Genomic DNA, 70672 nt, shown 5'->3' with positions numbered 1-70672 from the left:
ATAAACCATATGACTGAGAATAGTTCATTTTACATAAGCAACGGCATAGGTTTAGTATATTCAAAAGCATGCGATAAGAGGGCCCAAAAGCAAACCACAGATTCATCACGGGATAGAGCATAATTATGAGTACTTACTACTACATTATATTGACACAGGGGTTGCGGTGTCTTTGATGGTGCATCTAGAGGCGGTGCACAGTGAGAACCAGGCAGCGCTTTGAAGTGATTGTAAAACGAAAAACTCAGACAGTTGGTGGTTACAGTGGCCCTCTTGTCAGTTCCTAGCATGATGCGACATTGGGCAAGTAGACGACATTTGCAAGTCTGACCATGAGTGTATCATTATTTGGATCAATGCAGTCCAGCAGGTTCTCTTCAGTATAGTGTACCTGAAAATACTGGTACAAGAAAGCAAGTGATTTACATGGACGGAAATTGTTGTGTGATATGGAAGATAAGAGCGTGTTCTTGAGGTTACCATGCGCTGGCCTGGCTTAGCAAATGTTCTGTTGATTGTGCACACGTAGTACTTGATGTCTGGCTCTTTGTGCCAGAACATAGCAAGGAGAGCATCTACGTGGTGTTCATAGAGCTTCACCTTATTACCCCAGTATCAGTGGTCTTCAAGCTCACCAAAGTACTGGATGCCACCAGGTGTTCCTGCTGCATTCCTGCATTCAGTTGAAAGTAGGCGAGAAGTAAGTTAAGTATTGATTGCAACAGCCGTAAATGTCATAGTTTGTTTGGGAAAGGAAACTCCAGTTATATAACAGAGTAGGCTGGGTGTTAGGCGCTGTTTGGATTGAACCCAGAGCAGCTGTACCAAAACGATGGGGTGCCAGAATTTTGGCGAAGAAAACTGCGACTGGGAACTTGCTCTTGTGGTACTACAAAGTGACAAAGGCCGGCTAAAAAATTGGTAGCCATCGAAAAATTCAGCTGCAATCGAAACGGTTGCCCACGCTATGGTGAACGGCGAGAATTTTGGAAGGGTAGCCTTTGGTAGCCATCCAAATAGGCCCTTAGACATGAGGTCATATAAGTAATTGGAGATTAATTTTTAAAATGAGAGAAGTGAAGTTCTAAAATATAACAGATGGTGAAAGCAGTTTGTAGAATAGAGAAAACACAAACGATTGCATACAGATTCAGATCAGCATTGTATGACATGCTGAAAGTAATGACTACAAAAGGAAACAAACATTGAGCAAGCAAAAGTAGAACAGAGCATTGTGATTGCAAATTTTGTAAGAGATGTATGGTGAGACCAATCAGTAGGAAAGGAAATAAATATTAATCTAGCAGACTTAGTGAATAGCTGAAGGCAGTCGATAAAGAAATACACTCATATATGGTGGGTTATGAAGCTGTAAGTTTGCTATTTCACATATAAAAAACAAAAAAATAAGTCATGTGCTCACCGCGGATGATGTACTCTTGCGGCTCATTCTCTTCAGTCTGTTCATCGTATGATAAAATATAGTGTTAGAAATACAAAATGTGATTATTGCCACTGGAGATGGTGAAACATAAGAATGAAACTATTAACTTCGAAAGAAGAGTAAAACGGAAAGTGGCAGTGATGAATCTTAAACATGTTTTGTTGCATATAAAATTGCGCAGAAAGCTAGTGAGCTACGTTCTCTAAATTAGGTGGAATTAGTCTGTGTAGTGGCAACGTTCATACAATGGGACAGACAGGAAATAAGCAAGTATGATATGTACTCCATGGCGCTATAGATGTCGTCGAAGCAATTGATAAAATGGCAACATAAAGCGATATGGAAAGCTGGTGGTACCATTTAGAGATAGCTGTGATGAATGTATAGGGTTATAGATATATCATTTATTCTTATAGTTGTTGTACATCCACAGACATATTTGGGAACTAACTGAGACAACCCATGGTGGTAGAGCAGAGTACAATCATGAAAAACAGTGATGAGAATTATGTGTGAGGTGAGCATGTATGTGATTAATCGGGAAGGCAAAATGTAAAACAGTTAGTAAAATAGATTAATATATAATCGATGTAGTGATGACAAAAATATTCATGTAACTGAAATAGTAGGCGAAACTGAATGTGTTGACACCTGATTTTGGCACGATACAAAACGCAATGAATATGGCCTCAAATGAAAAGGTTCTCAAAGTGAGAAAGTTTCGTATCATCAAAAGGATAAACTTTGATATTTGGGTCATAGCCATCCGATTTCATCTCTAAGGCCGAAGTTGTGTTTGAAGTACTGAGATTTTGTATCCAGAACACTTTTCGGCTGATTACACCCCCAAGACTGCCCCATATTGAAAAATGATCTACACGATTTGTCTTCGTCTCGTCGAAACGATTGATTTCGATATAAAAATCGTCCAAATCCGAGTCTATATGCAAAAGTTAGAACAATCGGAGTGCAGCCCTGTCATGAGGCGAGATGTGGCGCGCCCTACCAGACGCATGTCTGATGGGTAGCGCGAGGGAACAGGTGTTTTGCGCGAGCGATTTGACCCTCAAGATGATCTCTGATCAAAAAACGTTCAACATGAAAGTTGTTCTCTTGTCGAAACGGTCAAGATTGCTTTTAGGCTCATTTTCATCCAAGGTCGTTTACCACCTCAAAAATTACCCGCAAAGTGCAGCCAGTTTAAACCGAACAGTTTTGGAAAGTTCGGACAAAACCAATCCGAATTTGACTAGTATTTTGGACGTGAATCCAAGCCTTTTCCTTGCACGGGAAGTCCAGGCGCCTCTTACATATCTAGGGGGTGACGGCCGATTGAACAACACACAATCGAACAAACACATCTACTACTTTTTCGTGTTCATCTACTTTTTATCTCTCCTTTGTATCTTTCTTCTCGTTCTTCGCTAGTTCTTCATGCTGGAGGGCTGCGGATCCACGAGGCTCTAGGGGCGAGCGAATCGACCTGGAGCAGCCCATAGCCGCCACGAGCCCTGACGGGGTCCCTCCCGGGCAAAGGGGCTTCGGGTCTACAAAAGCATCTGCCAGCTGTCCTGCGTATCGCGCTGCCGGTCAGATCTCCTTCGACGTGAGCTGCGGTGCATCACCCCCGGCGTCAAGGGTACACGGTGACGTGTTCGTGTGCGAACATACTTTTTGGCGACTCCGCTGGGGACGAAGCTTTGAACAGTCTCCAGCCTGTTCTTGCTACGAGGAGAGCGTCATCAAGCGGCTGCAATCTACAACGGTAACATGTATCATCAATCTCCTTGTGTACATGCAAATAGCCATTATGTTGATGCTGCTAGACCTTTAAACGGACATGTGATGTCGGCCAGCCCTAATGAGCAAAGGCCGACTAGTTATTCCGTTGGAGAAACTTGGAATTTACAGAATCGTGATATGCAACTTATGAATCTGAACTTTCGTGCATCGGCAACATCTTTCAATATGCCGGTGAACAACACGATTTGTTCGAGTGATCAATATAGGACACCTCATGTACAGGAGGGCATCTCAAAGTTTTATCCATCGGCAGCCGACTCGCAATATGCGGGTTCATCCCCAAACATGCCGATGAATGGGGGAATCGGCCATGCTTATGTTAGCTATTTGGCCGGCTATCCTCAAACATCATATACTACACCTCATCAGATTAATTGTTCAGTGGCGTATGAAACTAAAAATATTCATGACTCGGCTCACCTTCACGGTCATGGCCGAGTGAATGGAGATTCTATAGGAGCAGCCTAATATTGCAGGAGATGAGGTGGCTCTGGCTGCATTAAAATTTTTAACCCAAAATAAGAAGATTAGTGCTATTTGCCTTGAGCAACACAACAAGGGATTGATTCCTGATTATGAGGCAATAAGAGCTAGGATTTTGAAAGAAGACGAAGTGTTGCCGATTGATCAAATTGTCGAGAGAAAATATTCAACAACGATGCACATGCCTTCACCTATCATTGCAGCATGTTATACACCCCCTATACAAGCGCAAAATTTCGGCAACATCAATTCATTGCCGAAAGATCCTAAAAGTATTGGGGGGCAAGCCGATCCAAGCAGGGTTGAGTTTAAAGAAAAATATCTGGCCCAAGTGGACAAGATCAAGCCAAAGCTCACAGGGAATAGAGTCAACGAATTTACTACACCTACCCTTGAGGAATTACCAGCAGAATATCGACAGGCCTACGAAGCACTCAAGAAGAAGCGTGGAGAGGGATATTTGCAAGAATACGTCAAGTGCCTTCCTCCATGTAGCAACCATGTTGGCCCTTCTACACTATTGAGGCAAGATAAAAAAGAAGCTTTGCAAGCAAACCAGCAAAAAAGGATTCACTCGGCTAATATGGTGGATTCGGTTGAAACCGGATTGAGCAACGGGATGTTTAAGGCCGAGTGCGTTGCATCGTTCCAGACGAGTGCATCACCGGCTAAAGCCGAGTGCATCAAGCCAACTATTGCCCCGTGTACCAAAATAGAAGATGCAAGCTTGGCTGAGCAAAGGAACGACAAACGCAACAAATTGGATGTGCTTGATTTTTCTGGATGTAAGGGAGCTTACATGCTACCCTATGAGTTTCGTGCTAAAGATATTGATGAGCATCAAGAACAAAGTAATATGGCTGAACACAGTTCAGTTAACGATGAACACCAAGACCAAGAAAATGCGGTCGAGCAAAGTTCAACGGACAAAGAGCGTCCGAGTGAAATCCACTCGGGCAATCCGACTAAAATATACTCGGGCAATTCGAGTGAAATATACTCGGGCAATCCGAGTGATGAGGCACCAGATCTAGAAAAAGAGGAAGAGGCGTTGGAGAATTATTCAGAGTGGAGCAATGTATTGTTCCAGTGGTGCAACCATCTTCTCCTTCCAACGTCTTCACAAAGGTACACCTAGCAGATAGTTTACTCAATTTTCGATTCGGTCAAAATCATATTGTTGATGCACCTGTTAGTAAGATTCTAATTAATTTTGAAAGACCAATTGAAATGAGTAATCTATTTGTTAGGAATGATCTTGTAACTAATCATGATAGACAACACATGGTATCATTCATAGAGGCTAATAGTGACAACTTATCAAAACCAAAGTTGTTCTTGGCATGCCAACTGAACTTTGTATTCATATGGACAACTTTGTTTGTTTCATGCCTGGTTAACATTTGGTCTCGGATGAGACGTATATTCTGTAATTATTTTGGTTGCAGAAACATAAAGCCAGGTCCAAAGTCCTTCGAAGCCGATTCAAAAGCATCAGGAAAAGAGGATGAAAATCAATGCATAGCCGAGTCGGATGACGCTAAGCCAGCACTACTCAGTTGTTTTGTTTCAAAGCTAGTATCACAATATCAGTTAATGGACGAGAAGTGTACCTTCAGTCCGGGCATAGTTGATCACATCGTTGGTGCATCGTCGACTAATCCTATTATAATTGATCATGATGTCGAGCCATCAGGACAAGAACAAATGCAATGTTTGTTTGAAGAGAATATCGAAGACAATAACGTAATTCATCAAGCCGCACAATCGAGACGATTGAAGTTTGTTGAGGCACGATCATATGACCAGTCGGATCAGATTGGTTTTGATGGCGATCAAATGTTGACTCGGCTATCTCAAGCCGCTTCACCTAAAGGTCAACAGGTACACACCAATGATGATGGGGTCAAGTCTTCGAGTAAGGATATGGTTAAAAAGTTCATCAACAACAATCTTGAAGATGGGAATTCCATCAAAGCTACAATGGCGACATCTAGCACTGGGGGGCAACAAGAAAATTTAAAGACCGATGCATGCACAGTTAAAGAAAGCAAAGGCAATGGTAAGCACAAAGGTAAAAAGCCGAAAGTCACTTTCGCGCAGTTGTTAGAAAAATATCAGAAGATAAGTGAGGCAAAGAGTGCTTATCGGCCGAGTGAAACAAAAGCATCGAAGTCACCCCTAAGGCATAAATTTGAGGACCGGGATTGGTGAAGGAAGAAGTTGAGCAAACAGACTCCTTTTGGGCCACCAATGCCGATGTCATGGATACCTCCCCATGTTGTCTATTATTCAGATCAATCATGAAACAAGTATAAATCAAGGGCACACCGTCCATCATATTCTAAACCACATCACCAAAATTATGCAGCTCCGAGAGGATCATCATTTGTTCAACAACCATATGTGAAAGACTGACTCAACCAAAAAGAATCGGTCTGGGGGCCAGCAAAGAAGATGGACGTGGTCAAGCAAGTGTACCAAGTAAAAAAGGATGGCCGCAAGTGTGCTGTTTCAGATCCGACTCCGGACGAGAAAAAGCCAGCCGGGTCTACGTTGGCTACTAAGGAAAAGGAAGTGAAGCGGGTAACTTTCAAGGACCCAATCATCGAGTCTAGACAGGCCAAGCCAGAAGTGCCAATGGTCAGGAAAGAGTTGGTAGTGCACAAAACAAAATCACAGCCGGGATGCTCACTCGGCTTCTCACATTGGCAAGAAAGAAAGCTGAAGCGGCTCAGGGCCAAAGAGTTGGAGAAGAGGAATATGGCATGGGTCCCCAAGGGAAGCCGTCAAGGCGAGAATGATGTGCCAGCTCCTGTTGTGAAGCTAGCAGGAGTAAGGGAGGACAAGCGTGAAGCCGGTAGGTGAAAACAACGATTTTCATGTCACTATACGAGACTCCAAATGGCGCATCATCCATGTTCTGCAACCGTCACATCAGAGTTTGTGCCCAACAATATATCCCCAGCTGAAATATCTGATTTATTTCGGCTATTCACACTTTGGTGGACGGATTTTCAAGCTCCTTTGAGATGAGAATGCATGGCCTATATTTTCATATCGCCCTGAGAGTTCATTGTATTGGCAAAATAGGGCATCTGGTTAACGGTGTTCATCATGTTTATCTTGTACTCCTATAGCCGATGCTCGGTGTTTGCCAATACCAGCGAGGCCGACTTAATTATTTATTCGGCCACTGATCAAGAGTTTAGTGCATAAAAGCTCTGACTCATGATGATAGTTATCTGCAGGATCCATGTTACGAGACAGACGATGTTCGGCGGGGGCTTGATGGTGTACTTTGGTCAACAATGAGTTGAGTCACCGAACAGTTGTCGGTATTCCTTTGAGGTGCATGGTTATAATTGCTCGGCAAGACGGCTTGGCAATGTATCGTCGAGAGGTTCTAATATTTCCAAGGGGTACCTGGACAAAGTAAGGTTAGAATTGACATGAGAAATTTGTGTGGAGGCCTTTGTGACATCCAATGGTTGTTCTCAGACGACTATCATCCGAAGAAGTTCTACTCAAGCAGCAACAAGCCCGAGCATATGGCCGATAACAATTATCGTCCTCAGCATACACAGCCGATGGAGTGTTGACATCGTGCTTAAACAATACCCGAGGCAAAGTATTTTCTGGCACGCAAGCTCTGCCAGAAAACAGGGGGGCATGTGTTGACACCCGATTTTGGCACGATACAAAACACAATGAATATGGCCTCAAATGAAGAAGTTCTCAAAGTGAGAAAGTTTCGTATCATCAAAAGGATAAACTTTGATATTTGGGTCATAGCCATCCGATCTCATCTCTAAGGCTGAAGTTGTGTTTGAAGTACTGAGATTTTGTATCCAGAACACTTTTCGGCTGATTACACCCCTAAGACTGCCCCATATTGAAAAATGATCTACACGATTTGTCTTCGTCTCGTCGAAACGATCGATTTAGATATAAAAATCATCCAAATCCGAGTCCGTATGCAAAAGTTAAAACAATCGGAGTGCAGCTCAGTCATGAGGCGAGATGTGGCGCGCCCTACCAGACGCATGTCTGATGGGTAGCGCGAGGGAACAGGTGTTTTGCGCGAGCGATTTGACCCTCAAGATGACCTCTGATCAAAAAACGTTCAACATGAAAGTTGTTCGTCTTGTCGAAACGGTCAAGATTGCTTTTAGGCTCATTTTCATTCAAGGTCGTTTACCACCTCAAAAATTACCCGCAATGTGCAGCCAGTTTAAACCGAATAGTTTTGGAAAGTTCGGACAAAACCAATCCGAATTTGACTAGTATTTTGGACGTGAAACCAAGCCTTTTCCTTGCACGGGAAGTCCAGCCGCCTTTTATATACCTAAGGGGTGACGGCCGATTGAACAACACACAATCGAACAAACACATCTACTACTTTTTCATGTTCATCTACTTTTTATCTCTTCTTTGTATCTTTCTTCTCGTTCTTCGCTAGTTCTTCATGCTGGAGGGCTGCGGATCCACGAGGCTCTAGGGGCGAGCGAATCGACCTGGAGCAGCCCATAGCCGCCGCGAGCCCTGACGGGGTCCCTCCCGGGCAAACGGGGCTTCGGGTCTACAAAAGCATCTGTCGGCTGTCCTGCGTATCGCGCTGCCGGTCAGATCTCCTTCGACGCGAGCTGCGGTGCATCATCCCCGACGTCGAAGGTACATGGTGACGTGTTCGTGTGCGAACAGAATCTTAATGTGCATACAGCAGATTCAAAACGCCAATCGATTCATGTGATGTATGAGCAGCGAATATGTACTTTTGGATGTAAAGTTGAATGATTAGATAGATGAATGACCGTACCTTATGGTTGATGGCGTCGTTGAGTGCAACCGGAGCATGTTGCCGGCGTCGGTGTGTTCGTTTCTTGCGGATCTGGTGGCGGCCGAGTTTCGCCGAGGTGGCTGCCGAGGTCGTGGTCTTTGTGTGACCGTGTACCTCCGGGAGATGCTTCTCGTACAGCCTGCATCGCTCGCAGCCGCGCATGGCGGCGAAAGGAAACCCTAGAGGGCTCTGGTTGGAAGTGTGTAGAAATGCCAATTTCCAAGATGTGTGGGAGGAAAGCCAATTTCCATGACATTCTGGAGCTGGTTTGAGAAGGAGGGCATGTATCTAACAGCAAGCATACAAAGCCTGACTAGCTTGTTGATCATGTCAAAAGCTTCATCAAGTTGAAGTTTTAGAAAACCATTCTCTTGTTGCATTTTCTCTAGTTGTCCATAACTTAGGTCCTTCACAACAACACCTGTAGCGCGTTCCATGTATCTAAAGCCTCCACCGCAGCGGAATCCTCTGCTATCTCTTCGTTGGCAGATCGAACCCCTGTAATAATCATTTGTGATGGAGAAGCACCAGCGCTGTGAGTAGAGGTATAGAAAAGCATAGTGACAGATATTGTGTTCTGCGAGTAGATCCTTCTCTGATAAATAGCTTTAGGAATCCCAAGATACTCCAACATAATATCAAGAATCATTCTTGCAGAAATTGTCAAAGTGGTATGGTCAACCTGGATGTTTGTAAATGGTTCAGACACGAAAAAAATATGTAACTGATAAATGAGCAGCAAAGGAATGTCTAAGCATAGGAGAATATATCAATTTTAAATGAGTTGCGAGATATAAAGCATATTGATAAGTTTGGGCTAACCTTTGTAGGAGGAGACAATTTTTTGTTGGTGGATGAAGCAGAGCCAGATGAACCTTGCTTGACAAGTTCGTCCAAGACCATCACAGCCAAAGTCGTCAGTTTTACACACAAGCACTCTAGGAGCTACAGGGATAAAATATGGTACCAAGTAAGAACGAGCAATAACATGCAATAAGATTGATTTGAGGTGGCAATGTGTGGTCAATATAGTCAAGAAATAGTGAATAGAAGGTATGGGTGAAAAATAAATATTTAATCACTAATTTTTGTTTTAAACATTTTAAAATCCAAACTTTTTAAGTTTCTGTAAATAATAGAGATGTAAAGTACATAGCAGATGGCATTGCATACAAAGGCAGCATACAAATTTATGACTCATATATTGATACACCGGATGCTTTGTTGGGCAGTGTTCAAGAGAAGTACACTTTGCAGGGCAATTTCTGAAGAAAGGAAAGAAAATTCAAGGCGTCACACAAAGGAGACATAACAACAAACACGTGATGAGCGTGAACGAAGCGATACAGCCAGGAACTGAAAATGAACACACGAACATGCATCAATAGAGATGAATAGAGCATGAAACGTACCTTGGCGGTGATGAAAGGCGCAGCGAAGAGGGAGGACCAGGAAGAGCAATCGATGAACAGCAAGAGATCTGGCAGTCACTTAACACAAACCTGGTAAAAGAACACCATAGAGGAGCAGTAAGAAGAGAGCAACACCTATCAAAAAGAGAACAACAGGCTGGCTTAAGGGAGGAGCGATTCTACCTCCATGGTTCTTTACGAGCTCCATTTTACTAATCAGGAACAATCAGAATAAAAGACAGAGTACCATCCGACGATCAATCATTGAGTAACCATCAGTGCATAGCGGAGTTGGGTAAGTATTGAAACCCTTAGATAAGCAAAGATTCAGTACATGAATTTGGTTACATAGGAGAAAAATTAATCAACACGAGGGCTTGTGAGAGCAAGTGAGCAAGAACATACCACTGTGAGCTCTTCTGCATCACTGCCTCTCTAGCATTTCTGACTTCCCCCGCAACAGAAGAGGTGAACATCACGGACCATAAAACACGTCAGTTTCATTAATCCTCTCCTGCATAATGTGTTTCTTGTTGTGACAATAAATAAGTAGAAGTTGTGCCTCCATCCTCCTCATAGCCATTGTCCTGAGCTCACTCCAAAACAAAATATAGAAGGCTAAAACATTAGTAAGAGCATGAGATACATACAAATACGGTAGGAAGAAAATGGGGTAGTATTGATAAATAATACATGCAGCCAACATCTCATAATCCTAACAGAGTGCAGTGTTACCAATTTTCTGCAGTTATTAACTCTGTTCAATATATTTGCACAGATAAAGTGTTGAAGAAAACAAATTAAAGAACTCTGGCGCTGGGTAATGTCTAAAAAATAAAGAGCTCTTTTACAGTACCCCTAAATGATTATAAGCCCTCCATTTCTGTTAATCCAATGGATGATCTTAATCGGTACTTCAACAAGTGTACAAGAGAGTACCAACTGAAAAAGCTAGGGAGTACCCCGATCTTAGGGGTAAAAATGTAATCTAGATGCAATTAATTTATCGTGTCAGTACGGCTGCTACATAATAACGTTTCAACTTGACGTGATTAATTATTTTTAGAACCCTAATTCTTCACTGGGATAGACGCCGGCGACGGCCATGCCATCCCCGCATCAGAGTCTCAGGGAGAGACGGCCATGAAGGCATGGCTGCTCAAGTACTTGTCAAGTGGCGTCAGCTGGGTATGGTCACCAACCAGGGACAATGCTGAAGCGACAGGACCAGGGCGAGGCGGGATCACTAGGTCGGCTGGAGCTCCATCATGCTTGCGTTGACCAAGTGGTGGACGTTCATGTGTGGGGTTGATCTGGCCAAGGGATAGCATTGGCAGCCGCGTGCGTAACAGCTCATGAGATGATGGCGGCACGCCTATAGGCCGATAAGCACCCGATTTTTTTAGGGTACTCGCTTTTTTTAACATGGATAAACAGACGTGTTACCAAAAAATTTATAGCAGATCTGATGTGAAAGATATCGCTTAAGAATATGAGAAAAATGACTAAACTACCCTTTCAGGTGGATGGCCAGATTTTAGTGGCACTCCATCCCTTCTTAAGGGAGTACCAGGGTACCGTAAAAGAGCTCAAAATAAATACGACTACAAAACTCCTCTTGGCATCCAGGCAGTACAGAACTTCAAAACGTGAACTGAATATAACCAGATAATGAGACATAAACTCAAGGAGTTTTTTTATATAGTTGGGGAAGCTATTGAAGACCTCCACGGTCAGTAATTACGATCATGGAAGCGAAGCCTTAAATGCCCTTTTTGCTAATTGTTTAATATGTGTCTGCCCATGGTGTGGATCAATACAGTACTCCAGTAAGGTAAAGCAAGACGAAATAAACAAATTATGTTCTTTTTGTTGCTTACATTTATATTTGCCAGACCATGTAGCAAGTGCACAAGAATAATTTCTACAAACTTAGGAGATAAGATCCGGGTAGCATGAATGTCCACCTCGATTGATTGAAAATTACAGGAGCTTAAATCAATCCGGGGATGTGACATACATCACCAAATGGAGTCAATCACGCATGGGGAAGGATGTGGCATGGAGTAAGCATAGATGGGAACAGAGAGGGAGAGATGGAAGGGTTGAGCGAAGCTTACCTTGGCTTGTTGGCAGAAGATGTGCTCCCCGCCGGTCGATGCAAGCACCGCTCCCCAAGCCATGCCCATGATATTGACCGCCGCTCCCGCCACATGTAGAGGCCGCTGTACTCACCGGCGCTCACCACTGTCCTTCATCGCTCGAGCCACCGCTAATAGAAACTCGTATCATTTGTGATAAATTAAACTCAATTGCATCCAGCGTGATAACCAAAAGAACAAGTGTGAATTATCAATTTTGGTGAACTTAATCACCACCTTAAAATTGCTTTCTCACCTGAATCAAAAGAAAAGAAAACTGAACACATACAAATAAGCCGAACACATACAAATCAGCCGGGGACAAACCGGCAAAATAAATATTAATTGTGAAATGGCTGACCTGATCTGGGAGCCAGAGCAATCATCATCGTCTAGCAGAGTGATCTAACTCTTTGGAAGCGAAAAGCAACGGGTCTGCCGTGTACAAGCTCTTCCTGTAGTCCAATATGTGTTAGAAACTGTTCTCCCTGTACACCGTAGTATGTTTGCTGCTCTAGGGCTGTGTTGAGCTGCTGGTTGGTTGAGAATGATCAGTCGGTCATACACTCAGTACCTGAATGTCAATGCAATGTATTAGCATCCGATCACAGGCAGGTGTAGTATGATAAAAGATTGGATTATATCTTCAAAACCATGCCTGTGCAGCCTCATTATATCTCTGACGTACAGAAATATGTAGCAGTTCGCAAGAATTTCTCGGGAAATGATGGAAAACAGGAGCCGGGCTTTTTTCTTCGTGTTTTCAGGATAGCCTCCATACACCTATGGGAATCAATATCAGACCACCGAAATCAGGAAGGTAACTTGAAAGGGGAAAAATGAAGCACTCACCAGGCAATAGTGCAGTTCAACTATCTCTGAAGTGCTGCAGTGTCTGCCGAGCATGATGATGAAAAACAGTTCCAGAAGCTATAGATGTTAGCCATCGTTTGCCCGTGTACATAGCCTGCAACACCAGTGTTTTCTTAGAGATTTGGCATCTTTATGTCACAAAGAGTACCGATCTGTCAAATCCGTTGTTGTTTTTCAGAATATCTAATTGCTCATTGATCCCTGCAATGCAGTTGACTCTCAAGAAATGTCCAATAAATGGAACCAAATTGGTTTCTTGACTTCCCATGAAGATAAGACGCCCTGTGCAGGTTCACCAGCTTGTTAATCACTGCTCGGCTGATGACGAGCGATGTGACATTCGTAGTGATCGAAACCTGTAGTTCAAGGTGCTTGGTGCCGAAGCTGCCATTGCCCAGCAAGAGGGAAAACTGGATCGCCTTGCTCGATGCCGGAATCGTAGCCAGGCCCGTGGGAGACATGGCTTGCGCAGGCACTGGCTCAGCCGGCAGCGACTCCGAAGGGCATGTGATGTGACGCATGTCTGCGTTGGCGAGGGATGCAGAAGCTCTTCCATCGCTTGGCGCAGCTCTGAAGCCATACGGCCCAACTTTATAGATCACTGTATTTTAAATGGCATTAACAACTTCAGTTAAGTTCATCTCGTTTCAAAATGCACAGCACAGCAGAATTTATTTCAAATCCATCTTCATACTTCCACATATAACAATCTTGCTCAAAATCTGTAAGAGGAAAAAGGAACCAACCGAAAAATCTTGCTTGAAACCTCATACAAGAAAAAGCACAATGAACTGAAGCGGCAACAAAAAGCGCTGCAAATTGTACCTAAAGACAAAGACAACCCACTGAGCAGATGAAATAGCAAACCAAATCTGACGATAAACCGATCAGCGCGATTTTTCTAAAAAAGGTAAAGAAAATTGAACGTATCACAGTGAGGAGACATAAGATCAAACACCTCATGAGCGTGAACAAACTGACACAGGCAGTGAAAGAACATGCGGTGCCCCCATGTTGGTTTTGGTAATTGATGACAATCTCTATGGACTAATGGTTGCCTTGAGTTATATTTGAAAGTTTTGTCCATAGACTTTTCTTGGAGTACATGTGTTGGTTTCAAGGAGAGTTTGTGTCAACCAAGGTGCTATTCAAGGAATTACGTAAAGATTGATTTTGTGAGAGGTTGATTAAGACTAAGTCAAAGAGTGAATCAAGTTGATCAACCCACAAAGCGTAGAAGATGTACCGAGAGGGATCAAGTGATCCCATGGTATGGTAAGCATTGTCAATTACGCTTTGTGTACTAACCCATGGTCTTCGTGAGGGTTCTTTGTGGGGTTAGGTTGCGGTGTGCAAGTTCAAGTGGAGCATCACGAAGAGATCAAATGCTTGAAGCTTGCCGTCCTTTGTGGTGACAATGGACTTATGAAGATGTGCGAAAGAGTGGCTCACCCATAGTGGAGTATGGGGGAGCAATCAACTAGTCTTCATCAAGTCAACACAATCAAGAAAGGTTGCGGTGTGCAAGTTCAAGTGTAGCATCACGAAGAGATCAAATGCTTGAAGCTTGCCGTCCATTGTGGTGACAATGGACTTGAGAAGATGTGCGGAAGAAAGGCTCACCCATAGTGGAGTATGGGGGAGCAATCAACTAGTCTTCTCGAGCCAACACAATCAAGAAGGGTGGTCCAACTTGAAGGAGTCAAGATCGTCATCATCTAGCTCAAGTGGACCATGTGCAAGGCAAAGATTTGCCCTTGATAGGTTTTCTATTTTACCGGTCTCATGATGGTAGTTGGGAGACCGGGTTATAGGATCGATTGCCATACTATCAAGGGGGCTCTCAATGAGTAGCTTGATCGTATCGTTCGTTGAGAGGTCAAACCATTGCATCCTTACATCATCTTTCTTGGTTTTTATTTGGTTCTCTTTGTGAGTCTTAGAGCTTACGGTCATCTTGTTGACAAACTTGAGTTCATCGAAAACGGAGTTCGCTTGCATCTTCTATGATGTTTTTGATGTTGGAGGTTTTGCCGGTTCTTCTCGGTTGGAGGTTTCACTCTTCTTTTTGTTAGGCATACCTCCCCTGCCTCTTCTTGATGCTACTCGTCGTCTTGTTTCCAACAAGTTTGAGTTTGCTCAATTCGGAGCTCATATGCAGAAGTTATGGCAGTTCTGGTTTTCTTGAGTGTGGTTTTTGTCAGGGTCCCAGCGGTAGTACCATGGTACCCAGCGGTAGTACCGCTGAGGAGTCACAAGCGGCAGTACCGCTCCGCAGCGGTAGTACCGCGGTGACTCCACAGCAGTACTACCGTTGGCTTACCAGGTCCCTACCACGTCGATTCGAGGGGTCTTTTTCTGTGTCGGATTGTGCGGTACCTCGCTGCGGCAGTAGTGCGGCAGTACCACTCCTTAGCGGCAGTACCGCCCTTCCTCCGTGGTAGTACCACCCGGTTCCCTCTTTCCCTTTCCCCTTCGTTCTGCGCGACAGTACCGTCGAAGGGAGCGGTAGTACCACTTAACCCAGCGGTAGTACCGCTGTCTCCTGCGATACTACCGCTCCAAGGTTCATGTTTTGTTGCTCCTTTTCCCTGTTTCTTCCGCCTGAGCGGTAGTACCGCTCGTGTGCGGGCTGAGCACATAACGGTTGGATTTTCCCCCTCCTATAAAAGGGGGTCTTCTTCCCATTGAACCTATCCTTCGAGCTCGTGTTCTTTCCCCATTGTTGACCTTCTTCGAGCTTGCTAACTCTCAATTCCTTCATGGTTTCTTACTAGTTTTTGAGGGAAAAGAGAGAGGAGATCTAGATCCACATTTCCACCAATCACTTTCTCCTCTATGTGAGGGGAACCCCTTGGATCTACATCTTGGAGTTCTTTGTGTTCTCTTTCTTGTTCTTCCTCTCATTTTCCTCCCTAGCATTAGTTGCTTCGGTGGGATTTGAGAGAGACGGACTTGGGCACTCAGTGTGCCCTTGCCATTGCATTTGGTGCATCGGTTTAAGTTCTCCACGGTGATACGTGGAAGTTACAAGTTGAGAAGCTTATTACTCTTGGGTGCTTGGTACCCTTGAGCTTGTTCCTCTTGGGTGCTTGGGTGCCCTAGACGGTTGTTGGTGTTCGGAGCTCAATCATTGTGGTGCAAAGCTCCGGGAAAGCGTCGGGGTCTCCAATTAGGTTGTGGAGATCGCCCCGAGCAATTTGACGGGTACCGGTGACCGCCCCCAAGGGTTGCCAAAGTGTACGGGTTCGGTGACCGCCCCTAAGGGTTGCCATTTGTATGGGTTCGGTGACCGCCCTCAAGGGTCCCTTAGTGGAATCACGACATCTTGCATTGTGCGAGAGCGTGAGAAGATTACGGTGGCCCTAGTGGCTTCTTGGGGAGCATTGTGCCTCCACACCGCTCCAAACGGAGATTAGCATCCGCAAGGGTGTGAACTTGGGATACATCGCCGTCTCCTCGTGCCTCGGTTATCTCTTACCCGAGCCCTTTACTTATGCACTTTACTTTGTGATAGCCATATTGTTTCTTGTCATATATCTTGCTATCACATAGTTGCTTATCTTTCTTAGCATAAGTTGTTGGTGCACATAGGTGAGCCTAGTTATTTTAGGTTTTGTGCTTGGAAAATTAACCGCTAAGTTTATTCCGCATTTGTTCAAGCCTAAAACGTAATTATTTTAAAACGCCTATTCACCCCCCCCCCCTCTAGGCGACATCCACGATCTTTCAGGTAGGAATCAAAAATCAACACACAAACATTCATGGATATGCATGAGCAGACCACGAAACGCTCCTTGACGACGATGACAAGCGGAGAATAGAAAGCATAGGAGGGGCCGGGCTTGCACATCAAGAAATACAGAGAGATGATTGGGAACTCACCTCGGCTTGATGTCCTCTCCACGTCTCCCTCTGCTGCGGTTTGCGGCGGTTCACGCTCGCCGGATTGAGCGCCAACAAGGAGGGAAGGACGGAGCGCAGGCCGCGGGTGGAGGAGATGGAGCTCGGGGCAGGAGATGGAGGGCATGAGCGTGGGGGAGGGCGGCGGCGGTAACTCTAACTGGGAGGAGACGTTGGGTGCGAACGGAGAACGAGCGATCGAGGAGATTGCGTTTTGTTTTTTTTTTCCTTCGATATACAGTGCACCCCTCACGCCATTGGTTGCGCCACACAGTGCGCCTCTGTCCCACGTGGCATGCACGAGTAAGCCCCTTTGATGCACACCTTATTGTTTTGGATGAGCAAAGTGAGACAATGATTCATATTCATGGTCTGTTTATTGTAGTATTACCTCTATTTTTTTTGGAGGAAGCAATATTACCTTTATTTATTCATAATAAAACCCTGTTAAAAACTACTGATAGCTAATTTTGAATTGGAAGGGGTAGATATTTAAAAAGACTGTACATGATTTTTTTTTTCTTCTTCTCTTGAATATTCGTGGGTTCAGCGGGTTGTTCTCCAATCTTCCGTAGCAAGGCTCTCGTCTCTTCTTCTTCCCGCTCTGCTGCTCCGCCGCTCAGCTACAAACCCCACCCCCAAATCCAACCCAATCCCGCGCGAATGCGATGGAATCCTCTACCACCAACACGACCACGCCACCGGCGGCAGCCGCCAGCAAGCGGAGGCGGAACGCGGCGCTGCCCCTAGGGGATCTGACTAACCTCCTCCCGAGCACCCCCGCCCCGAGAAAACCTAGCGCCAAGCGGCCCCTCCGGCCGCCGCGCTCCGACGCCTCCGCGTGCACCTCCTCCGCGTTGGCCACGCCCGTCTCCAAGGCCTCTTCCGCCGCCGGTGAGCTCACTGCCCCAATCTCGGCTCAGTCCTTAGTTAACTAGCAGCAGCATCTTAGCTAGGCGCGCCGATTTCCTTCACCATTATCACACCGCAACGCCTTCTCCGTTCGATTGCTGAGGTGCTGTGGATTATTTGCTTCTCCTTGCGTGGCACCAATTTGAGTTTCTGACTCTGGATCTTTGCAGCTGTTGAGGAGCCGGGTTTGGTGAAATCGCCCATCTCGACGATTTACACGAGTCGAGGGACCCGGGGGAGGAGAAATCCCACCAGTGTCAAGGCGCCTTTTCCTACTGGAGCAGCAGCAAGTTGCCCCCCTCTTGGGAAAGCTACAAGGGCCGGCAGGTGAGCAAGTTGATATGTGCCTCGGGCAATTTAGTCCCCTTTCGTTCAGAACTGACTTGCATTTCATTACTTCGGTTCAGAGTTCAGACCCTGCAGCTCTACACCTGCTTTTGTGCTATCCATTGTGTGATTTACTTATGATAAGCTTCTGCCGTGAGATAGTTCATTTCGATTGCTGTATTTAGTTTGTCTTCAAACCAGACCAAGTACAACAAAGTTTTAATTAATGCAGATTTTTATCAGTAGGTGAGAATAAATTTTCATCGCAAATGATAGAATAAGGTGCAACAAACGCACCAACCAGGCAACCATAATAATTGATGACAAGGTCCATCTGATTTTGCACAGTGCTATTTCTGTTGTATACCTGCAGCCCATTCATTTTGTTGCATAATCTTGTTAAGCCCGCAATAGTTCTGTTTGAAACACAATATGAACAGTTAGAGTTCAAGTTCTAACTGGTCTAGACTGTCAGAATACCTGTCTGCTTATTATATTTTGATGGTTTTGTCAGTCTGGCTATCTATTTGTTAACTGCTTGCATTCTTGTTGTTAAGTGCTTTGGATACTGGTAGCTTGTACAGTGTCTTTTGGGTTTTCAAGAGAATGAAGTTATCAAATCATATACTATGTCATTAGTAATAGGGGTAACTGGATAAGTAAATGTTCCCAGATGTCCAGATATCTGCAAGTTCCGAATGCAAAGTCTGAATATTGGCATAGCTAATGCTTGCAATGTGAGCGTATTTAGTTAACTCAATTGCACCTCCCTTTCAGTCACTCAACTAAGAAAGCCCCAGCAGCTCAGGATCCTTGTCCTATTTCATCCTCAGCTCCTTGTCATCAAGCTAAAAAGGTAAGCAGCAGTAAACTTTGAGCCATTTTCCAAGAATTTTTCCTTGACCGCCATGCTCTCTTTGACTGATCTTTATGATACGAATATTAATTATGCTTGCTGTTTGTAGCTCATGATTTTGCCCAAACTTTGTCATTCAGTAATATGTGACAAGTAAATGGTAATAAGGCACATATTGATTTTCTGCTTCATGCTCCTTTTCATGTGTATCTCCTATGCGGCATTTATTCAACACTGTATATGAAGATATGCTTATTTGAGTAAATGTTGACACCTCACTTGTATGCTGTAGAGCAAGTACTGGCACCATAGTGTCGGTATCACACAAACTTAAGAAGGCAGCTCAAGGATTATGTATGTTTGGTCCATCTAAATATCCGCTGATATTGTTTTTATTCTGAATGTGAAGGACTTAAGTAGTACATGCGCTAGTCGAAACATCAGTGCTTAAGCCTACTGTATAAACAGCCTTCCACAGAATCAACCTTAGGAACAAAAGTAAAAATGTTGGGACCCTAGCAACAGTGATTTCACCTTGCTGATTGCTTGAATTTCTGAACAGAAGAAGAGGCACTTGGGGGTGGAGAACTCATCTTCTGGCAGACCCAAGTTACCAGATGATTTCGTCGAGAAGCAGAGAGCATACTTCCAGGAGATCGACGCCTTTGAACTGCCGGAGGAAGAGGCCTCAGAAACTGACTGACCTGCATCGAAAATCAAGCCTTATCCGTCGATCATGTACGATACAGCTGTACAGAAATGTACTCGCGCGGGTTACTTTTATAGGACTACTGCGAGTTATGAAGTAGGAACAGACAGTCCTTGTAACATAGGTGGTGTGCTTTAGTGATCACTGATGCTCAGTTTCGCGTGTTTGTAGTTGTTGTATTGATGTCTAGTAGGATATGGTTGTGTTGGGACATGTCCTTGCAAGTTTTTCTGTGTGTGGAAGGAGCCATGTCCTTGCAAGTTTGTTTCCCCAATGTATGTACATTGAGCTAAAATGATGTAATGAATGGAGTTATCCAGCAGTTACCTTTAAAAGTTGCAAAATAGCTTCAGCCATCTCCCGATGACTACTCAGGTTAGTGAAGATGTGGTATGATAAGGGCATCTTCAAGGTGGACCCGCAAACCTTCCGTAACCTTCCGGACTGCGCTGTCGGTCCGGACTGCGGAAGCCATTCAACGACGATCTGTATCGGTTCGTGGAGCGGTCCGGAAGCGATTTCTCGAACTGTTCCCAAGTCTGCTTCTGACTACCCTGACCCATCAAAAAAACCCTCCCTCCTCTCCGTGTGCTCCCACCCGGCGCCACCTGTCTGCATTCATGCTGCTGTAGAGCGTGCCGCTCCGCATAGAGGAGGGCCGATGCGACCTCTCATTGCCTCTGCCATTGAAGCGGAGTGCTGGCTGCACGCCCGGCTGAACACGCCTCCTCGTCGCATTCATACACCCTCATTAATCCCCCGTGGAAGTCGAGAAACATACTTCGTTCCACACGTCCGTTCATGGGCGGGTCGGCATTAAATGCAACGCCGGCCGAGCTCCTACCGTCTGCTCTCTATTTAAATGAGGGTAGACGTCGGGCAAGAACCACACCCCTCCGCCTCCTCCCAATCTCCTCCACCACTCTTCTGATGACTTCGGAAGATCAGTTCTTCGACGCACAAGCCAACTGGGTGGCCCGCCGAGCCGACCGGATACGAGCGAGGCAGCTCGCTACTCCACCTCCCGAGCCTCACTTGACGGAGCAAGTTGTCGCCCCAAGCCGCCGCGTGGTTCAGCAACTCGCCGCTCTAGGCCCACTCGATGAGGAGTGGCTAGTTGCTCGACGCCGTCACAGCGGGGAGCACAGCGGCACGAGCATCATCGCTGCCGTCGACGACCGCGCCTCCCACATCTGCGGCTGCGCCTCCCCTGCCTGCGACCGCGCCATGCAGGTAGAGGCAGAAGTCGGGTGCACGGAGAGCGACGAGTGGGAGGCCAACGCCTCCACGTCCGTCGCTATCACCAAGGAGAAGTAGAACACGGGAGTCTGCCGCCGCTTGGGTCCCACGAAGGACACCGGCGTACACAGCCGATGTCTTGCCCGGTTCTTCTCTTTCGAGGACCTCTGTCGATCCCACATGGGCTTCACGGAAGCACATGCACCGCCTTCCCCTCCCGCTGAAGCATCAGCCGGGGGTTCCACTCCGATGGCTGGTGGGGAAGCGAGCCGTCCTTTGCGCTGAAGCATATACCTCCAGGGGTCCCGACAATCCGGTGATCGGGCTGCCGGACATGAGGAAGACAAATGGATCCGCGGACGGTGATTTAGATTAGGTATTAATCATACCTTCAGAGCTGGATATAACACCCTCGATGCGACTATATCTCCCACGTGTCGAGGCACGACTTAGAGGCATAATCGCATTGAAGGCATATGTCGCAAGTTAGGCAATCTTCACAACATCCCATGTAATATAAATCATAAGGGGGAGATAACATAGTTGGCTTACACTCGCCACGTCAATCAAGTACATAAATAACATTACATCATCCAAACACTCATGGCCCGACTACGGCGCCAAAACAAAAGAGAACCCAACATGCGACACGGTCCCAATCACCCCCAACTGGGCACCACTACTGATTATCGGGAAAGGAAACATAGTAACGTTGAGAGTCCTCGTCGAACTCCCACTTGAGCTCAAGTGCGTCTCCTGGAGCAGAATCATCAGGCCCTGCATCTGATGTAATAGTAATCTGTGAGCCACAAGGACTCAGCAATCTCGCACCCTCGCGATCAAGACTATTTAAGCTTATAGGTAAGGCAAGGTAAAAATATGTGGAGCTGCAGCAAGCGACTAGCAAGTATGGTGGCTAATCTTATTCGCAAAAGAGAGCGAGAAGAGGAGGCAAAGCGCGAGCGAGAAACTAGAGAACAACCTGCGCAAGCATTACTCCAACACCGTGTCCACTTCCCGGACTCCGCCGAGAAGAGGCCATCACGGTAACACACTCAGTTGATTCATTTTAATTAAGTTAAGGTTCAAGTTATCTACAACCGGACATTAACAAATTCCCATCTGCCCATAACCGCGGGCACGACTTTCGAAAGTCCAAATCCTTGCAGGGGAGTCCCAACTTAGCCCATGACAAGCTCTCACGGTCAACGAAGGAATAAACCTCCTCCCAATACGTTCCGATCAGACTCGGTATCTCGGTAATTCAAGACACTTCGACAGGTTAAAACAAGACCAGCAACACCGCCCGAATGTGCCGACAAATCCCGATAGGAGCTGCACATATCTCGTTCTCAGGGCACACTCTGATAGGTCAAGCTACGAGTAAAACCAACCCTCAAGTTTCCCCGAGGTGGCCCCGCAGGCTGCCCGGTTCGGACCAACACTCAGAGGGAGCACTGGCCCGGGGGGGGGGGGGGTTCAAAATAAGATGACCCTCGGGCTCCGAAAACCCAAGGGAAAAAGAGGCTAGGTGGCAAATGGTAAAATCAATGTTGGGCATTGCTGAAAAAGCTTTAATCAAGGCGAACTATCAAGGGGTTCCCATTATAACCCAACCGCATAAGGAACGCAAAATCCGGGAACATAACACCGATATGACGGAAACTAGGGCGGCAAGAATGGAACAAAACACTGGGCGAGAGGCCGAGCCTTCCACCCTTTACCAAGTATATAGATGCATTAAGATAACATAGAAATATAATGATATCCCAACAAGTAAATAAATGTTCCAACAAGGAACGGCCTCCAATCTTCACCTGCAACTAGCAACGCTATAAGAGGGGCCGAGCAAAGCGGTAACATAGCCAATCAACGGTTTGCTAGGACATGGTGGGTTAGAGGTTTGACATGGCAATTTGGGAGGCTTGAAAGCAAGTGGTAGGCATCATAGCATTGGCATAGTAAAAGAGCGAGCAAACTAGCATAGCAAAGATAGTAGTGATTTCGAGGGTATGATCATCTTGCCTGCACAGTTGTCAGAGTTGACTGGATCCTCGAGAGCAAACTCAACGGGCTCCTCGTTAGCGAACTCGTCTCCCGACTCTACCCAAACAAGACAAACAAACAACAAGGATACAATCAACCACGTGCAAGGATCAAGCAATATGATGCAATGATGATATGCTATGCGGGATGCGATGCGGGATGCAAAATGCAAGATATGACAGGAAATGCATGAACCTGGCCTCAACTTGGAAATACAAGTGTGCCACTGGAAAGATGAGATGAAATCGCTTGAAAACGATATAAAGAACGTCGGAATCGGAGTTACGGTTTGGAAATGGCAAGCGATTCAAATATGACACCGGTCTGCGATTTACAGCAAGTAGCCAACTAAATGCAACGAAATAAACATGCTACAGCACCCAAACATGACAACAAAATACATGGCAGGGATGCCTACAAGATGCTTAACAAAAGTCTAGCACTGAGCTACGGCCTAATCATCCATTAACAGGTTCAAACAAGCATGGCAAAAATGCATATGGCAAACAGATCTCAGACTTAGTGAAATTATCACTTGTCTGGAATTTCAGACCAGGTTGCACTCTTTGGAGCAACAAAACTACATGCTACAGGACCTGAACATGGCAAAGTAAAGCATGGCATGGAGCTACTCAAAGAGCTTAACAAAAGTCCCCTAGTGACCTTGAGCTAAAAGGGATCAGAAAATACAATTGCAAGCATGTGAACATAGCAAAAACATAATCAATTTTCAGGCTTAGTGAAAAACTGGCACATGCTGAAAACATAACTCAAGTAGGCATGTTTACGAGCTCGATGCACTCACCACAGTGCAAGTCATGGCAAGACAAGCATACACCCATCAAGAAGGCACAAAATACAAGCTAGACATGGTAAGAACAATAGCATAGCATACACGGATCAACTACAACATCATCGGCAAAATTGCAAACAAGTTGACAATCTGCCCAGATTCACAAAGTAGCAAAAGTAGAGCTCGATTGACTCAAGCTAGGGTGCGCCATAATTGCAAACAAAGACATGGATGGATAGAGCACTACAATATTAACAAAACATCCTTACTGATCATCCTCAAAAGAGGCATGGATCACTAAGAAACACCATGAACATATGGCAACATGAGATAAACAGCTCAAGGACTTGGTGGAAATGCTAAGTCCCTGAAAACAGAATTAACAAGTGCACCACTTTGCAAGCTTGCACTAGTCACCACATACGTCACAAAAATACATGGGTTGCACCTCTGGAAAGATGACAAAACCCTTAACAAAACATATGTAGAGCATCAGGGCATATCATGCACACATTAATCATGGCAAAAATGACAAAAACCTAAACGGATTAGCAGATCTGACAATTATCTCAAGTAGCCCTCTTCTAACAGCATTTCGGGCATCAAGATGAACTCAAATGAAAATGATGCAATGGAATGAAATGATGTACTCTCTGAGATGAACATTTTGATATGCTATATGCATGAATCGGAGCTACGGATGCGAAGTTACGGAGCTACGAACAGGGGCATATGGATCTGCAATTTCGGGACTTAGAAGAAAAAAACAACCTCTAGGGTTACTGTTCACGGATCTCAGATCTGCACGCAAAACGAGGTCGGTCGGGTCCCTCGCCGGAGTTCGTCGCCGGAGAAGAGGGAGGGGCCGGGCCGGAGCTTGGGGGCGACGCCGGCGAGCTCCGGCGGCGGCGCGCGAGGCGGCGGGGTCGGGACGGCGCCGGCGGACGGCTGGGCAGCGACGGCCGGGCGGTAGCGGCGCCGACCAGAGAAGGAGGCGAGGCGGCGCCGGGCTGTCGCGGCCGGGGGAGACGGAGGCGCGGGCGGCGGCGCAACCCGGGCGGTGGGGCTGGCGATGCGGGCCTCGGGGGCCGGCCACGGGCTCCCGGGCCTGGCGGCCGAGGCGAACGGCGGCGCCACGTGGCACGCCCGGAGTGGCTGCGGGCGGGCGGCGCGCAGGTCGGACACGTCCGGTCCGGCGTGGACATTGTCCGGCGGCGCGAGGAGGAGCGGATCTAGGGTTTTTGGACGAGGGGATCCGGATTTTTCGGGGAGGGAATATAAATAGGCATAGGAGGAGTTAGGAGAGTTCAAATGAGGTGCGGTTTTCGGCCACGCGATCGTGATCGAACGCTCTAGATGATGGAGCAAAGTTAGGTGAGTTTTGGGCTAAATTGGAGGGGTGTTGGGCTGCAACACACACGAGGCCTTTTGGGTTAACCGTTGGAGTATCAAATGAAGTCCAAATGATACAAAACTTGGCAGGCGGTCTACCGGTAGTAAACCAAGGCCGCTTGGCAAGTCTCGGTCCAATCCGGAAATGTTTAATCCCCACACACGAAAGAAAGCTAGAAAAGACCACCGGAGGAGAACGAAGCGCCGGAATGCAAAACGGACAACGGGGAAAATGCTCGAATGCAAGAGATGAACACATATGCAAATGCAATGCACATGATGACATGATATGAGATGCATGACAACGACAACAACACACGAAGACAAAGACCCGAACCCGAGAAAATAAAGTAACTTAACGCCGGAAACGACAAGAGTTGGAGTACAAATTGGGAAAGTTACATTCGGGGTGTTACACTGTACTAGCACTGTTGATGTAAAATGTACTGAAATCCGGCATATTTATATGAAAATCCGGCTTTTTATATGAAATCCACCATGTTTGCGTGAAAGCCGGCCGTGTTTGCACGGATTTCGTCAGGTTCTTGAGTTGTTGTGAAAATGTATGTGGCTAGCGTTGGATGGCTGCCCTGCGCATCCGTGTCCGCGGACTGATCCCTCCCAGTCTGCGGATGAATGCGGGAGATTTTTTGCGGGTTACCACTAAATATGCCCTCAACAAAGAGTGTTATAAGTTCTGATGTACGTTCCACCGAACACTTGAGGTCTTAAAAATGCGTCAATTTTGCTGAAAGGTGAGCCACTTTCTTTGGTCTGCCCTTATTCTTTCTTTCATTCCATAATATAGAAGTGTCTTTGACACTAGTTGAAGGGCGTAATTATTGAAGCATATTTTGACTGGTTAACACAAGACAAAGTAGTGTGTTCGCGTCCTTTAAATATTTTTCCATTGCCTCGCAAAAGTTACATTTTCCCGAGGCTTTTGTAACACAAAGCTCTTGGGGCCTGCTCCAAGTAGTAAGCCAGTAATGTGTCGACACGTTGCAGGAGTAGAAACTTGGTGACGGCTGGACTCTTTTGTTTCCGGACCATGTACAACACTCAAATATCTAAAAACTGGAATTTAGGGGGTGGGGGGGGGGGGGGGAATCTTCAAAAACCGGCTTCAACAACATATCTAAATCTGCATGAAGATACAAAAACAGACGTGGCACCAAGTCGAGCTGCAACCCAGCAAACTTTCACCGTTGTCACCCTGCCCCGCACCCTCCCCTTCCCCGCTAGTTGATTTTGGCCGCCGGCTGGTCGGCCATCCTGAGCCCCGCCGCTCGGGGCCATCTACTGCAACCCCCAGGACCGCCGTTGCCACTTGGTCACGCTGAGCTCCTCCCTTCACGCGCCCCCCTCCCCCGTTTTCCGAGGTATGGCGCCGTGCCGGTCAGAGCCCGCATCCTCGCCATCGGGTCCGCATCCCGATAGCCCGACATAATTGTTCCCTGAGTTTCCGCTGTCGCCACCTCCCGCTTCGGCCGACGCGCAACGATTCCGCCCGATTCAGGCCTCCCACCGACATCTTTATGTTCCATGTGGTTCTGGAAATGTGGGTATCAATTTTAGGTATATATGTTGTAAAAGCAGAATCTTTTTGCCTACCCAAATCTTCACTCATGTACCTAGAAAATGAATTGAGGTACTCAAAATTTATGCATCGCTGTCCCTTCTAGGACATCCCATAAAAAAAATATACTACTACTCACTTGCTCACTTGCTCAGCGCCCCCTCCCCGTCTCCCCCATTTGGACATTTCGGCCTTTCGCCTCCTCGATCACGTGATCATCTCCTCTGCTCTGCCCCCGGCCCGGCCACAGCGCCGTACACTACACAGCAAGGCGGCGGCTCGCCTCACCCAGCGCCGCCGCGGACCGCAAGGTGAGCCCGGACCCTCCCTCGGCCATCGTTCGTGGTCCGTCTCCTCCCCGCCCCTTCCTTTGAGCGACATTGGACTGATCCTCTCGGGGCCTTAAAACCCTAGGTTGGTTGTGGCGGCGTCTGCCAGCGGCGGCCATCCATGGATTCCGGCGATGCGCCTGAACGGTACGTGATGCCCAACCCCTCCTCTTTCCGTCTCTTGAGATCTCGCTCTACGCCCTGCGAAATCAAGGAACGCGGCAGCTGCCTGCAATTTAGCGCCTTTCTTTTCCGATTTTGGCAGGATTCGCGAGGAAACGGGTTCTAGGAGCAGAGACGGCCTGCCTCAGCGTGACGCGACTGGAGCAGGTCCAGATGCTAATCGCCATGGGGGAGACCGCGTCCTTACCAAGCGCCTGAAGGATGAATCGCCTGACACATCGGAGCCACCGCCGTCACGGCTGAAGAAGGCTGTGGAGCTGGAGCCTCACCCCGTTCAGAACAGAGACGAGCAGTTCGTCCTTACCAAGTGCCTGAAGGATGAATCGCCTGACACATCGGAGCCACCGCCGTCACGGCTGAAGAAGGCTGTGGAGCTGGAGCCCCACCCCGCTCAGAACAGAGACGAGCAGTTCGTCTGGCCCTGGATGGGAGTGTTGGTCAATGTGCCTACTGAGTGGAAAGGAGGGCGCCAGGTCGGGGAAAGTGGGAACCGCCTGAAGGAGCAGCTCTCGGCCTTTTGCCCGCACAAGGTCATTCCTTTGTGGAACTATAGAGGCCACACCGGGAAAGCCATCGTTGAGTTTGGAAAAGACTATGCTTCTTTCTGCAATGCCTTCAAGTTTGAGAACCACTTTGAGGCAGAAGGACATGGCAAGCGGGACTGGGAGCAGCGCAAGTATCAAGGGCGCGAGATGTTTGGATGGGTTGCAAGGGCTGATGATCAGAGAGCCCCGGGACCGATCGGGGAGCATCTGCAGAAAAATGGTGATCTGAAAACCGTTGCAGAACTTGAGAATGAAGGAACGCGCAAAACCGACAAGCTGGTAGCTAATTTAGCCAGCGCAATTGAGGTAAAGACCAAGCATGCCCAAGAACTTGAATGCAAGTACAATGAGACAACCACCTCACTTGACAAGGTGATGGAAGAAAAGGAGCTGGTCCTCCAGAGATACAATGATGGTTGGTCTGCAATCTTTTGCTGTTTATATGTTCTGTTATGGTAGAACAGCATATGTGCATTTATCTCCTTTGAGCATTGGGGCCTTTCCCTTTCAGTTATCTAATTATGCATTTTGAACTTGCATTATCACCAGAAATCCGCAAGATGCAGCAACTTGCTCGTAGGCATTCTCAGATGATCCTTAATGAGAATCAGAAGCTTCGTTCGGAACTGGAGGCGAAGATGCAGGATCTTGAATTCAAATCCAGGCAGCTTGATGAGCTTGCTGTGCGAAGTGACTCGGATAGAAGGAACCTTGAGAAAGAGAAGGAGAAGGTGCGTGTCCATTGTCACCGATAAAGAATTATGGAAGTTAGTTTTTTGTGTCCTCTCCTTTTGTTTGTTTTCAAGGATGGTTGATTGTTTCTGTGCTTCTTTTAAATAGCATCTTTCTGTTTACTAGTAACTAGCTGGATGACCTGTGCATATGCGCGGCTAGAATTACTACATGGCATTAATATTGGAATTTTCTTCTCCTTCCTATTTGTAAATGAATGATCCACGATTTAATTCATGCCACATTCATTAATATTTGTATGTCTTTCTAATATAGAAAATAACGGTAGCCACTAGCGAGTGTATTTTATTTAACAAAGGAAGACCGTTAGCATTGAGATCCGTGGCCCACTATATACAGAACAATAGACTTTCTTACTAACCTCTAATTTTACCTCATCCACTCTTGTTTATCTCATGTTCCCTATCTTACTGAGAATATATTTTTTCCGTATTCTCCAGCATGAATTAAATTCAAACGTGGGGCACCAGTACTTAAACATCGTGTTCTGGTTTTTTAGTTGTCCTTTTATCTAATGCAAATATCATGCCTTCTGATGCTTCCATGCATCCTCATATTGCTCTAGTTGTTTCTGTCATCTACCCATCTAAGGCATGTCATTATCTGGGCATATTTATTCAAAATTGCTACAATATTTTCTCTTGTGGTAGTTTCTTCTCCTGTTGTACACATGCTGTATTGCATAGGCTTATATTTTTCAGCACGGCTGAAACTACATACTAGATACTCACGTGATTTGTTGCTTCCCATATTTACTTTGACAACAATGACACCATTTTGCATTTTATATACTATGTATTTTCGCTTACACACAATGCATTACCATCGACCATTCTTACCTGATGGCATGCATGCTCTGTATGTGGTCCTTATGCATGCTTAGACTTATGATCCTTCCCAATCTACCACTTCTCTCTGTCTTTTTTAGTTGCTCTAAACTTTTGACCGCCAATCCATATGTGCATGCATGGTTATAGAACTATGCACCCGATGCATGTACTTAGATCCATGGCATGTTACACTAAAATTGCTGGCCTTATTTTACACAATTTCATAGTAATCTACACCGTTGCGATCTGATATTACCAAAATAAATGCTTTAAGTAGATACTTTCTTCTAGTGCATAAACACCGTTATAGTACATTCATCAAAATAACCTTCGTAGCGTTTCCTATTACTCTGAAATACATCAAAATATGTGATGTAGATATTCTATTTTTTTATAGAAGCAATCAAAGATGTTATCATGTTGGCCATTAGAAGTAAATGCTGTGAACCTTTCTTTCTTAACGCTTTGCGTACTAGTATCGCTATTGAATCTGCAGAAAGTATTTCTATATTGTTCAGTCGAGATCTACTGACAGTTTTTGTTGTACTTTTCTTGCGTTTGACATGTAGTTTTGAGATGCGCGGGTTTTTATATTTTCCAGAACTTGATCAGTTCGACATTACTATTCATTTGCACTTTGCTCAAATTTCTAAGAGTAGTAGCCTGAACTCTGAAGTTGACGCGTAGTACAAATTGGGATGCATGACGTTTCGTAATTTGACTCCTAAGCTGATTCAAGTGTGCGGGCTCTGATTTTTCACGAGGAGTATGCCTTAATTGAGATGCATTGGTGACTTTCCCTATTCGATTCCTAAGCTGATTTAAGCGTACATGCTCTTATTTTGAGAGGAGCACGCGTATGGGATTCTGATTCAGATGTACATAAGTTCTTTCCTAGTTTTATCTTACAGTTCTATACCAAGCACTATTGTCAGTTGAAATTGGTCTATGGTTTTGTGCGCGTGCGTCCATCTGAACGTCTTAGTTTTTGTTGTTAAGTTGATCTTGATGAATCTCTACTGTCCGATTTTTCTAACCTTAAATTGGTGAATCTTCACGTTTCATTTCATGTTGGTTTAACAATATAATAAATAGATTCATATCATTGCATTTTTCTTATTTTTGTCGTCACTCGAAATTCCACTCTTGGACGGCAATAGATTGCAGAGAGGTTTAACAGTAGGACAATTTCAGCAAAATGCACGTAATTTGTTTTTTACTTCTAGAGAGGGCATGACGGTAGGCGTGAAATGTAGATGCCACTCTTGGACGTAATGCTGTGAACCTTTCTTTCTTAACGCTGTGCGTACTAGTATCGCTATTGAATCTGCAGAAAGTATTTCTATATTGTTCAGTCGAGATCTACTGACAGTTTTTGTTAGACTTTTCTTGCGTTTGACATGTAGTTTTGAGATGCGTGGGTTTTTATATTTTCCAGAACTTGATCAGTTCGACATTACTATTCATTTGCACTTTGCTCAAATTTCTAAGAGTAGTAGCCTGAACTCTGAAGTTGACGTGTAGTACAAATTGGGATGCATGACGTTTCGTAATTTGACTCCTAAGCTGATTCAAGTGTGCGGGCTCTGATTTTTCACGAGGAGTATGCCTTAATTGAGATGCATTGGTGACTTTCCCTATTCGATTCCTAAGCTGATTTAAGCGTACATGCTCTTATTTTGAGAGGAGCACGCGTATGGGATTCTGATTCAGATGTACATAAGTTCTTTCCTAGTTTTATCTTACAGTTCTATACCAAGCACTATTGTCAGTTGAAATTGGTCTATGGTTTTGTGCGCGTGCGTCCATCTGAACGTCTTAGTTTTTGTTGTTAAGTTGATCTTGATGAATCTCTACTGTCCGATTTTTCTAACCTTAAATTGGTGAATCTTCACGTTTCATTTCATGTTGGTTTAACAATATAATAAATAGATTCATATCATTGCATTTTTCTTATTTTTGTCGTCACTCGAAATTCCACTCTTGGACGGCAATAGATTGCAGAGAGGTTTAACAGTAGGACAATTTCAGCAAAATGCACGTAATTTGTTTTTTACTTCTAGAGAGGGCATGACGGTAGGCGTGAAATGTAGATGCCACTCTTGGACGTAATGCTGTGAACCTTTCTTTCTTAACGCTGTGCGTACTAGTATCGCTATTGAATCTGCAGAAAGTATTTCTATATTGTTCAGTCGAGATCTACTGACAGTTTTTGTTAGACTTTTCTTGCGTTTGACATGTAGTTTTGAGATGCGTGGGTTTTTATATTTTCCAGAACTTGATCAGTTCGACATTACTATTCATTTGCACTTTGCTCAAATTTCTAAGAGTAGTAGCCTGAACTCTGAAGTTGACGTGTAGTACAAATTGGGATGCATGACGTTTCGTAATTTGACTCCTAAGCTGATTCAAGTGTGCGGGCTCTGATTTTTCACGAGGAGTATGCCTTAATTGAGATGCATTGGTGACTTTCCCTATTCGATTCCTAAGCTGATTTAAGCGTACATGCTCTTATTTTGAGAGGAGCACGCGTATGGGATTCTGATTCAGATGTACATAAGTTCTTTCCTAGTTTTATCTTACAGTTCTATACCAAGCACTATTGTCAGTTGAAATTGGTCTATGGTTTTGTGCGCGTGCGTCCATCTGAACGTCTTAGTTTTTGTTGTTAAGTTGATCTTGATGAATCTCTACTGTCCGATTTTTCTAACCTTAAATTGGTGAATCTTCACGTTTCATTTCATGTTGGTTTAACAATATAATAAATAGATTCATATCATTGCATTTTTCTTATTTTTGTCGTCACTCGAAATTCCACTCTTGGACGGCAATAGATTGCAGAGAGGTTTAACAGTAGGACAATTTCAGCAAAATGCACGTAATTTGTTTTTTACTTCTAGAGAGGGCATGACGGTAGGCGTGAAATGTAGATGCCACTCTTGGACGTAATGCTGTGAACCTTTCTTTCTTAACGCTGTGCGTACTAGTATCGCTATTGAATCTGCAGAAAGTATTTCTATATTGTTCAGTCGAGATCTACTGACAGTTTTTGTTAGACTTTTCTTGCGTTTGACATGTAGTTTTGAGATGCGTGGGTTTTTATATTTTCCAGAACTTGATCAGTTCGACATTACTATTCATTTGCACTTTGCTCAAATTTCTAAGAGTAGTAGCCTGAACTCTGAAGTTGACGTGTAGTACAAATTGGGATGCATGACGTTTCGTAATTTGACTCCTAAGCTGATTCAAGTGTGCGGGCTCTGATTTTTCACGAGGAGTATGCCTTAATTGAGATGCATTGGTGACTTTCCCTATTCGATTCCTAAGCTGATTTAAGCGTACATGCTCTTATTTTGAGAGGAGCACGCGTATGGGATTCTGATTCAGATGTACATAAGTTCTTTCCTAGTTTTATCTTACAGTTCTATACCAAGCACTATTGTCAGTTGAAATTGGTCTATGGTTTTGTGCGCGTGCGTCCATCTGAACGTCTTAGTTTTTGTTGTTAAGTTGATCTTGATGAATCTCTACTGTCCAATTTTTCTAACCTTAAATTGGTGAATCTTCACCTTTCATTTCATGTTGGTTTAACAATATAATAAATAGATTCCTATCATTGCATTTTTCTTATTTTTGTCGTCACTCGAAATTCCACTCTTGGACGGCAATAGATTGCAGAGAGGTTTAACAGTAGGACAATTTCAACAAAATGCACGTAATTTGTTTTTTTACTTCTAGAGAGGGCATGACAGTAGGCGTGAAATGTAGATGCCATTTGGTACCCCCCCCCCCCCCCCCCCCCCCAGTATCTCTGCATAAAACTCATGTCAGGCTGTTGTGGTGAATACAGAATGAGATCAAAGCAAAGTATCTTAAGATGGCAACGTCGGAGCAACAGAGGGCAGATGAAAATGTGCTGAAGCTTGTGGCAAAACACAAGGTTTGTGCCTTACTATATATTGTTTTACTTGAGGTTTTGAGATACTAATATCTATGACTGTCTTCCTGTGCTGAAAATGGCAAACTGCAGAGGGAGAAAAAGGCTGCTCTAGATGAGATTATCAAGTTAGAGCAGAAACTGGATGCCAAACAGAAGCTTGAGCTAGAAATAAAACAGTTGCAGGGAAAATTGGAAGTGATGAAGCATATGCCAGGTGAAGAAGACTCTGAATCAAAGAGGAAAATAGATGAACTTAGTGCCGAGCTTCAGGACAAGTATGATGAAATGGATGCAGTGGAAGCACTCCACCACACTCTGCTTATGAAGGAAAGGATAAGCAACGATGAGTTGCAAGATGCTCGGAAGAAGCTAATAGATGTAAGTTATCTCATCGATTGAGTACTTGGATTTGTCTAGTATTATGTTTGAATTACATTTCAAAGCTATCTATTGCATATGCTGCAGGGTCTGCGGGATGTTACAACTGCCCGAGCAACTATAGGCGTTAAAAGAATGGGTGATCTTGACCTGAAATCATTTGCTAAGGCTTGCAAAGGTAAAATGTCAGAAGAAGATGCAGAAGTAACTGCTTCCATTCTTTGTTCAAAGTGGGAAGAGGAGATTAAAAATCCAGAATGGCACCCTTTTAAAGTTATCATGGTCGAGGGCAGAGAGAAGGTAGTAATATCTTCGCTCTTGCTTTTATACACTTGATGTTCTCTAATAGCTTGTAACTCGAGTTATCAATTTCACATTGAATTTCCTGTTCTGCAAACATTAACTCGGTTCATCTATTCATAAGTAAATTGTGGTGAGAGCTGAAAATTGGAGACACAAAGTTTAATTTACTGCCCTGCATATTCTTACATTAATCTAAAGGGACAAAAGTAGCAGAAATTCTCACATTAATAATGGAAAGGGAAAATACTTAATCTGTTGATCAAAAGTATTAGCAACCATAGATAGCGAGAGAAAGAACATTCCATAATACAAACATTGGACTTACTGAGTTAAGGGCTCCGGATAGTGTTATCATTTCTGAATCTTGCTGTGTTTGAGCCTGACCCAGAAACATTTGTTACATTACTAATCAGGTCCTTTCTGTTTCCTCCATCTGTTACTTCCTTGGTCCTTCATTACATGCAAATAAGAGTGGAGGAAACAAGAAAACGTCAGCCACCAATTGTAACCAGCCAAGGGGCTATATTCTTGTGTAATTTTTAATCTAGTTTTTTCATGGGAGTTATAAATATCTTGTTTTTCATGGCATGGTGTCAACTGTGGATGTAAGCTACCGCACGATATCTTTTACAGCTAACCAATTAGAAAGTCAATTAGGCTATGCCATAAATAATTTTTCTTTTGTGCAATAGCAAATATTGGATTCTTGATGAAGGAATCTGAAAAATTAGCCATATGTATCTATGCTTGTTGTGAATGTTAGATAAGTTTCATTTACTTGATTTAGCAGCTTGTGGAGAGCTTGGTCATATGCATATATTTGTGCAACTTCAATGCTAGGAAGCTAGATTTTTGAGTTCCTGTGTGCAAAACCTTATGTTGATGTTAGCTGCTCTTGATTGAGATATATAGCATCTAATTAAATAAATGGTGACTTGTATCTATTCAAGACTCTCTTTCTTCCATTTATTGTTTTTCTTTGAAGCTGATGGTCAGTTCTATACCAGTTAAGTTATATTTAATTCGCAAGCTTTTTGGAAAGATAGTACATCTAGCATTTGCTCATGGAGTAACCAAACTTCTTACTGATAAAAAGCTTGCCACTCAGTATCCACATTGCCGGATGCTAATAACTCCCCCTCTCCTAGAAGTTTATGATAGGGACGCTTTTATGATATTCCTTAGTCAATTAAAAGTTGGTTCTCAGTTCCTAGCTTGGTTAAGCTGGACACAACATGTCTTGGCTGTTGGAATTTGACATGATACTTGATACATGGAGCTCAAAGCCCTCCTGTCATCTGCAAACAATGTTTGCCCCCTGAACTTTTTGTAGCATGCTTGTTCCACATGCATGGAAAGGTCATTGTGTATGTATATTTGATATACTGGTTTATTAATGCAGTCATGCATTACTATGTAATGAAGCAGGCGTGTCTTACATTATTTCACACGCATAAATTATTTTTGTTCATCCATGTTTTGTTATACTGTGGCAGCATTTAGACACTACATAGCTCCTATATGAATACTTTGCTAAATTCACAGCACAAGATCGTTGATCACTGTCTGTCTTAGGCATATTTGTGGAGCGCACGAAGTTTTGAAGCTTTTGGTGCCTGTTTTATCTTACATGTTTAAAATGGAGTAGTATGTTTATCTAATGGTGTGTGCGTTGATGTTAGGAAATTCTCCGTGAGGATGACGAGAAGCTGCAGGAACTGAAAGAAGAGCATGGTGAGGAAGTCTATGGGTTGGTGACAAAGGCTTTGCTTGAAGTGAATGAGTACAACCCTAGCGGCCGCTATTCCGTGCCGGAGCTGTGGAACTACAAAGAGAATAGGAAGGCAACCCTGAAAGAAGTGGTCCAGTACGTGCTGAGGCAGTGGCGCACACAGAAGCGGAAGCACTGAGCCCAAGTACCTAGGTTCCTGAAGCAGTGAAGTAGTGAAGTAGAAGTGTATTGATCTTATATTGTAATGAACTCGTGAATGTTGGTGATTGGTTTAGCTGTGGATCATTCAGCCTTGACCCTGGCCCTGGTTGGTATAGCATTGACATGAATGCTGGTAATTGGAGATTGTGAACTGTCCTGTTAGGATAATGTATTCTGTACCAAGCTATGAAGTAACTGTCACTGATTTCAGCGACAGTTAAATCCGAAGTGAGTATTAGTTAGTTATATAGCACGAGAAACTTTCAGCGATGTGTCGGCGCTACAACTACAGTTTTCCGCAATGTGCTGTTGTCTAGATTGGCGCCTGATCGTTCATGCCCAGATTTCCGCGATGACTGCGCGCCCAAGTCGAAGCAGGTCACCGCTTGATCATGTTTTATAACCCACCACCGAAGGCAAGGATTCCTTGAATTATCTCTGACTGCGCGCCCAAGTCGAAGCAGGTCACCGCTTGATCATGTTTTATAACCCACCACCGAAGGCAAGGATTCCTTGAATTATCTCTCGTCACAGAGCAACTAGGTACATCCACGGTTGGAACAAGCCACACTCACATCAAGCACACCTCATCCTCATGCAAACACGGAGTAGCAACTTGAGGTAAACATTACAGCACTCACTACAGAACCATCAGAGATATTCAGGTTAGCTCTCCAAAAACGTGTGCCTGCCTGCATTCATGCGCCGCGCGTGTGTGTTGACTGTTGAAGACCTCAGTTGCGAGCGCCTATAATTGATGTAACAACAAAATACAGCCTGATTAGAACAAGTGAAGATGTAGTCCAATAGTAACACATAGCAACAGTCCGAGTGTAGTAATAAAATCAGGCTGTACATTTCATTCAAGCGATTAAGTTCTTAAAGCTGAGCCACACTACATAACAGTATATAAGATGGCTTACTGGATTCACTAAGCAAGGTAGATTATTCAGCTAGTGTTGTCGGACTGAAATGCCATACATAGTGTGCTAATAGCCTCACCAGGAGTTGACTCCCGGTAGCCTAAACGCCTGTGCGGGATCTTCTTATATCAATTAACAGAAGGTGTGCACACGACATGAAGCAAGCTGGTTACAGAAGCCATCTAATACGAGGCTAGATTCATCAATACCAGCAAGTATGGTATTGGCAGGCGCTAACTAAGGATCTGTCGATGATCTTCAGAAATGAAACGCAAAACACAGAAAGTAGGCCACTTTAAGACGATGGATTGCTCGATCTAGAAGTACTGTAGCTAGGGTTCTTAGCCAGCCAAGAGATGGATCTCACCGACCCCGAATGGTGCTTAAATAGCAAGGGAAAGTAGCTAAAAAGTAATAAAGCAGAAAAGCAGAGATGCATAAAGTTTGGTAACAAGTGGGCCAGATTATGTAACAATATATATGATGAGTTAGTGGGTTCACTAAGCAAGGTATATTATTCAGCTACTGTAGTGGGTACGCTAACAGCATCACTAGAAGTTAACTTGTAGAAGCCTGAAATAAACAATGGTGTGGGATCTTATATTAGTAGATAGACAAGGTGTGTACACAACATGTAGCAACTTGGTACAGCAGCAGCCACAAGGAACATAACTAGACATAACAGGGTGCTTGAAAACTGTGACAAAACAGAGTAATGCGCAGAAAATATGAACATACAAGAAGCAGAGCAATCATTCAACAAAATGTGTAGTAGCTTTGTGCAAAGTGAAAACTGAGAAACATGCAACCCCTAGTATTCTGAATGTCAAGGCTCACAGTTGGTCAACCATATCTAGTTGTCATGCAGTTGAAACTTTGAAGATATAGCATCTCCAGAATTCATGCTAATAACTCAATCAACTCTCTCGAAACAGGCTTTCACCCCCGCTTTTATATATAAAGCAACAACCGAACAAAGTACACGGCCGAACGATACAAGGTGGAGAGGTAGTCCTCTTACAAAGCCGATCCCAGAATAAACGGATCACCAATGGTACCGATGAAAAAGCACAGGAGGACCGAGTACAACGCCATGCTACGCCCTATACACCTAAGCTCCACGACAACGCCCTCAGGAGGGATGCCGGCGCCAAGCGTCGCCGCTGTCGAGTCCACAATGGACAAAGGTTTTCACCTGGAACCCGGACACGGATGGGAACACCACGACGACGTCTTCAAGAAGAGAGCGGCGCCCTCGAGCGTCACCATCGTCGGCGCCAGAGCGCAGAGCTTTCGCCCGGTAGTTCTCGCGTGTCACCACGAGGTCTTCAGAAGAAGCATGACAAGCTCAAGTCCCCAGATCTGGATCGAGACGCCCCCACGGAGACTGAGAGCGCGCCCGAGCTACCTTGCGCCAAGCCTCTCGCCGCCCACACGACCAAGAGACAATGCCACCACCGCTGCCATGATGCCTGCCGGAGAGCCAACCATGCGGACCACCTTCCAGGGCCGCCGCCCCGGCATCCATGCCACGTGACAAAGCCAACCGTCCGCTTCACCGTGCACAAACCGTGGTTAGAGAAGCCCGGCATCAGCCCCCAGGCCAGGGTCAGCGCCACCACCGTAGGGGCACCCACACCTGAAGTCCCCTCCTATCCAGGTGGACCGCCGGGGGGGGGGGGGGGGGGGACATGGCCCAGTGGCTACCGACGGCCATCGTCGAGCCATCAACTCAGAGGATGCCAAATCCGTGGCCTACGACACAAATCTGACTGCTGGCACAACACTGTCCTGACCACCACCACCACGGTCCTTCATCAACGCCATAACGAGAAGACGCCCCCCAATCGAACCACAAGCTCCCATCTTGACCGGAACGGAGGCGGCCCAGAGCCGTGCACCGACTCCAGGGCGACCGGACGTTGGACGCCGCGCAAGGAGCGACGAGCCCCGGGTAGGAGGACCGCGTCAAACTCTCGCACCGGATGCCAGTCCGCGTTGCCGGCCAACTACCAGCCAACGCATCCGGGGATCTGGGCATACCGGATCCAGATGAGAGGCCGCCAAGGCAGCCGGCAGTCCGGCCGCCGAGCAGCCGCATCCACGGTGCCAGCCCCGCGGCCCCTCGGCTCTCCACGCATTGTCCTGCCACCGCCGCCCGAGGCCAAGGCGTCCACCGTCCACCCGCTGACCAGCCTCCACCCGCCCGTGAGAAGAGCCGCCGGCTACCTTGCTGCCAGCAGCCGCCGTCCGACGCCCAGGAAGCGCCAGGCCGCGCCGCCCACAGCCCTCATCGCATCAGCCCCTCACGCGCTAGATCCGCACCGCCAGAGCTCGCCCGGCACGATCCTCCACCGTCCATGCCGCCACCACGCCAGCAGCCTCCAGCGCACCCGCGCGGCGTCGCGTCGCGGTGCCCGTGCCGCACCTCTGCCTATGGGGGATCGAGAGGGCCCCGCCGCCGCCGGCCCGGACGAGCTTTGCCCGGCCAAACCCTTTGGCGGCGACGGGAGAGGATAGGGCTGGAAAAAAAGCTCGAAGCTCGTGAGCTAAATGAGTAGCTCGTGACTCGGCTCGAATCGACTCGAACTCGAAGAATAACGAGTCGAGCCGAGCTTTAGTTTAAGATCGTTTATAGACCAAGTTAAACGAGCCAATCTCACGAGTACTCGTGTAACTCGTTAGGCTTGGTACAAAAGATCAGCTACTTCCAATATAAAAAAAGATCAGCCACTCAGCACCCTATGTCCCAGGCGCACAACACAAGGCCTAGCCGTTGAAGGCCCAACCGCCTAGGAGACTCATGTGTTACAAGGAAATTACTATTGTTTAGTGATATATATGTTTAATATATACATAATAATTTTTATAATGTTTGAGGGTTTTATGTTCATATCTTTAACGAGCTTAACAAGCTAAACGAGCCAGCTCGCGAGTTATACGAGTCGAGCCAATCTTGGATTTGAGCTCGTTAATGATAACGAGTCGAGTCGAGCTAGCTCGTTAACGAAACGAGCTCTAGCGAGTCAAGCCGAGCTGGCTCGACTCGGCTCGAATTCCAGCCCTAGGAGAGGAGGAGGGAGGGTGGGGAGCTCGGCAGCGGCCGTCTAGGGTTCCCTCCCCGCCGCCACGCGGGGGCGGCGCGGGAGGGAGAGGAGAGTACAATCAATCAGCCCTGTTGGTCTTGTCTCCTACGGTGAACTTAATTACGCTAATCAATCAACTAGAAGTTAGTAGTTTCCATACCTGCACATAAAGCTTCATATATCATAATCGAAGAACTCGGGAAAACCACGGAGTGAAATACACTGCTAGATGGTCATGACAAATCATGATGACAAGCATTACGCAACCAGCAAGCAATAAAACATGCTGCCATATGGTCATGTTGTACAACACCACTAGTTACCACAACAATTCAAGCTAATCATCCTACTAGAATATGAGAACTACCCAATTTTCAGAACCACATTATGTAAAAGTATATATGATGACTTAGTGGGTTCGCTTAGTAAGGTAAATTATTCAGCTATTGTAGTGGACTTAAATGCCATAGTACACTAACAGCCTCACTAGAAGTTAACTTGTGGAAGTCTTAAATAAACAATGGTGTGGGATCTTATATCAGTAGACAGAACATGAAGCGTGACTTTTTCTCAAAATAAAAACATAAAGCAACCTGGCAGAGCAGCCACAAGGTGCATAACTAGATATAACAGGGTGCTTGAACACTACGAAAAAAACAGTATATCCGCAGAAAATATCAACATACAAGAAGCAAAGCAATCAATCAATGAAATGTATAGTAGATATGTGCAAACTTAAAACTGAGAAACATGTCAAGCCTCACAGCTGGTCGACTATGTTTGGTGGTCATGCAGTTGCAACTTGAAAGATATAACATCCCCAAAATTCATGCTAAATCAATAAACCTAGTTTCCATAGGTGCACATAGAGCTTCAAATTTCAAACACCAGGAGAGTAAAATGCACTGCTAGATGGCCGTGACTCATGATCAATCATGATGACAGGCAATATGCAACCAGCAACCAATAAAAATCATGCTGCCAGATGGTCACATATATTGTACCACCAGTTACTTCAGCTATTCAAGCTAATCATTCTAGTATAATCTGGGAACTACACAATGTTCAGATAACATATGCAGAACAATTCTAAAGCAGTGCAGTACATGTAGATGCTGGAGAATGATACTAACCATCTACATTAGAGGATTTCAACTGGTGCAAAAGGGTCATCCTCAGAAAACTTTGCTCCCCGCTGAGAGGTCCAGCATCTGCCTCCCTCAGTACCAGTACTCTCATAGGCAGAAATCTTACATTCACTGGATAGCATCTCATCCACAGACCTTGAAATGAGTCTTGGATTGGTCATCAAACTGAAGAATGGAAAGATGGGATCTGAGACACGTACCATGGAGTAGATTGGGCATGGATGCTGGTCAGTTGGTCGGCCGTTTCGTTTCGTCGAGCAGCTGGCGGGCATGCTGCCATTGGAGTTGGGAGGGGTGGGTGGGTATGAGGGGGAGGAGGTCGTGGACGTCCGTGGCAGCGAGGAGACGGAGAAGAGCCAGCGCCGCGCCCTTGAGGTTACTCGCCGTCGCCGGTGCTGGTGGTTGAGCGGCGAGAAGCGAGGATGCGATGCGGTGAGCCATGCGATGCGGTGAGGCAGTGAGCAGACCTTGAGCCACTTAGGGGTTACGGCTCGGTCGGTTCGGTCGGAACCGAAACGTGCCGGTCGGTTGCCCTATTGGCACGCGGGGGTTTGGGAGCACTCCATGGTCGCCGGCCGCCGGAGCTCGGAGAGGCAACCGGACAGGATTAAAAAACAAAATAGAAGAGAAGAAAATGGTTGGGCTCAATTAGCCCGGCCCAAGAGAAAAAAGGGCTCCTCGTGCGTGCGGCGTGCCCAACCAGAGCGAGAGAGAGGGAAAAAAAAGGCCAGAGAGACGAGGAGGTGGCCGTTAAATTCAGTTCGTCCCCGCCCTCCCCGCGTACTCGTCGCTCGAAACCTTCTTCCTCCTCCCACCTCCGTCCCAACTCCCAACGCCACCGCGCAGCACTGCGACTCTCCCCACCGGAAGCCAGCCAGCCAGCCAGCGCACCGCACCCTCCTCCCCCTCCACCCCAAACCACCTCGTGCTCCCTCTGCAAGCCCGCATCCTCTGCGATGAATCAAGTTGGCCAGCGGCCACCACCGCCGCCGCCGGGGAGCTTGATCAGGATCCTGCGCTCGGTGGCCTATTCACTGGGCTTATCTATCCGCTCTCTCATGAGGCTACTGTGGCGCGCATGCCGCTTACCGGCGGGCCAAGACGAGGAGGAGCGCAATGATGCCAAGAACAAGAACAAGACAGGCGGCCGAGACGATGAGGATCGCCAGAAGATGACGGAGATTGCCGCCAGGAAACGAGCAAGGAAGAAGGCCAAGAAAGCGGCCAGAAAGGAGGCCCAGGCGAAGGCCAAAAAGACCAAGAAGGAGGCCAAGGCGGAGGACAAGAAGAAGAAGCAGGAGGAGGAGGACATGCAGAGGAAAGAAGAGGAGGAGGCGGCCAAGGAGGAGGCCAGGATCAGGGAAGAAGAGCAGAAGGCAGCCAAGGAGAAGGCCAGGCAGAAGCTTGCCGAGGACAAGAAAAAGGCTGACCTGGAGGAGGCCAAGAGAAGGCAGCGGGAGGACGCCGCGCGGAGGAAGGAGGAGGCCCAGATGGAGGAGGAGGACAGGCAAAGGAGGCGGGAGGAGGCCCAGAGGAGGAAGCAGGCGGACAAGAACAAGAATGAGTATGAGGTACGATCGATCATGCGCTTGCTCGCTCCTTTTGCTATGAGTTCAGTTTTCCTGTTCCTTTCTGCTCCTGACTGAATTGGCAAAATGAGGATCATCAGCGTTACTTTCTGTTCATCAGCGTGTTTTGACCGATCATCAGCGTTTAGGCAGGTTTAGATCTCTAAAAAAAACTGATGTTTGCTGTCACTATAATGGTAGATGTAGAATAGTTGATCACAATTCTGCTACATTACAATTTAAAACCCCAATCCCTTGCCATGTTTTAGTTTCTACTGAAGAAATGCCTGAAAAATGCCCACCTCTGCTTATGGATGATGCAGAGCGTGTTGATTCTTTGTATGGAATTTTAGCTAGTGTTCGATCTTGATGAAGTGACCGTTCTAAGGATAAATCACCACCCCGATCTCTATATCTAGTCAGGTTGCTCCTTTCCCCTTTGTTGTCAAGACTACATCCATCGCTAAGCCTACCTGAAAACATTTGGTCATTTGAAGTTGGGGATTTATCAGATAGCTGTTTTGGTGAAGAATGTGTATCTTTCCTTAGTGTTTGATCATATTTGACGATGTAGAAATTTCCAATGGTATGTCACGTGACTGGAGATCATCCTTTTGTTTGAGCCTTTCCGAAGACCAATTGCCCATTATGTTTTACTAGTTTGCTGCATTTTTGTTGCTCATAAGCATGAAATTGACTGAGTGATTCTGAAAACTGTTTGACTGTTGTAGATTGAGAGAGATGCTCATAGGAGCTTCAGGGATAAGAATCTTAGCAGCCTCAAGGATAATGGAATGACCGTCTGTATGATCTGCTACTTTGAAAAAGAGGACTATAAGTATGGATGTACTGACAAGCAGGTAGCGCTTTTCTCTCGACTTCCTAATTGAATGTGGTAAACTAAATTTAGGGACTAATCTTGGTTTTTGTTTGTTTGTTTCTTTTCAGAAGGATCGCCATATCGGAAATCGTCACAAAGCGGGAGTGGAACACTGCAAGAAGGCGGGTTGCTTTGTGATTGCCAAGGACAAGAGCCAGCTAGGGAAGCACCACTACTATTGTCATGGCATGAGCAAGTAAAACGGTATATCCTCTGCACTTCATGAAGACTATGTTCTGCTTAGCATGAAGGGCTGCCCTTATTATAGCCTTTAGAATTTGCAGGAATCTCTTTTGAGAATTTTGTACAAATATTGCGAACACTCTCTCATAATAAATTTTAAGACTAAATGCCATCGATTTTCCTTTCAGATTGTTCATCATATCAGCAGGGCGCGCAAGGGAGTTGGGATTGAAAGTTGCAAGAAGAAGGGCTTCCTTGTTATAGAAAAGGAGAGGAACATCTAGCTCCATAGTTTGAGCAAATGAGCCCACTGTTTGGTTCTTCTGTAGCAATTGATAGCATTAGTTTTTACTTTGTTTCACAAGAGGCTTCTGCAGCGAGTGCTAGCATTAGTTTTTACTCTGTTTCTTTCACATGAGATGTGTGCACTAGGGTCTAGTGTGCTCATTGGAGAATTTTGTACAAAAATCTTGTGAATGGTCTTTTGTGATGGATGGAAAGGCTTTGGTGTCTTAGATTCTAACGAAGACTGTTTATACAGCAGAATTTAGTACTGATGTTTCCACTTCTATTGAATCCTTTACATTCAGAATACGAACAATAGTGGCAAATCATACAAATGATATTATGCAGCAGCCGCAGACAAAAAGAAAATGAGTGGCTGCTGGTATACAAACAGAAATAGAAATAGCAATAACACCCAGCCTCTGCAACAACGCAATATCGTAAAGAGATTACGGACATTGTCATTGTGATGGTTTCCTGGTTCGTGCGATGAAAAAGTACTGATGAAAATCTGCGTTAGTAAAAACTTCAATGTACTTGGTCTGTTTTCAAGACAAACAAAATACAGATGCAGGGTTCGAATGTAAATTCAGAACCAGCCAGAATGATCTGGCCCTTACATAATGTCTCTCAACTAGACTTGACCTATCATAAGAACTAAAAAGCATCCGTCTTCAAATAAAACCCCTCTTCTTGCCAGCCTTCGATCGAACAGCATTGGGCACATGCAACTGACTACGCTTGCAGTTAGAAAAGACATGCCATTACTGGTAGTGGTATCGACACGCCATGCGAGTGTATTCTCTTGATTTCGCCAACAGCATCATCAAGATCTAAGAGGTTGTTATTCTGCTGATGGTTGGTATGCGTGTCTCTGTATAATTCAACTTCTTTCATGCACCCGTATCACCAAGGCATAAGTGTTTTGGTAGAGCAAATCCCCGCTGACGAGTGTTTCCATCATAGTTTTCATCCATCTTCGCATATGTGGCTTGAACCTGCACAATGCCCCCATAGCGTGTGTAAGTGGGAATCGATAAAAGAAAACTATTTCGATGAACAGCACAGCATTCAAATATTTACTGGACATCTATCCAATCTTTTGTAAGTGATGAAAATCTCTTGTTAGCCCAAGTATAAGGAGGCTGTTTTACAAGATGGCGGAAGATATGAATTGTGTAAACCCACGTCAAAGCAACCACGCTGTTTCATAAGCAAGGGAACTTTTTTCGCTAGCCTACATTATGACATTCAGATGTCCCATACAAAAGTCAGGTCGAACCAAACCACCGTTCACGAGAAAATGATCATTCAAATCATTAGTTGTGATCCCTGTAGATTTCAATTTTAAGATATAGATTACCTACACTGCGAGGCATGGGTTGACAAAATGCGGTGGGCAAGATATTGCATGTTTGACTGTCGTGGCCCCTTGTTCAACCTCAACATGAGATCCGACTCATCGCTGCCTATGCGCCTTGGAATCTGTCGCCAACATTTTGTTTCCTATTTTTTTGGCAGACTGCGCTAACTTGAAATTGTAGTGGAGTATTGGATCCCCAATGAGCATGAGATGGCTTGATTGCCGTCTCAGAAAAAACGCTAACACTACATGTTTGCATGAGCATCCCAACAAATATGACGGCCACAGTAGCGTTCGGTGTAAATTAAAGATTCTAAGCTGTTTTGAGTGACAATCTTCCTCCTTTTCAATGTAACTCGCCGTAATGCTTGCCAAAGCATGAAAGAACCATATGAAGTAGCCCAGGAGCAAAAAGTGTAATTACATATAGCGTTCAAATAAAATCTTCAAAGTTATCTTCAAACATGGTCAGGGATTAGCAATTGCACTGACAACATGTGCCGATAATATTTAGAAAATGATGTCATGTCCAATAGCTAGTTAATTGTAACACCCTCGATGCGACTATAGCTCCCACGTGTCGAGGCACGACTTAGATACATAATCGCATTGAAGGCATATGTCGCAAGTTAGGCAATCTTCACAACATCCCATGTAATATGATAAATAAAAGAGAGATAGCATAGTTGGCTTACACTCGCCACGTCAATCAAGTACATAAATAACATTACATCATCCAAACACTCATGGCCCGACTACGGCGCCAAAATAAAAGAGAACCCAACATGCGACAACGGTCCCAATCACCCCCACCTGGGCGCCACTACTGATCATCGGGAAAGGAAACATAGTAACGTTGAGAGTCTTCGTCGAACTCCCACTTGAGCTCATACGCGTCTCCTGGAGCGGAATCATCGGACCCTGCATTTGGTGTAATAGTAATCTGTGAGCCACAGGGACTCAGCAATCTCGCACCCTCGCGATCAAGACTATTTAAGCTTATAGGTAAGGCAAGGTAAATATAAGAGGAGCTGCAGCAAGCGACTAGCAAGTATGTTGGCTAACTTATTCGCAAAGGAGAGCGAGAAGAGGAGGCAAAGCGCGAGCGAGAAACTAGAGAGCAACCTGCGCAAACATTACTCCAACACCGTGTCCACTTCCCGGACTCCGCCGAGAAGAGGCCATCACGGTAACACACTCCGTTGATCCATTTTAATTAATTAAGGTTCAAGTTATCTACAACCGGACATTAACAAATTCCCATCTGCCCATAACCGCGGGCACGGCTTTCGAAAGTTCAATCCCTGCAGGGGAGTCCCAACTTAGCCCATGACAAGCTCTCACGGTCAACGAAGGAATAGACCTCCTCCCAAGACGTTCCGATCAGACTCGGTATCTCGGTAATTCAAGACACTTCGACAGGTTAAAACAAGACCAGCAACACCGCCCGAATGTGCCGACAAATCCCGATAGGAGCTGCACATATCTCTTTCTCAGGGCACACTCAGATGAGACATCCTACGAGTAAAACCAACCCTCAAGTTGCCCCGAGGTGGCCCCGCAGCCTACTCGGTCGGACCAACACTCAGAGGAGCACTGGCCCGGGGGGGGGGGGGGGGGTTAAAATAAGATGACCCACGGGCTCCGGAAACCCAAGGGAAAAAGAGGCTAGGTGGCAAATGGTAAGACCAAGGTTGGGCATTGCTGGAAAAGCTTTAATCAAGGCGAAATATCAAGGGGTTCCCATTATAACCCAACCGCGTAAGGAACGCAAAATCCGGGAACATAACACCGATATAACGGAAACTAGGGCGGCAAGAGTGGAACAAAACACTAGGCGAGAGGCCGAGCCTTCCACCCTTTACCAAGTATATAGATGCATTAAGATAACATAGCAATATAATGATATCCCAACAAGTAAATAAATGTTCCAACAAGGAACGGCCTCCAATCTTCACCTGCAACTAGCAACGCTATAAGAGGGGGCTGAGCAAAGCGGTAACATAGCCAATCAACGGTTTGCTAGGACAATGATGGGTTAGAGGTTTGACATGGAAATTTGGGAGGCTTTCAAGCAAGTGGTAGCCATCGTAGCAATGGCATAGCAAAAGAGCGAGCAAACTAGCATAGCAAAGATAGTAGTGATTTCGAGGGTATGATCATCTTGCCTGCACAGTTGTCAGAGTTGACTGGATCCTCGAAAGCAAACTCAGCGGGCTCCTCGTTAGCGAACTCGTCTCCCGGCTCTATCCAAACAAGACAAACAAGCAATAAGGATACAATCAACCACGTGCAAGACCAAGCAATATGATGAAATGATGATATGCTATGCGGGATGCGATGCGGGATGCAAAATGCAAGATATGACAGGAAATGCATGAACCTGGCCTCAACTTGGAAATACAAGTGTGCCACTGGAAAGATGAGATGAAATCGCTTGAAAACGATATAAAGAACGCCGGAATCGGAGTTACGGTTTGGAAATGGCAAGCGATTCAAAAATGACACCGGTCTGCGATTTACAGCAAGTAGGCATCTAAATGCAATGAAATGAACATGCTACAGCAACCAAAAATGACAACAAAATACATGGCAGGGATGCACACAAGATTCTTAACAAAAGTCTAGCACTGAGCTACGGCCAATTCATCCATTAACAGGTTCAAACAAGCATGGCAAAAACGCAAATGGTAAAACAGATCTCAGACTTAGTGAAATTATCACTTGTCTGGAATTTCAGATCATATAGCCCTCTTCGGAGCAACAAAACAACATGCTACAGGACCTGAACATGACAAATAAAGACATGGCATGGAGCTACTCTACAAGCTTAACAAAAGTCCCTTAGTGACCTTGAGCCAAAAGGGATCACAAAATATACTAACAAGCACACGAACATAGCAAAAACATAATCAGTTTTCAGACTTAGTGAAAACTGGGACATGCTGAAACATAACTCACGAAGGCATGTTTACGAGCTCGATGTACTCACCACGGTGCAAGTCATGGCAAGACAAGCATACATCCCTTAATAAGACACAAAATTCAAGCTAGACATGGCAAGAACAATGGCATAGCATGCACGGATCAACTATAATAACATCGGCAAAATCGCAAACAAGTTGACGATCTGCCCAGATACGCAACGAAGCAAAAGTAGAGCTCGATTGATTCAAGCTAGGATGCTCCACAATTGCAAACAAAGACATGGATGGAAAGAGCACTACAATATTAACAAAACTCCCTTACTGATCATCCTCAAAAGAGGTACGGGTCACTAGGAAACAACATGAACATATGGCATCATGAGATAAACAATCCCAGGACTTGGTAAAATCACTAAGTCCCTGAAAACAGAATTAGCAAGTGCACCACTTTGCAAGCTTGCACAAGTCACCACACACATCCTAAAAATACATGGGTTGCACCTCTGGAAAGATGACAAAACCCTTAACAAAACATATGAAGAACTCACGGGCATATCATGCACACATTAATCATGGAAAAAATGACAAAAGTGCTAAACGGAGTAGCAGATCTGACAATTAACTCAAGTAGCCCTCTTCTAACAGCATTTCGGGCATCAATATGAGCTCAAATGAAAATGATGCAATGGAATGAAATGATGTACTCTCTGAGATGAACATTTTGATATGCTATATGCATGAATCGGAGCTACGGATGCAAAGTTACGAGGCCATTAACATGGGCATATGAATCTGGGAATTTTGGGGACTTTGAAATTTATACCTCCGGAAAAGTCAAACCGGGACGAAGTGGTACGGGACGGAGGGATCCGGGTCTGGGCGAGGGTGTTTGGATCGGGGGAGTGGTGGATCTGGTCCACCCTCCGGGATCTCGCCGGAGAGGACGACGCCGGCGAGGTCGGACGGCGCTGCGGCAAAGGTCGGCGCCAGCGCGCGAGGAGAAGGGCGGCGGCGAAGTGGCGGTGCGCTCCGGAGATGCGCCGGCGACGGAGGTGGCGGTGGCAGCTTGACGGCGGGCGGCGACGCATCGGTGGGGCGGCGGCGCAGGCGGTGCAGCCGGGCGGCGGGAGGCGCGCCGGCGATGGCGCCCAGGGCGGCGAAGTTCTCGGCCGCGAGCGGGAGGCGGCGCAGGTCCGGTGAGGAGGCGGGGTGATGCGGGCGGACGACGGCGGCGGTGCGGGCTCGCGCGGGCCCGATCTGGGTCCCGTGGGCCGGCGGCGGGGCTGAGGAGAGAGAGAGGGCGGCGGCTGGCTGAGGTGGCGGCGCCTGGTTGGTCGCGGGAGGCGGATGAGGCGACGTGGCGGCTCCTCATTGGTGCGGGTGAGGTGGCCGGGCGGTGGACATGTCCGGGCGGCACGGGAAGAAACGTCCGGCTACGCGCGGAGGAGGAGGTTAGGGTTCATCTGCGCGAAAATTCCGAGAGGAACACATATTTATAGGTAGAGGGAGTTAGGAGAGTCCAAATAAGGTGCGGTTTTCGGCCACGCGATCGTGATCGAACACTCTAGATGATGGAGCAGAGTTAGGTGGGTTTTGGGCCAAATTGGAGGGGTGTTGGGCTGCAACACACACGAGGCCTTTTCGGTCCCTCGGTTAACCGTTGGAGTACCAAACGAAGTCCAAATGATACGAAACTTGACAGGCGGTCTACCGATAGTAAACCAAGGCCGCTTGGCAAGTCTCGGTCCAATCCAGAAATGTTTAATCCCCACACATGAAAGAAAGATAGAAATGACCACCGAAGGAGAACGAAGCGCCGGAATGCAAAACGGACAACGGGGAAAATGCTCGAATGCATGAGACGAACACGTATGCAAATGCAACGCACATGATGACATGATATGCAATGCATGACACGCAAGCAATGACATGGTAACAACAACGAATAACTAGAGGACACCTGGCACATCGGTCTCGGGGCGTTACATTAATGCAGAACATCCCAATTAAATAAATGATTCAAGCACAATGAAAGCATCAGAAAGACACTTTTTATAAAACGTTTTTATAGTCTATGACAGTGTCAAAAAACGCCTTATATTAAATTACAGAGGGAGTACATAATATCTCATACAGAAGAGAATAATAGACCATTCTAACAGATGGTTATCACATGGCTTGTTAGGGACGAGACTTGCCTGCTCCCTTCTCGTGTGCCCATCCGTGCTCCCGCATACGTGGCTTGATCTGATTGGAACAAAATAAGGCCCGGCCCCACCCCCTTAAAATCAGGGGGGGAGATGATTAGATTAGAAAGAAAAAAAGGAGAAAGACAACCGTTGGATTAGGTGGGAGCACGGATGGGAGCATGGGAAGGGAGCAGGCAAGCCGGATCCGCTTGTTAGGGGGGGGGTATCAAACAAACAAGAACAGAAAACGGAATTGTTGTAGAGCACCATTTCCATTCCTAATATTTATTTTTCGGCCATAGTTTCATCAAATACAGCAAACAATATACGAAAAAAGAGATAGACTGAACATGCTTCCGTTGTCATAGCATCTGCCCGCAAAAGAATGGCAAACTTGGTCGACAGACCCCATAATCAAGTTACATAATTAAGAAAAGCTACCTATTCGTACAATGACAGATTCAACACTGTAAGACTCGGTGTTAACCATATGGGACTTGGCCAGCTGGACCAAAGTGGGGACACAATTTCCTCCCTACTGCCATCTTCAAGGTTGAGAACACCTATATCCCGGGGATTCGTCTTATACATCCAATTATATTGCTCAGCATCTGCGAAATAGACACAATTTGCCTTCAGTTGTGGATATTCTTCAGCACTAAGGCATATAGACTGGTTACGCCCAAGAAACAACACGTTATGATGCAAGCTATTTATTTCCACAAGCTCTTGTGCTTCCATATCGACTTTGTGTAAAAAGATTTTATTTGTTTTAACTATGGGCTCCTCATAGCCCGCATCTATGAATTCAGCCTTCCTGCAAACTTGCAGCAGATCACCCCATGGAGCCTGAAGAAGGAAGAATTCCCCCTTGTACTCAGAACTGTGAATGGCAATCTCATCCGCAATTATATTCCTCGTGGCGGTAGGACCAGTGAGGTCAAAAGCATCCGTTCTTCCGGCTCTTGTGGATGCATACAATAGACCATCCATGTAGATGCATTGATCATAGTCCCAATCCGGCATCAGCAAGGTCCACTTACAATCTCCTACCCTTGCAAACGAAAGCTGACATCCTGGACCATGGATGAGAACCACAATGTAGCTTCCTGTGGACGGATCCGGAAAGATAAATACCCTGATGTAGACATGGTAACGAAGCTTGTCGGGAGCATGGGGGAACATTTTGGGACCAACCATTTCGGGGTCTAAGTCCGGATCGTAAAGTTGCTGCCGCAATATATACATAATAACTGTGCCTGCATTGTCAAAGATTGGCTCTACATAACCAATGGTGACCACCGACGGGAGAGCAATCTGCTGGCCAGTGACCGGATTGATAAGGTGTAGCTCAGACTTGTCATCCGCGGTAACTAGCCAACCATGTGATGACCCAATAAGATACCTGTTGCGGATGGGTGGATCCGGGAGAGTTAAATTGTAGACCCTCTTCTCTGCGAGGTTGTAGAGACAAGCTACATTCTCACCAGCAGATTTAGAGGTGTAGAGGAGGCAAGGCGTTTGAGGCCGTTTGTACAGCTTAAGCTGGCTGCAGAGGCTGGTATACGCGGAGCGCCAGGAGGAGCTGACAGAGGCCGCACGCATGAGGTCAGGTATCTCCAGGAGTGAAAATATGTCCATCAATACATCCTGCGGCAGCTCCGGCAAATTTCTCACCACAGTTTCAGTTTCCATGGGTGGTGAGACCTTTCTCAATACATCCTGCAGCAGCTCCGGCAGTTTTCTCAACACAGTTTCAGTTCCCATCGCTGGTGAGACCTTTCTAAATTTCCCCAATGAACCGGGAGAAAGAACCAGGAGCTTAGGCAAAATTTTCAGGCCAAAATGTGCAAAGCTCGTTATCCTGGCTACGCTACAGACCTCCATTGGAGCAATTGCAAAAGCAGGTCTTGTTGGAGAAGAGTTGCTTCAGCGGCAAACCAATTGGACTTGGCTTGTATCTAATCTGATGAGAAGAAGCACACCGAGGGCTGGCTGCACTTTATATCCAGTCGAGCCGAGGCCTCACCTATGATCCGATTAGAAGAAGGGAGTCTGGATCCAGCGAGGATTGTTGCCGTAGAAACTCCAAAAAGATCTGGAATTCGAATCCGAGCAATTACCGCAAGGGCTCCCGTCGATTGCTCCACTGCGCCTCGGAAGGATGCCCCCCAACGATGGGAGAGGAGAACCAACTAATTGCCCGCCGCAGTGTAGCCCGACGTCTCAGCCGTCCCAGGATCCGCGAGAAGGCAGAAGGTAGCGCCGGCGAGCTTGGGCTTCGTCGGCGGCGGTAAATGGGATGCAGGAGGGGTGGTGAGATTAGCAGTGGAAGGTGGCGGCGAGAAGGTGCTTGGCTCCGCCGTCTTCGTCGCAGGCGGCGGCGTTGTGGGGGCAAGTTGCCTTTGCAGAGGTGAGCGGAGAGGCCTTAGTTATGCGACCGAGCACCGTGTGCTCCGCGCGAGCGAACGATTCCTTTTTCATTTTCTTTTTTGATTTGAAAACTTTTGCGCGAGCGAACGATTCCTTTTCCTTTTTCTTTTTATTAGAACTTCCGAGCCAGCGACCGATTCATTTCAATCGTGTTGAAATGCGTCGCTTAGTAGATTTTCTTTTCTGTCTGATAAACTCTAGAAATGCTTTCGCTCAACCAACTAACTATCTCGCTTCATTCATCGCCTCCGTAATCTTTAGATCTGCCTTTCATACTGCCACGACTAAAGCAGTGTTCTCCTACTTCACGCCCATTCTTGACTCCGCCAAGCCATGACCGTTCACCATCGACTTCACGGTGATGCACGTTGGTCCCTTTGAACTCTCACTTCTAGAAGCTCCTTTTTCCCGAGCACGAGATATGGACGACTACCAAGCACTTTCCAATGGGTCAAACACCAGGCCTAGATGGTTTCACCATTGAGTTTATGTAGAGTGCTTGAGAGGTGATCAAGGAGGACATTTGCGGCGTGTTTGGCGAGCTACATTCGCTCAATTTTCGAGGCTTTCGCAAGCTTAATGAGGCACCCATTACTCTACTTTCCAAGAAGGTGGACGATGCGTCACTCTTCGACTACCGGCTAATCAGTTTGATCCACCTCATAGTCAAGTTTTTTGTGAAGGCTCTCTCTCCGGCCCGCCTTGCATCTCAGCAGTATGGTTTCCACCAACCAAAGCGCGTTCATCGCTAGCAGAAGCATTCATGATAACTTCCTACTCGTGCAACAAATGGCACGCCTTCTCCATTATCTTAAAGCTAATAGGATGCTTCTGAGGCTTGACATCCCTGCGCCTTCGACTCGGTATCCTGGTTTTTCCTCCTTGAGATACTTCGACTGTTGGGGAACGTAGCATGCAATTTCAAAAAAATTCATACGATCACACAAGATCGTTCTACGAGATGCATAGCAATGAGAGGGAAGAGTGTGTCCACGTATCCTCGTAGACCGAAAGCGGAAGCGTTAGGTTAACGCGGTAGATGTAGTCGAACGTCTTCATGATCCAACCGATCTAGTACCGAACGTACGGCACCTCCGAGTTCAGCACACATTCAACTCGATGACGTCCCTCGAACTCTTGATCCAGCAGAAGATCGAGGGAGAGTGTCGGTGTCAAAACCGGCGGATCTCGGGTAGGGGGTGCCGAACTGTGCGTCTAAGGCGGATGGTAACAGGAGGCAGGGGACACAATGTTTTACCCAGGTTCGGGCCCTCTTGATGGAGGTAAAACCCTACATCCTGCTTGATTTATTCTTGATGATATGAGTATTACAAGAGTTGATCTACCACGAGATCGGAGAGGCTAAACCCTAGAAGCTAGCCTATGGTATGATTGTATGTTGTCCTACGGACTAAAACCCTCCGGTTTATATAGACACCGGAGAGGGTTAGGGTTACACAAGGTCGGTTACAAAGGAGGAGATATCCATATCCGTACTGCCTAGCTTGCCTTCCATGCCAAGTAGAGTCCCATCCGGACATGAGACAAAGTCTTCAATCTTGTATCTTCATAGTCCAACAGTCCGACCAAAGGATATAGTCCGGCTGTCCGGAGACCCCTAATCCCGGACTCCCTCAGTAGCCCCTGAACCAGGCTTCAATGACGATGAGTCCGGCGCGTAGTGTTGTCTTCGGCATTGCAAGGCGGGTTCCTCCTCCGGATATACCACAGAAGAGTTCAAATAAAAGGATAGTGTCTGACCCTGCAAAACAAGTTCCACATATCTCCGCAGAGAGAATAATATTTCCACAAATCTAATCTGCTGACACGTTTTGGCCACATGACATTAAGCCATGGCCCGGTGATTATTCAAACTGTTTCCTTTAATTAGCCCCGCACATAACGCGAGGCGGTTTCTTGACACGTCTTGTCAAAACAGAGATCGTGTTCCCCTAATTACGGGATTCTCATCAATACGGTCGTGGGTAACCCAACCGTGCCTAAGACTCCTAGATTTTAGGCAAGTCCCAAACGACCACTAGGAGGACGCTTGATACTCACCCTCTTTATAAAGAGACAAGGCTTTTACTTTTTTTCCCGTGCTCAATCGAATCCTTCCCCCGCCTCGAGTTCTAACACCAAAGCCCAGGTCAGGTGCTTCGGACCTTCAATCATGTCCGGATCTAGCCTTCAAGGCCGGTGGATGCCCTCCTCCGTTACGGAAGAGGATATCAAGAAGTTGAGGAAGGCTAGATACCTGACCACCGAGGTTTCGCATCGGTTGCCTGCCCGAGGGCAGGTCGTCCCTACTCCCGAACCCAACGAGAACGTTGTGTTCATCTCCCACTTCCTCCGAGGTCTAGGCCTCACTCTGGATCCCTTCGTTAGGGGTTTGATGTCTATTAGGGGCTAGATTTCCACGATTTAGCCGCGGACTCCTTTCTCCACATCTCGGCATTTATTGTCGTATGTGAGGCCTTCCTCCGCATTACCCCTCACTTCGGCCTGTGGCTCAAGACCTTTGACGTGAAGCCGAAGATGGTCGAGGGAAGCATGTAGCGTGTGGAGGCGCATTAATAAGCAAGATCGCTGGAGCTCCATGGCCAAAGGGTTCCTTTCCAGAGGTGTCCGGATTATGGCAACGGGAGTGGTTTTACATCACAGCTCCCAGAAGTGCCAAGTGGGTGGCTGCCCCTGCTTTTCGCTCGGGCCCTCCACCACAACTGATGTCATGGATTAGTAGAGGGCTGAGCTGGGGTCCAGCCAAGGACGTGCATACACTGCAAAGCCGCATTCAAGATCTCTTCGAAGGAGATTTCAGTCTGGTTATGGTGGTGCAAGTCATGCTGGTTCGTCGAGTCCAGCCTTGCAAACGCCGACCCCTCCGCATGTGGGAGTTCAACCCAGAAGGACCGCGCACTATTTAGAATTTCCTCGGCCTGACGCACGAGGAGATGTATAAATCATTCTTCGGACCCCAAATAGAGTGTACGGAAACCACCAAGGACGTGGGCCTGAGCAGCAACCGCACCGCGGCCCAAGTAAGTAATCCTCTAGCCGAACACACTGTCTTTTATTTATCATAACATCATTCTGAAGAGTCGCTCTTTGACCAGGACTGGATAACAAAGGCGAAGGTGATCCGGTGTTCGGCCCCCCTTCCTGAAGGCTTGGACAATCCGGTGCTGGAGAAGATGCCCGAGCCAGCACCTTGCCCGGTGCCCTCAAAGGAAGATGAAGGGGGGAATAAAGAGGGCGAAAGCGGGCCTCCACCGCTACCTATTCCGACCGAGGGAACGAGCGCCTCCGTGAAGGAGGATAACCAAGGGGAGGAATCTGATATTCTCTCACCCCGGGGAAGGAAGAGGACTACCTCTGAAGATCCAGAAACCAAGGTTTCCAAACGGGAGAAGAAATCTCCACCAGAGGGTCCTGCCTTGGAGGGTGCTCTTGCCGCACAAAGTCCGCGTGAGGATCAGCCCTCTAACGAGCTGTAAGTAATAAAAAAGTACTTTGATAGTGAAGATATACTACCTTACCTCTGAGGAAAATAACCGAAGCATTTATCTTGCAGTTCGGATCTTAGCCCTTCTCAACAGAGCTCGTCTTCGGGGGATCTTCTTCCGGAGATGATGGAGAGCAAAACGCCTCCCCCGGACTCCTTCGCTCAAGAAGCGGGCGACCTTGAAGTGTCATCACGGAGGGCCTCGCCGGATCAGGTGAGGCCAGAAGATATTCCTATGGTCACCCGAAGTCCCCAGTATCCGGCTCTTGAAGAGAGCAACCGAAAGAATCCGGCACCGTCTGGTATGCGGTCGAACACATTGAGGGATCTGCTAGAGCGAGCAACTATCTCAGAAGAACACCATACATTGATGGGTACGGTGATTGAAAGGATTTCGTCCGCCGAAAGCGGGTTGCATGAAGCCTTTATGAGTCTACTGATGGGTTTTGAGGTACGTGAAATGATATACATTTGTGATAGTACCGCACATTTTTAGGCGTGCCCTATGTAGATAGTAGCCCCTGAGACTCTGGTTGTCATCGAGAACAGCGACAAACAAAGGATCGTAGTCTCAGGTAATAGCCAGACCGCCTTCATGTGCAGGTGGTTGAAGCTCCGGTGGCTAGCCGGACTCATGGGTTTGCCGAACTAAAGCGGCAACTGGATGCGGCGGATGCCGACATTGAGCTTGTTAACAAGCGGCTCGACGAGGCACAGGGTAGGTGATTTTTTTGGTGAATGTCACATAGTAAGAGCAGCGTGATGCCAGTATCTTTAATATGTTGTGACTGCAGATGGAGCTGCCACCGTGGAGACCCTTCGGGCGGAGCTTGCCCGAGCCAAGGAGCAAGCAAGGAGTAATAATGCGGCCGCTTTGAAGGCGGCCGAAGAGTTAAGAGCCGAGAAGGCCGTGCATAGCGAGACCAAAGAAAAAATGGCCAAGATGACTGTAAAGTTGAAAGACACTGCCGATCGCTGCCAGCTTCTTGAAGAAGAAAACTGGGCGAAGGCGATGGACCTGGAAAAGGCCACGATGGCTACCAAAGACACCCGCTCTGCAATGAGAGCAAAGAAGGAGGAACTGTGTGAAGCCGGGGATATTGTGGCTGGGAAGCCTTTTATGCTGCGGAGGAAGTTTGGAGATCCTCGGTATGCCCCTCTGGATCGGCTGTGGAGTTCGGCAGACGCATATCTGGACTTGGCGGCGAGCGCTGTTGATGTGGCCGAATACTTCCAAGATCAAACAGATCGTGAAGTGGACAAGCTGTTCTGGTCGCAGTTTAACGTTCCAGAGCGTCCGCTTCCATTGACTGATCAGCTAGCCGAATGGGCCGAACTCAATAGGTTGTCCGGACTCGCCATGAGGTCTGTCGTGGATCAGCTGTGGCTGGAAAGGCCAAAGCCGAATAGCTATTTTAGCCTGGTGCAACAGTTCCTTGGTGTGGTGCCGCGCATCAATGCGATGGAAGAGGTCGGCGTGCATAGAGGGCTCGCGGATGGCCCTTGCCTGTGTCAAAGCATACTGGGCGGAGATGGATGCTAGCACTATTGCGGCGCAGGGTTCGGCCATAGGCCGAGTGGCTGCCGAGCACTATTTTGAAGAAGTTCTTGAGGGTGCTCGTTTGATAGAGGTCCAGTGCTCGAAGAATATTATGTTCGAGTGACATGTATTCCCATTGTAAAAACAATGTTTTTATTAAATTTATCAAGGCTGTATTTATACTTTTGCCCGAAAGTAATATGATGCCTCCTATGCGGCCGTTTACGTATATATATGTATATCCTAAAAGATTGCAGTCGTCGGCTTCAGCCCCCACGCATATAATGCGGGGGTGTTCGCAGAAGATGCATGTTCACACTTAATCCAACGTCTTGGTCCTATTAAGGAGGTGATAGCGCATCGAAATAGGCAATCAGACTATAATGCTTTAACACTTTCACTTAGCCAGAGGAGTTTGACAGTGGGGCTACTATATAGCCCCTGGTGGCTCCGCACTCACCTGAATTCGGGGTGCGTACATGCCTGGCCGGGAAACGACCCTTCGTTAAGGCGGAGGAATTCTAAGATTCCGATAGGTCATCGAGTGGTTGACCAGTCTCACGCTATATCATGACAGTCAGTTTTCGGCTTTCTCTACTGAGGTGCTCATCCGGATGAACCAGGGCACAATCGCAGTAGTTCTCCTGGTGCCGCCTTAGCTGATAGAGCGGAACGTAAGGCAGCAAAACACAGGAGCCGGGCAAGCCCAACATTTGACCAAAGACATGATTCGGAGCTGATGCATATAAGGCCAAACTCGCGACGCCGAACACTCCCTAAGGTATTCGGTCTTTATTGTGGGCCTGAACAGTGCCCTTTGTAAGAAGCCCTTGGTGTCCAGGTACGTGCATTACTCTGATGTGGCCACATGCCAAGACGTCAGCATCCTTCTCAATTGTACTGAGAATCCGAGGGATGTGTATCAACAAGAGACGGTAAAAAAGGTTGACGCAGGGTCTTAATCTAAAAAGAATCCTTGGAACGGGTCCCTGCTGCACGTCTGCGCCTGTGTCTCCGTTGTGCCATATCCTGGACGGGTGTAGCATGATGGTCATCTGTAAAAGAGAGGAACTTAGGTGAAAAGTTGTCATGCAAAAAGGTAGGTTTAAAGAAACCATGTTCAATTTAAGATGAGTAAAAGTTGCCACTTGTCCGCGCTCGTTGAGCCCCTTGTATTTGTAATAGGGGTATGGCCATCAAACCTGTATGAATTACATATAGCTGCGCCAGACTCGTCTAACCGTGTCCGTGGTCTTGACGACCTATTGAATGCTTTAGTTGGTGAGGCCGTTTTAGTGTGCGGCTGCCAAGGCAGCCGCACTATCTTCCGCGCGCAGGGATCGCTCAATATTTCCATTTACTATAATGATGCCACGTGGACCGGGCATCTTAAGCGTGAGGGAAGCGTAATGCGGTATTGCATTAAAGCGAGCGAAAGCTTCGCGTCCAAGTAGTGCTTGATAGCCACTTTGGAACGGAGCAATGTGGAAGGTTATATTTTCGCTACGGAAGTTATCGGGGAAGCCGAATATAACCTTAGTAGCAGGGAGCCCGTGCAATGAGCCCCTGGGCCCGGCGTTACTCCTTTAAAGGTAGTTGTCGGTGTCAAAACCGGCGGATCTCGGGTAGGGGGTCCCGAACTGTGCGTCTAGGCCGGATGGTAACAGGAGGCAGGGGACACGATGTTTTACCCAGGTTCGGGCCCTCTTGATGGAGGTAAAACCCTACGTCCTACTTGATTAATATTGATGATATGGGTAGTACAAGAGTAGATCTACCACGAGATCAAGGAGGCTAAACCCTAGAAGCTAGCCTATGGTATGATTGTTGTTCGTCCTACGGACTAAAACTCTCCGGTTTATATAGACACCGGAGAGGGATAGGGTTACACAGAGTCGGTTACAATGGTAGGAGATCTACATATCCGTATCGCCAAGCTTGCCTTCCACGCCAAGGAAAGTCCCTTCCGGACACGGGACGAAGTCTTCAATCTTGTATCTTCATAGTCCAGGAGTCCGGCCGAAGGTATAGTACGGCCCTCCGAACACCCCCTAATCCAGGACTCCCTCAGTAGCCCCTGAACCAGGCTTCAATGACGACGAGTCCGGCGTGCAGATTGTCTTCAGCATTGCAAGGCGGGTTCCTCCTCCAAGTACTTCATAGAATATTTTGAACACAAAGGTAGTGTCCGGCTCTGCAAAATAAGTTTCCACATATTGCCATAGAGAGAATAATATTTACTAATCTGCTGACATATTCCGTAGCGTGACATCACACCACGGCCAAGTCTTTATTCGAATTGTTTTACCATCCCACCTCAGCGCGTTTAGCGAGGCGGTTTCCTTGGCACGTCTTGTTAAAGCAGAGATCATGTCCCCTTATTCTGGGATTCTCATCAATACGGGCGTGGGTAACCCAACCGTACCCGTTGGTATATTTTCTCGATCAAAGGCGAGTCCCAAACGGTCACGGGGAAGGCCCTTGGTATTCAACCTCTTATAAAGAGACCAAGGCCTTACTCCTTTCTTTCAATCTCAAACGAGTTCGCCCTTCGCCTCGAGTTCCAACACCCAAGGCTCCAGATTTCAGGCACTTCGGACCTTCGACAATGTCCGGTTCCGACCTTCGAGGCCGATGGATGCCCTCCTCCGTCACGGAGGAGGACGTGCTGAAGTTGAGAGAGGCCAGGTTCTTGACCGGCAAAATCTCGCATAGGCTGCCTGCTCAAGGGCAGGTCATTCCCACTCCCAAGCCCGGTGAGAGTGTGGTGTTCATGTCTCACTTCCTTTGGGGGCTAGGCTTCCCGACGGATCCCTTCATGAGGGGGCTCATGTATTATTATGGGCTGGAATTTCACGACTTAGCCCCGGAGTCCATCCTCCATATTTCCTCATTCATCGTCGTGTGTGAAGCCTTCCTCCGTATCACTCCTCACTTCGGACTATGGCTCAAGACCTTCAAAGTAGAGCCGAAGATGATCGAGGGACGGCACACGGAGTGCGGAGGTGCTTTTATAAGCAAGAATGCTGGTACTCCATGGCCCGAGGGCTCTTTTCAAGAGGAGTCCAGCTTATGGCAACGAGAGTGGTTTTATATTACCGCTCCCAGGGCCCCTAAGTGGGTGGCGCTACCTGCCTTTCGCTCGGGTCCCCCGCCACGACTGGCATCATGGGTCAATATGGGGCTGGACTGGGGGCCGGCAAAGGACGTGCCCCTGTTGCCGGGCTGCATCCGAGATCTCCTAGAAAGAGACATCGGTCTGGTCGTGGTGACGCAGGTTATGTTAATTTGCCGAGTTCTGCCCTGCAAACCTCGCCCCCTCCGCCTGTGGGAGTTCAACCCGGAGGGACCACGAGTTCTCCAACATTTTCTTGGCATGACGCCCGTGGAGATGTACAAATTGTTCTTCGGACCACAAGTAGTGTGTTCGGATTCTACAGAGGACGCAGGTCTGAGCTGCAATCGTCCGGATACTCAAGTAAGTAGCCTTGTGCCCGGACTCGGTATCCGTATATTTATCATAAAATTGCCCCTAAAAGAGCTGTCCTTTAAACAGGAGTGGATAGCGAAAGCAAAGCTAATCAGGTGTCCGGCCCCCCTCCCCGAGACCACGCCGGGTCCCGTGCTAGTCAAGATGTTGGAGGTTGTGCCTTCAAAGGGAAGCGAGGGAGGGGACAAGGAAGCTACATCCTCCTCAAAGGAGGTTGTCCGGAAGGGAGGAATCGAAAATTCCTCTCCTCAGGGGAAGAAGAGGACCGCCTCTGAAGACCCGGAGACCATGTCCTTAAAGCGGGGGAAGAAATCTTCGCCAGAGGGTCCTGTGTTGGGGGATACTTCGGTCGAATTATGCCCTCAAGGGGATCAACCCTCCACCGAGCCATAAGTAGAGAGGAGTTTTCTTTTTAAGAAACGAGAGAAATCCCTACTTTATATCTGAGAAAAGTAATCGAAAATTTACCTTGTAGCTCGGACCTTAGCCCTTCTCAGCAGAGCTCGTCTTCGGGGGATCTTCTTCCGGTGATGATGGAGAGCGGAACGCCTCCCCCTACCGTACCGCCTTGTGAGGCGGGCGACCCTGAGGTATCATCGCGGAGGGTTTCTCCGAATCCGGCGGGGCCGGAAGGTAGTCATATGGCCCCCCAAAGCCCTCCGCGTCCGGCCTTCGAAAAGGGCCATCGGACGAGTCCGGCGCCGTCTGGTGTGCGGTCGGAGGAGCTGAAGGATCTTCTAGGGCGAGCATCTATCTCAGAGGAGCACCGTGCATTGATGGGTACGGTGATTGAGAGGATTTCATCCGCGGAGAGCGGATTGCATGAGGCCGTCAGGAGTTTACTGGCAGGTTTTGAGGTACGCGAAGTAATGTACCCTTTTTGGACAGTTGCGCATAAATAGGATGCGCCCTGTGTAGATAGTAGCCCCTGAGACTCTGTGTGTTGTCAAAAGTGACGGCGCACAGAGGATCATAATCCCAGGTCTAATATGCCGCCTTTATACGTAGGTGGCGAAGTGTCCGGTGGCTAGCCGGACTGATGGATTTGCCGAGCTAAAGCAGCAACTTGACGTGGCAGATGCCGACATCGCGCTTGTCAACAAGCAGCTTGACGAGGCACAAGGTATGTAATTCCTTCGGCGACGCCTGGTAAGAGGAGCTTTATGCCAGTATCTTACAATGTGTGCGCTTGATGCAGATGGTGCTACTGCCATGGAGAATCTTCGAGCGGAACTTGCCCGAGCCAAGGAGCAAGCCAGGAAAAGTGATGCGGCTGCCGGAAAGACAATTGAAGAGCTGAAAGCCGAACGGGCTGCTCACTGCCGAAGCAAGAAGGAAATGGCCGAGATGGCCGTGAAGCTAAAGAACGCTGCTGACCGTTGCAAGCTTCTTGAAAAAGAAGATCAGGCGGAACAGACGGACCTGAAGAAGGCCGTTGCCGATGCCAAGGATGCTCGCTCTGCGATGAGAGCTATGAAGGAGGAGCTGCGTCAGGCCGGAGAGATCGCGGCTGGAAAGCCCTTTATGCTGCGGAGGAAGTTCTGTGATCCTAAACATGCTCCGTTAGACCAGATGTGGAGTACGGCAGACACCTATCTGGATTTAGCAGCGAGTGCCGCGGATGCGGCCGAACACTTTCGAGATCAAGAAGATCGCGAAGTGGAAAAGCTCTTCTGGTCGCAGTTCCACAATCCGGAGCGTCCACTATCATTAGCCGATCGTTTGGCCGAATGGGCCGAGCTAAATAGGTTGTCCGGACTCGCCATGAAGTATGTCATGAGTCATCTGTGGCCAGAGAGGCCAGAGCCGAAAAGTTATTTCAACTTGGTGCAGCAGTTCCTTGGTGCGGCGCCGCATATCAATGCGATGAAGAGGTCAGCGTGCATAGAGGGTGCGCGGATGGCTCTTGCCCGTGTAAAGACATACTGGGCGGAAATGGAAGCCACCGCTGTTGCATCCCCAGACTCGGATGGAAGCCGAGTACCTACCGAGCGCTATTTTCAGGAAGTTCTGCAAGGCGCTCGTTTAATAGAGACGCAGTGCTCGAATGATACTATATTCAAATAGCATGTATTATTGTAAAACAATATTTTGATAAATTGTAGAAGCTTTTTATACTTGTGCTTGCAAGTATTATAATACCTCCTGTGCAGCCATTGAACATATACGTATATATAATCTGAAAGATGGCAGTCGTCGGCTTCAGCCCCCACGCACATAATGCAGGGGTGTTCGCAGAAGGCGCATTTTCACACTTGATCCAACGTCTTGGTCCTACAAAGGAGGTGATAGCACAGCGAACTAGGCAATCGGACTATGATGCTTTATCACTTTCACTTAGCCATAGGAGTTTGACATTGAGGCTACTTATATAGCCCCTGGTGGCGCCTGCGCTCGCCCGAACTCGGGGTGCGTATGTGCCTGGCCAGGAAACGGCCCTTCGTTAATGCGGAGGAATCCTAAAGATTTCGGTAAGTCATCGAGTGGTTGACCAGTCTCACGCTATATCATGACAGTCAGTTTTCGGCTTTCTCTACTGAGGTGCTCGCCTGGCCGAACCGGGGCACAATCGCAGTAGTTCTCCCGGTGCCGCCTTAGACGATAGAGCGGAACGTAAGGCAGCAAAACACAGGAGCCGGGCAAACCCAACATTTGACCAAAGACATGATTCGGAGCTGATGCATATAAGGCCAAACTCGCACGCCGAACACTCCCTAAGGTATTCGGTCTTTATGAGGGCGGGCGGGATAACGCCCTTAGTAATAAGCCCCTAGTGTCCAGGTACGCGCAAAACTCTGACGTGGCCACATGCCAAAACGCCAGCCTCCTCCTTGGTTATACCAAGAAACCAGGGGATGTGTATCAAAAAGAGACAGTAAAAAAGGTTGACGCAGGGTCTTAATCTGAAAAGAATCCTTGGAACGGGTCCCTGCTGCACGTCTGCGCCTGTGTCTTCGTTGTGCCGTATCCTGGACGGGCGTAGCACGGTGTTCATCTGTAAAAGAGAGGAACTTAGTTAAAGAAAGATCGTGCCGAACATGAGTTATACTAAATAAACAAAGTATAAATTGAAATGGGTAAAATTGAGCTTTATTGTCTCTTGTTTTATATGCGCAGAGCCCCTAGTACAGGGGTATACGGCTATTAAGCCTTTATCAATTGTATGTTTATGCCGGACTCGTCTAGCCGTGTCCGTGGTCTTGATGACCTGTTTAGATGCTTTGGCTGGTGAAGCCGCTTTATTGTGGGGCTGTCAAGGCAGCCGCACTGTTTTCCGCGCGGGAGGAACACTCAATGTTTTCCCTTTAATGAGATGATGCCTCGTGGACCGGGCATCTTAAGCGTAAGAGATGCATAATGCGGTATTGCGTTAAAGCGGGCGAAAGCTTCACGTCCCAGCAGTGCTTGATAGCTACTTGAGAATGGGGCGATGTGGAAAGTTAGCTGTTCGTGATAGAAGTTATCGGGGGAGCCGAACATAACTTCTAGCCGGAGAGAACCCATGCAACGGGCATCCGGGCCTGGCGTTACCCCTTGAAAGGAGGTTTTGCTATGGCGAATTTTTGTTGGGTCTATCCCCATGTTGCGGATTGTGTCCTGGTATAACAGGTTTAGACCACTGCCGCCGTCCATCAGGACATTTGTAAAATGGAGTCCGCGGATTATTGGATCTAATACCAAGGCAGTCCAGCCTGCGTTCCGGATACTTCTAGAGTAATCGTGATGGTCGAAGGTGATTGGTTTTAACAACCATTGGCGAGACTCCTTTGGGATAGGCCATATGGCGCGTATCTCTGGTGGTGCCGTTCTGTTCGTCACGTGAAGTAAGTGTACTGTTTTGACTTCTTGTGGGAAATCCTTTTGTTTCCTGGTGCTCTGCTTGTGGGGTTCGTCGTCGTCCTCACTTGGTGTGTCGAGCCCCTTGTGTTTGGTGTTGAGTTTTCCGGCTTGCTTGAAAACCCAACAATCTCTGTGGGTATGGTTCGCAGGCTTCCCGGGAGTACTGTGTATTTGACATATCTTGTCCAAGATTTTGTTTAAGTTGGATAGCTCGTCCCTGTTATCCTTGAGGGGCGGCTTTCTTTGATTCTGCCGCGAGCTTTTGAATCCGGCGTTGACCGTTGTGCTCTTTGGGCTGTTTCCCTTATTCCGGTGCTGGTCCTTGCTGCGTCGGGGTTTTCCGTTTCCATCCCTAACTTCGGATGTACTTGGGTCGCTGGTGCTACATCTTGCCAACCAGCTGTCCTCTCCTGCGCAAAAGCGGGTCATGAGGCTTGTTAATGCGGCCATTGTTCTTGGCTTTTCTTGGCCGAGGTGTCTGGCGAGCCATTCGTCTCGAACGTTGTGCTTAAAAGCTGCTAGGGCTTCGGCGCCCGGACAGTCGACTATCTGATTCATTTTAGTAAGAAATCTGTTCCAGAATTTCCGGGCTGACTCTCCGGGCTGTTGAGGTATGTGACTGAGATCGTCTGCATCCGGAGGGCGGACATAGGTCCCTTGAAAATTTGCCCGGAAAGCATCCTCAAGCTCTTCCCAACTTCCAATGGTGTTTTCGGGAAGGCTTTTGAGCCAATGCCGGGCTGGCCCTTTAAGCTTGAGGGGTAAGTATTTTATGGCGTGGAGGTCATCTCCTCTGGCCATGTGTATGTGGAGGATATAATCCTCGATCCAGACCCCAGGGTCTGTTGTTCCGTCGTACGCCTCTATGTTTACGGGCTTGAATCCCGCTGGAAATTCATGGTCCAGCACCTCATCGGTGAAACATAGGGGGTGTGCGGCACCCCTGTATTTGGGTGTGCCGTGATGTTCGGATATTTGTTGTGTTGCATTGCTTACTAGAGCTTGCTTTCTTGGCCCGTATATAGATCTGGCTGGGCCGTCTTTTTGGTGCGGATCCTTTGGTGGATCGCGTGCCGGCTTGTGTGCGGCGCCGCTTGCCGCTCCATGCTGGCCATGCGGTCATCCATCCGACCGGATGGCTTTCCTATTTTTTGACTGCGGGGGCTCTAAGGCTTCCTCGTCAAATTCAAGCAGTAGCTTTCGCTTTGGATAGCTTTTTGTGCGGCAACTGCCGGCATATTTGTCTGCGGTGTTGCGTACTTTGCTCCATCTGATTCTGAGTGCATCTTCCGCAGTTTTGAGCTTCCGCTTCTGCTTTTTCAGGCTATGCGCAGTGGCGACGAGACTTTTGTGGAGGTTCTTCTGCTCCATGAGTTTATCCGGCGTAAGGTCGTCCGGACTGTTGTTTTCGCCGGGGACGGGGTGTTCGATTTGTTTATCCAAGTTGCCCTGTTCGGATGCTTGCTCGAAGGCATGTTCGTCGTCTGCCGGCTCGTCCTGCTCTATGGCTGGGTCTGTATGGCTACTGTCTCTGTCGAGGCGGGGCTTGGAGCGGCGCTTACGTCGCTGCTTTGATTGCTTTTCGAGTGAACGATCCCTCGTTGCATCCCTGTGTTCCTCGTCGTCGCTTCCTTTGGGTGTGTCCACCATGTATACATCATGAGATGAGGTGGCTGTCCAGTGCCTTACAGGCGTTGGTTCATGTTCATCTCCTACATCATCGTCCATACCGTCGATGTCTTCGAAGTCAAAGTCGAGCACGTCGTTTAAATTATCGACAGTGGCTATGAAGTGGGTGGTGGGTGGGCTTTGAATTTCTTCATCATCCACATCCCAACCTTGTTGACCATAGTCCGGCCAGGGCACTCCTGATAAAGAGAGAGACTTTGGTGAATTCAGAATATCGCCGAAGGGCGAGTGCTGAAAGATGTCCGCGGCGGTTAACTCCATGATCGGCGCCCAATCGGGTTTGATCGGTCGGGGCGCGGAGGGCTCGGAGTCTGGAGAGGAGTCCGGCTCCTTGGAGTCACAGGCTTCGCAGAGAATAGGGCTGGTGTTCGGCTCGATCGCCGTAGAGATTGCAGCCCACAAGGCGGTGTCTAACCACCCATCCTCGATTGCTGTGATCGGCTCTGAGCTAGGGGTCTGAGCGGACACAGGTGCGGCCTCCAGGGCACTGTTCGGCGACAGAGCTAAATCATGCCCATCATGACAATGCGGCGCGCCCGGCTGTGGCTCGAATCCGTCGAAGATTAAGTCTCCGCGGATGTCGGCCGTGTAGTTCAAACTTCCAAATCTGACCTGATGGCCAGGGGCGTAGCTTTCGATCTGCTCTGGATGACCAAGCAAATTGGCCCGCAGTGCAAAGCCGCCGAATACGAAGATCTGTCCGGGGAGAAAAGTCTCACCCTGGATCGCATCGCTGTTGATGATCGGAGAAGCCATCAGGCCTAAAAGTGACGACACAGAGGAACTCTCAATGAAAGCACCAATGTCGGTGTCAAAACCGGCGGATCTCGGGTAGGGGGTCCCGAACTGTGCGTCTAGGCCGGATGGTAACAGGAGGCAGGCGACACGATGTTTTACCCAGGTTCGGGCCCTCTTGATGGAGGTAAAACCCTATGTCCTGCTTGATTAATATTGATGATATGGGTAGTACAAGAGTAGATCTACCACGAGATCAAGGAGGCTAAACCCTAGAAGCTAGCCTATGGTATGATTGTTGTTCATCCTATGGACTAAAACTCTCCGGTTTTATAGATACCGGAGAGGGCTAGGGTTACACAGAGTCGGTTACAATGGTAGGTGATCTACATATCTGCATCGCCAAGCTTGCCTTCCACGCCAAGGAAAGTCCCTTCCGGACACGGGACGAAGTCTTCAATCTTGTATCTTCATAGTCCAGGAGTCCAGCCGAAGGTATAGTCCGGCCCTCCGGACACCCCCTAATCCAGGACTCCCTCAGTAGTATTGCTGTGGCAAATTTTCATTGGATCTATCCCCATTTTGCGGATTGTGTCCTGATATATCAGGTTTAGACTGCTGCCACCGTCCATCAGGACTCGTGTGAAGTGGTATCCGTCAATTATTGGATCTAATACTAAGGCAGCCCATCCTGCGCGCCGGATACTTGCTGAGTAATCCTGATGGTCGAAGGTGATCAGTTGAGACGACCAGTGGCAGAACTCTGCGGTGATAGGCCCTTGGGCATATTTATCTGGGAGTGCCGCTTTGTTTCTCCCCTTTATCACGTGTAACACGTTTACTGTTTTGACTTCTGGTGGAAATTTCTTCTGTTCCCCAGTGCTTTGCTTGCGAGGCTCATCCTCGTCTTCGCTTGGTGTATCCTGCCCCTTATGTTCGGCGTTGAGCTTGCCGGACTGCTTGAAGACCCAACATTCTCTGTGGGTATGATTTGCAGGTTTATCGGGGGTGCTATGGATCTGACATATTTGGTCCAAAATTTTGTTTAGGCTGGACAGTTCATCTCTGGCGCCTTTAGAGGGCGGCTTTTGCTGACCTGGCCGAGAGCTTCTGAATCCGGCGTTTACCGCCGTGCTCTTCGGGCTGTCTTCTTTATTCCGGCGCTTATTATTTTTGCCGCGTCGTGATTTCCCGTTTCCATCTCTAACTTCGGATGTACTTGGGTCGCTGGTGCTGAATCGGGCTAGCCAGCTGTCCTCGCCCGCGCAAAAGTGGGTCATGAGGCTTGATAATGCTGCCATTGTTCTCGGATTTTCTTGGCCGAGGTGTCTGGCAAGCCATTCGTCTCGGACGTTGTGTTTAAAAGCTGCCAAGGCTTCGGTGTCCAGACAGTCGACTATTTGGTTTTTTTAGTAAGAAACCTGTTCCAAAGCTTTCGGGCTGACTCTCCGGGCTGTTGAGTTATATGACTCAAATCGTCCGCATCCGGAGGTCGGACATAAGTCCCTTGAAAATTTGCCCGAAAAGCGTCTTCGAGCTCTTCCCAGCTTCCAATGGAGCTTTCGGGGAGGCTTTTAAGCCAGTGCCGAGCTGGCCCTTTGAGCTTGAGGGGTAAGTACTTGATGGCATGGAGATCATCTCCTCGAGCCATATGGATATGGAGGATATAGTCCTCAATCCAGACCCCAGGGTCTGTTGTTCCGTCGTATGCCTCTATGTTTACGGGTTTGAATCCCTCTGGAAATTCATGGTCCAGTACCTCGTCGGTGAAACATAGGGGGTGTGCGGCACCCCTGTATCTGGGTGTACCGCGTTGTTCGGATGTTTGTTGTGTTGCACCGTATGCTGGAGCGCGCTTGCGTGGTCCATAGATGGATCTGGTTGCGCCGTCCTTTTGATGCGAGCCCTCGCGTGGATCGCGTATTGGCTTATGTGCAGTGTTGTTTGCCGCTCTATGTTGGCCGTGAGGTCGTCTATCCGGCCAGATGGCCGTTTTAATTTTTGGTTGCGGGGGATCTAAGGCCTCCTCATCAAATTCAGGTAGCAACTTCCGCTTTGGGTAGCTCTTGGTGGGGCAATTACTGCCATACTTCACTGCTGTGTTGAGTACTTTACTCCATCTGATTCTGAGTGTGTCTTGCGCAGCCTTGAGCCTTTGCTTCTGCTTTTTTAGACTCCTCGCGATGGCAACAAGCCTTTGACGGGCATTCTGTTGCTCCGGGTGTCTGTCCGGTGTGATGTCATCCGGACTATTATCTTTGACAGAGTCGGGTTGTTCGGTTTAATTCTTCGTGTTGCTGTGGTCCGGTGATGGTTCACCCTGCTCTAATGCTGGGTCTATATGATCGTTGTTTCTGCCGAGGCAGGATTTGGAGCGGCGCTTACGCTGCCGCTTTGACTGCTTCTCGAGGGGACAACCCTTCGTTGCGTCCTTCCGTTCCTCGTCGTCGTTTTCTTTTGGTGTGTCCACCATGTATACGTCATGTGATGAAGTGGGCGTCGAGTGCCCCGTGGGCAGTGGTTCCTCTTCATCTCTGGCATCGTCTTCCATACCGTCGATGTCTTCGGAGTCGAAGTCGAGCATGTCGGTTAAGTCATCGACAGTGGCTACTAAGTGGGTGGTGGGTGGGCGGCGAATTTCTTCGTCATCCGCATCCCAATCCTGCCGGACATAGTTCGGCCAGGACTCTCCTGACAAGGAGAGAGACTTTAATGAATTCAGTATGTCGCCGAAGGGCGAGTGCTGAAAGATATCCGCGGAGGTGAACTCCATGATTGGCGCCCAGTCAGATTTGATAGGCACGGGCGCAGGCGGTTCGGAGTACGTGGCCGGGGAAGGATCCGGCAGTTTGGCAACACGGCTCTTGTGAAGGGTAAGGTCGATATTCGGCTCGATCGCCGCTGAGGATACGGCCTCCGTGACGGGGACTATCCACCCGTCC

General features: G+C 47.3%; 4 protein-coding genes and 1 long non-coding RNA gene across 7 annotated transcripts; 3 read left to right on the top strand and 2 right to left on the bottom strand.

The window, feature by feature from the left end:
* The first annotated feature begins 17438 nt into the window (after positions 1–17438).
* Positions 17439–20029, top strand: LOC125551075 (uncharacterized). The gene is made up of 4 exons (XM_048714224.2): positions 17439–17793; positions 17982–18138; positions 18916–18994; positions 19557–20029. The coding sequence occupies exons 1-4, from the start codon at positions 17568–17570 to the stop codon at positions 19695–19697; spliced, it is 603 nt and encodes a 200-aa protein (XP_048570181.1). The 5' UTR covers positions 17439–17567; the 3' UTR covers positions 19698–20029.
* A 6869-nt stretch (positions 20030–26898) lies between these two features.
* Positions 26899–36170, top strand: LOC125551076 (factor of DNA methylation 1). Its single transcript, XM_048714226.2, has 8 exons — positions 26899–27063; positions 27167–27228; positions 27347–28224; positions 28359–28540; positions 33243–33332; positions 33423–33710; positions 33798–34010; positions 35696–36170. Exons 2-8 carry the CDS (start codon positions 27203–27205, stop codon positions 35921–35923), a joined length of 1905 nt encoding a protein of 634 aa, XP_048570183.2. The 5' UTR covers positions 26899–27063; positions 27167–27202; the 3' UTR covers positions 35924–36170.
* Positions 36171–36404: 234 nt separating this feature from the next.
* LOC125551077 (uncharacterized) lies at positions 36405–41720 on the bottom strand. The gene is made up of 3 exons (XR_015600492.1): positions 41304–41720; positions 41089–41214; positions 36405–36694 (listed from the first exon to the last, which is right to left on the bottom strand). It is a non-coding gene; the product is annotated as an uncharacterized LOC125551077 (long non-coding RNA).
* Positions 41721–41902: 182 nt separating this feature from the next.
* LOC147975070 (uncharacterized) lies at positions 41903–43751 on the top strand. Its single transcript, XM_087517975.1, has 3 exons — positions 41903–42674; positions 43403–43531; positions 43620–43751. Exons 1-3 carry the CDS (start codon positions 42060–42062, stop codon positions 43749–43751), a joined length of 876 nt encoding a protein of 291 aa, XP_087374101.1. The 5' UTR covers positions 41903–42059.
* Positions 43752–50939: 7188 nt separating this feature from the next.
* LOC125553692 (F-box protein KIB4) lies at positions 50940–52493 on the bottom strand. 3 transcript variants are annotated; one of them, XM_048717434.2, is made up of 2 exons: positions 52251–52493; positions 50940–52205 (listed from the first exon to the last, which is right to left on the bottom strand). In XM_048717434.2, exons 1-2 carry the CDS (start codon positions 52383–52385, stop codon positions 50940–50942), a joined length of 1401 nt encoding a protein of 466 aa, XP_048573391.2. In that variant the 5' UTR covers positions 52386–52493. The 3 variants fall into 3 exon arrangements, with proteins under 3 accessions (XP_048573391.2, XP_087374099.1, XP_087374098.1); XM_087517973.1 differs by having other exon boundaries at positions 52278–52493; XM_087517972.1 differs by having other exon boundaries at positions 50940–52493.
* Between the last annotated feature and the right edge of the window lie 18179 nt (positions 52494–70672).

The sequence above is a fragment of the Triticum urartu genome, chromosome 4A, assembly GCF_056163025.1.
Source record: "Triticum urartu cultivar PI428250 chromosome 4A, HENAU_Tu73, whole genome shotgun sequence".
NCBI classification, from domain to species: domain Eukaryota; kingdom Viridiplantae; phylum Streptophyta; class Magnoliopsida; order Poales; family Poaceae; genus Triticum; species Triticum urartu.
The sequence above is the reverse complement of the archived record's forward strand: the minus strand, read 5'-3'. Positions and strand labels throughout refer to the sequence as shown.

Bases quoted from the DNA above. Each gene is read 5' to 3' on its own strand.
- LOC125551076 (XM_048714226.2), top strand. From the start codon at position 27,203: ATGGATTCCGGCGATGCGCCTGAACG. The intron at 28,225-28,358 runs GTTGGTCTGCAA...CATTATCACCAG, and splicing joins CCTCCAGAGATACAATGATG to AAATCCGCAAGATGCAGCAA. The intron at 33,333-33,422 runs GTTTGTGCCTTA...GGCAAACTGCAG, and splicing joins AGCTTGTGGCAAAACACAAG to AGGGAGAAAAAGGCTGCTCT.
- LOC125551075 (XM_048714224.2), top strand. From the start codon at position 17,568: ATGGAATCCTCTACCACCAACACGACCACGCCACCGGCGGCAGCCGCC. The intron at 17,794-17,981 runs GTGAGCTCACTG...GGATCTTTGCAG, and splicing joins CAAGGCCTCTTCCGCCGCCG to CTGTTGAGGAGCCGGGTTTG. The intron at 18,139-18,915 runs GTGAGCAAGTTG...CCTCCCTTTCAG, and splicing joins AAAGCTACAAGGGCCGGCAG to TCACTCAACTAAGAAAGCCC.
- LOC125553692 (XM_087517972.1), bottom strand. From the start codon at position 52,385: ATGGAGGTCTGTAGCGTAGCCAGGATAACGAGCTTTGCACATTTTGGC.
- LOC147975070 (XM_087517975.1), top strand. From the start codon at position 42,060: ATGAATCAAGTTGGCCAGCGGCCACCACCGCCGCCGCCGGGGAGCTTG. The intron at 42,675-43,402 runs GTACGATCGATC...TGACTGTTGTAG, and splicing joins AGAACAAGAATGAGTATGAG to ATTGAGAGAGATGCTCATAG. The intron at 43,532-43,619 runs GTAGCGCTTTTC...GTTTCTTTTCAG, and splicing joins ATGGATGTACTGACAAGCAG to AAGGATCGCCATATCGGAAA.